Raw genomic sequence first — 54,317 nt, forward strand, 5'->3', positions numbered from 1 at the left:
TTTCATTTGAACTTTCATGTTGTTGTTCACAGTCAGGGACTATTTTTTCTAGCAGAAGGAGTGCTTTTATTGATTTAACTTCATGAAAGTTGCACTAATATTTTTTTTACTTTAATATTGTGTGGTAACCGTTTTATAAAAGCAATAAGGTACTTGAGGCAAGTGCTGTATCGTGAATAAGTAACGGCTGAAGGGGTTGCAGGCACTCCGCTTCGCGTCGTGCCTAACAACGCCCTTCAGCCGTTACTTATTCACGATACAGCACAGCCTCTCGTACCTTATTGCTTACTTATAGGCTACTTATTTAACAGCCATTGCAAAAAACGCAATCAAAAAAGCTTACTACTGTAGTTACCAATTATTTTATTGTTTGTGCTTTTTATTTTATGAGCAGTCTACATACACTAACGTTATACTGTTACAAGTTTGCAACTCTTCAGGTTAATATGGGATTGTTATACTGTTACAAGTTTGCAACTCTTCAGGTTAATATGGGATTGTCATGGAAAAATGTGCCTGAATCGTTATGTGTAACAACGTGTCTCATATTTTGTGCATAAACTGTTATTATAAGAATGCTTTCTTCCTCACACACTTACCGGTAGCCTGCCTGCATAATCATGCACCTCGCGTCTCATTCAGGCTGAACTTTGGCGCTTCTTACAAGCGCGAATGCAGTCTAAAACACACGAGAAAACAATCATACAGCGAAGTAGGTTAGAGAGGCGGGACTTAGGAAAGGAAAGCCAATCATATAAGCGATGTGAGTTTTGGAGGTGGGACTCATCTGTTAACCGTTTGTGTACCACAAATAGCGCTATTTTTTTATAAGAGTTTAAAGCTCATTTAACCCTTAAGAGATCCTAGGGACATTTTCTGCCATTTTGATTTTGATTTTTAAACCATCTTGACTGTGATGATTGAATATAGCCCAAACTTGCCAAAGGTTAATCATTTTTGATACATTTTAGAATTTTGGTTTCATTTTTTTAAATGAGCTTAAAATGGCTAAGCTACGCACATGTGATCCTAGGGACAAAAAATGCCCCATTGAAAACCATTATAACTACCATTTTTGACCCCCCATTTATCTTAACATAAACTAATACATACCTTTATGTCAATATATCATTTTGAACTACTGGCCTTGAAGTTTCAATTTTTATACTTGTCCACCAGGTGGCGCTACTTTTTACCATTTCATGCATTCATCAAAATGTCACAATTTTTGCTGTTTTCTGCGGACCGCATAGCTGCTGAAAGATAAACCTTTAATGTTGAAAATTGGTGTGTGTGTAAAAAAAGTGTGTCTGAGTGGTAAGGGGGTGGTGGTGATGTCGGGGTGGGGTCGATGTTGAGTGGGGCAGGGGGGCATATTCAACCTATCCAAATTCTTCTCTCTTTGAAGGGCACATTCTGCATTATAAACTAATTCAGTAATAAAAACGATGAGAGGTCAGAACCGAAACAAAATCAATGTTCATTTTGGTTCTCGCTCATGTTGTTTATGCAAGTACACTGCTATAAGTATGAACAGTATAGCGGAAGTAGTAAAAATGGCAAGGCATTACAGCACACACAAGGCTCCTGAAATAATCATGCATTTCAAGAGCGAGGATGGCTCCTCATCTTCCTCCGAGGATTCTGAGGTCAACACGGAGGCCTCAGAGGTAGAAGTAGACCAGCTGGAGTCTAATTCATAAGAAGGATCTTCAGAAGACTTGTCAGAAGGTGAGAGCGGAGAGGAGATTGATGAAGTGGCGGCAGGATGGACATCAAAAATTGAAAAATCTTTTGGTCTTCCACAAACATGGAGACGCTCCGCTACTTCCCAGCAGCCAGAGATTTGATCCCAGGGCTCACACACTATGCCACTGCCCAAATCAGTGCCCTGACTTCAAGCTTTTCATTGATGCATGAAATCCTGCAGCATATTGGGGCCATGACAAACCTACATGGGAGACAGTCACAGACTGGAGAGATCTTGAGACAGAGAAACTGCAGGCTTATGTGGGGCTGCTCATTCTGACCGGTGTTTACAGATAAAAAATGAATCAGCCCTCAGTCTCTGGAGTGAGAAATGAGGACAGGTCACTATCTGGGCTACGATGTCCCACAAAAGTTTTCACGACATCAGCCGAACACTGTGGTTCGATTAATGTTAACATATTGGCATTTAAAGGGTTAAAATTTCCACAAATTTAATTAATATTTGACATGTATGTTTCAGGAAGAAGTAGTGGTAAAAGATTTAATAGTTTAAAGTGGAAAAAATGATTGATGTATGATATTTTTAGAGCAGTTTTTGGGAAGGTGTCATTTTGGCCTTAGGATCATTTTGGCCTTAGGAAGTGTGAGTTTTGTATAAAATCTGACCCTGTTCAAAAAATAACAATGCATCAAAATCAATGTTACTACCAATCTTTTACCCATCCTAGGGTCTAATAATAATTATAATCAAATGGTAGTTCAAATGTTTTTTTGGGGGAAAATATTTAGATGTTTGTTTTTTTCTGTTTAAAAAACATGGGTTAATGTAAACAAACTGGCATGTAAAGGGTTAAAATTTCCACAAATTTAATTAATATTTCATATGTATGTTTCAGGCAGAAGTAGTTCTAAAAGACTGAATCATTTAAAGTGTAAAAAAATGTTGACATATGATATTTTTAGAGCAATTTTTAGGAAGTTGTCATTTTGTGGCCTTAGGAACACTTAAGGAAGTTTTTTATAAAATCTGACCTTGTTCAAAAAATAACAATGCATGAAAATTAATGTTGCTACCAATCTTTGACCCATCTCAGGGTATAATAATAATAATAATCACATGGTGGTTCAAATGTGTTTTTTGGAAAATATTTAGTTTTTTTGTTTTTTCTGTTAAAAAAACATGGGCTAATGTAAACAAACAGGCATATAAAGGGTTAAAATTTTCACAAATTATATTAATATTTGATATGTATGTTTCAGGCAGAAGTAGTTTTAAAAGACTGAATCATTTAAAGTGGAAAAAATATTGATGTATGATATTTTTAGAGCAGTTTTGGGAAGGTGACATTTTGTGGCCTTAGGGTCACAAGTGTGAGTTTTTTATAAAATCTGACTCTGTTCAAAAAATAACAATGCATTAAAATCAATGTTGCTACCAATCTTTGACCCATCCCAGGGTCTAATAATTAAAATAATCAAATGGTAGTTCAAAAGTTTTTTTTTGGAAAATATTTAGTTTTTTGTTTTTTCCTGTTAAAAAAACAGGGGTTAATATAAACAAAATGGCATATAAAGGGTTAAAATTTTCACAAATCTAATTAATATTTGATAAGTATGTTTCAAGCAGAAGTAGTTTTACAAGACTGAATCGTTTAAAATGGGAAAAAACATTGATGTATGATATTTTAGAGAGGTTTTTGGGAAGGTGACATTTTCTGTCCTTAGGATCACAAGTGTGAGTTTTTTACAAAATTTGACCCTGTTCAAAAAATAACAATGCATAAAAATAAATTTTGCCACCAATCTTTGACCCATCCCAGGGTCTAATAATTAAAATAATGAAATGGTAGTTCAAAAGTTTTTTTTGGAAAATATTTAGTTTTTTTGTTTTTTCCTGTTTAAAAAACAGGGGTTAATGTAAACAAAATGGCATATAAAGGGTTAAAATTTTCACAAATCTAATTAATATTTTATATGTATGTTTCAAGCAGAAGTAGTTTTACAAGACTGAATTGTTTAAAGTGGGAAAAAATATTGATGTATGATATTTTAGAGCAGTTTTTGGGAAGGTGACATTTTGTGGCCTTAGGAACACAGTTTTTTAAGGATCTTTTAAGGGTTAAATGATTCCTAAATAAATTCATGTTAAATTAAATAAGTAATAAGTAAAAAACACAAGAAACACACAGACATCAGTGGTTATATGAATAAAGATCATATTATTTAAAAAAAATAAAAAAGCATCCGAGAACATGGCCGCGGGAAGTGGGGGTGCTGCAGCACCCGCAGCACCCCCACTTCCCGCGGCCATGTTCTCGGATGCTTTTTTATTTTTTTTAAATAATATGATCTTTATTCATATAACAACTGAAAGCACAACACCTGTTCCGGGCAACAACGTTTCACGCGAGAGTTTAGTTTTCCCAAGATGGCGCCCGCATGGATATGTGATCCAGACGTGAACGGTAAGTGTTTCTTTTTAATAAACTGCCTGTACACTTGCAAAGTTCTCAATGCTTCGGTTTTTACATATAGAGACCCTCATTGTGCTACAGTGTAAGTGTGGGGTTATTTTGAGCATTATTAGTAGTATAGACATAGCGATTTCGTTTTTAATGCACTGATGCCCCGAAGGCCACCATAACATGCTAATTTGCGTTTAGCAACAACACTGGTCACGCCAGACCAGCACGAAAACAAACCCCAGCGAACGGTCGAACTCGGTACACGTTTGTTATTAACCCTAGGATCATTTCAAGGCGGAATTTCCCTTTAACAACAAGGAGGTTTGCACTATGTGCTTCAACTTATGGCCTCCCAGGTCGGGGGACAAGCTGTCAAGATCAGCAGTGTAGAGCCGAACGCTTCCCTGGTTCTTCCTCCACCCACGGCGTCGGATGTATCGAACAGGGGAGAACCTTTGGAGAGGCTCCACACCAGGGTACTTGTTTCCGTCAACCCCACAGACCCTTGGCACGAGTCTTTGTCCAAACGACTCCTCTGGTCTCAAAATGGCTTCTCTCTCTACGGACACAGCACGACACTGCAAACTATCAAGTGTACACACACACAAATGAAAACAAGGACTCACCCACCGCACTGCAAACACACTTCGTGAGTTACGGACAAAGCCAAGCTCGACCCGGGCCCCCGGTGGCGATTCCGATGCGGTCCCGGCTCGCCCACGCTGCTCTCTAGATCCAGTGGGGCCGAAATGTTACGTGGTTGCTTACAACACAGAGTCAGGTAAAATAGATTGTTATGTACATCTGAAGACAGATAGCAATACCACCATTTGCCACTAAATGTTGCTCAAAATCTTGCAGGTGTTTTGCAGACTTGGCCTATCGTGTAAGCAATTGTAGAACAATAGGTTATTTTATAAATTCACACAGTAGATTGTTTTGAAGGTGGTATATTCTTTACTCTTTGTATAAGCTGTATGGATATTGGTTCTCTTACATTAACATTCAAACATTTTACAATACATATACATGTAACTTGATATAGAATTTATAAATCACAAAAAGCTCTACATTATTCAAGTTTTTTTTCTGCCAATTTTAAAATAATTAATTAAATGATAAAATAAAAATAATAATAAAAATGAAAAAAATATTTAATTAATTAAAATTAAAATTATTTTGTTATTCAAGGTGATAATGCATCTTCCTTGTCAAAAATAAAAATAAAATCCGATTGATAATTTGACATTTCATTTTTACTGTAATCTTCAGGATAGCCAATATTCAAATTAAATGGTAAATTTGAAGAAAGGAATCTGCCAAAGTTGAAGTAACAGTTATTTTCAACTGGCTGCAGGGTCTTAAGCATGCTTGATATGCATCTACATTCAAAATAACATATTTGCATCCACAAAGATGCGAAAGGTAGACAGTCTCTTTGACATGAGCAGATAAACCTCACCCACTGATTAACATATAATTAGCATACAAGTTGAAAATAAAAACCATGAAATAAAAAAAGAACATAAAATTAAAACTGAACTTTACATTTTAATTAGATTTTGTCACTATTATTGTGTGGCCATTAATAAAAAGCTTTTAATAATGTATTTGAAGATTCCTTTTCAACTTTGCCTTTTCATTTTAAAATTGTCAATGTTGGCTCAAGATTATAGTGAAAATGAAATGTCAAATAATCATTATTTTAAAAAGGCAGAACAAACTTTCATGACAATATATTGATAAATATATAAGCTTAGTTAAGATTAACATCACAAGCAAACCTTTTTAAACCTTGGCAGTTGGAGAGGGGCCCTGCCATACAGCTTGGGGCTCTAGAATGCCTTGATTAATGCTGTTTACTACATTACTTTATCTACATAATTTATATCATAAAACACTGGTCAAATATTTGTTATGGAATCTTAGACCTCTCCAACAATATATAATATATCATTTCTCATGGTTTAGGTTTAGAATAGTATATTGCACAGTAAAATCAAGCATTGAAGGGAACATTGGATTAAATGTTACTTGTTTCTTTTCATGCATTTAGGTATACATATATGAACAAAGATGAACTGTTTTAAATCTGAATTTGTGTGAAGTCATATAACTCTCACAGCAGTTATTTCTCATTACTTCAGCAGCAAAAGACACAAAACCAGTAAGAGGATCAGAGAGGATGGAGGAGTCCTGACACTGGAGCTACAAAAGAATAGATAAACAGATCTGAGAAAAGATTGTTTATAATTATATAAGAAAGTACCTAAACAGAGACCACTCTGTAAAACAGAAGAAAAACCTTATATATTTGGAAACTTTACACCTAATAGCCACAAGACAACTATTTAACTTGTGTCTTGCTAACATGCATACCTGGTATGCAGCTCATTTAATAAGTTTGCTAAAGTTTTGCTAACGCAATAAGCCTATATCATGGCCATACATGCTAATACTGTACTTAATAATATATACTAAATAATTCATTTATAATAAAGACACTATAGTTGGATACGGTAAAGTTTGCGTCTAAAAATGACATTATAATCACCATATGCAAATAAGACGATAACAAATTAAAATGCACTAATGTCATTACATTTGACAAAGCACTGCAGGTGATAAACAAAATAACTAAGACATATCAACACAGATCCTTCCCCATTAATGACTCCCCCCTGACATTTAAAAATAAAGATTAAGACCTTGGTTAAGACCTTTAGATGGCAAAGCATAGAGAGCTTTTTGCATTTTATGCAAAAGCAGTTTTTCTGTGGGGCATTGTGGTAGTGTAATAATCTTTTGGTTGGTGGGTTAACATTGTCCCACTTTACCATGGTACTTGTCCCACATTTGTCTGATTGGAGGTGGTCACCCTATATAGGTTTTATATATTTATTAAAAAAATTGGTTAGATCAGATGGATGTTTACCTGGAAATGCAGGGTCCTTGACTGGCACTTACATAAGGAGTAGCATTGATGTTCTTCACTTTTACGTTCAGGCAGGGTACAGAATTATTCTGACGCAGCCCTGAGATATCTAAGACAAATCCATAATTTAGCCTAGTTTGTTTTTTAATACATTAATCCTCTGTTTCACAGATAAGGCTTAAGGCTAGTTCTAGACTAAAACACATGTTTGAGCTGTCTCAACTGGAAATAACTTGAAGAGTTTGGTTCCAAAACACGATAAACAAAATAGTAATTTCGATGGCATTGATAGACCTGTGGTGGTTTTCTGTGGCAGGGAAGAAACGTCCAGAAACCATTTACATGAGAGGCACTCGGGCGAAGGAAGCATGCCGGCTGACCCCAGGGGATATTATGAAAAATGTACCATTATTTTACACAAAGTCAACGAAAATCGAGCAGGACCAAAACATTTTACAGCTGATTGCTATAAAAAATGTTCAGCGATGACATCCCAAGGATGACAGCAGCAATGACAGTGTTCTTAAGTAAAGTGTTTTGATTAATGCCATTAATGTTTATTTTTTTAATCAGTGTACCATTCATTCTCTAAATTAATATAACATGGCAAAGATGAATGCACATTTATATATTGATTCAATAGATTTATAACATTCTAAAAAAAATCAGTTTTTATAATAAAACTTTGAAAATCAAATTATGGTTTGAATTTTTCATGTTATTACATAAAGATGCTATTTGAACATTTGTAATAGAAAATAGCTAGTGGTTTTCATCTTGTCACTTTCTTGGTATAGAAAGCACATTTTTACCGAGATTAGTCAAAATGGATTTATTGCGTTTTGGAACCAAACTCCACTTGCACCGACAAATCTTAAACTGTGCCAGTACAGTGCCACTGATTTGTCTTAAGCTAAACACCAGTAACATCTTTTCTAAAGAATGATTATAAAAGATGCTTAAACAACTTTCTGTAATTTAGCTAGTCCTAAGCTAAGTAGCTGGCTAAGTCTTGTCTGTGAAACCAGGTCTATGATTTCTTAAATCTAAACCAGTTCTCTAAAGCTGCATCACAAAACTTACCTTGCATACTAATAACAACTATGATGTCACCACCCTTGATGAAATCTCTTTTATTGAGGTCAGTTTTGTTAAAAAATTTGTATACAATAGGACCCACATATACAGTCTCATTTCCAATGGTGTTTAGAGTTCCATTATTTCGAGGATTATCTGTGTAATAGAGCATGTGTCTTTAAAACAAAACAAGAATCTTTAAAAGATTACAGCTAGAAACAATGGCATTTATATGACTTTGGGGTGGTTTCCCAGACAGAGATTAGACTAGTCCTAGACTAAAATAAATGTTTAGCTGTCCAAACTGATAACATCTTGCACTAACATATCTTAAAATACATCAGTGCCCTTTATTTTGCATCAAACTGCACAAAAGTAATGTTTTAGTAAGGCATGTTTGCTAAAACTAGTTATTTTTCCTAATTAAAGGCGGAGTCCATGATGTTTGAAAGCGAATGTTGATATTTGAAATCACCTAAACAAACACGCCCCTACCCCAATGGAATCTGGACCTTCTGTTGATAGACCCGCCCCACACATACGCAACCCGGCATTTGATTTGATTTGATTGGCTATAAGTGTGTTTTGGTAGTCGGCCCGTCTCCTTCTCCAAACCGTTTTTCGAACATCGTGGACTCCGCCTTTAAACTAAGGCCTAGTCCTGGTTTAAGATAATCCCTGTCCGGGAAACCACCCCTAAAGGTCCACTAACTAACTCATCAATGAGTACGTTTACATGCACAGCATAAGCGGATAACTATCAAAAATCTGCTTATTATAGAAAACTGTTTTCATGCGTTTACATGCAAATCAATAAGCCGCCTATGCAGACAACTGCGTTTACATGGGACTTGCAGAATCAGTTTTCTCGCAGGCAGTGACGTCACCACCTATAGTACACAATAGTCGTTCAAAAAGTCGACAGCATATCTGTCTTAAGCTGTACTGTTGTATCTCTTCTCGTGTCTGCAGAACCTGTAAATGTAACATGAGCTGCTATTTTAACACTTTCTCTGCCAACTGCTTTAGTCGAGCGGAGACTTTTATGCTTTACTTTGCGCTTACTTCTGCGTGTGACGTTTATCTTTCATACGCGGAGACATGCGCACATGGACAAAACCGTGAGAAAGCCGGTTAAGGTGTTTACATGCCACGCGAAATCGGCGTAATGGGCAAAAAATTACCTGTGCTGATCGGTTTTTGCTTACGCCGTTTATGGGCTTTCCCGGATTAAAGAAAAATGATTTACGCGTTTACATGACCCCACGTGTTATTAGTTTATTAAGCATAATCGGCGTAAGACTGTGCATGTAAACGCACTCATTGTCTAAACCAGTGATTTTCAATGCTCTGCACATTTTGCATGTCTCCCTTATCTAACACACCTGATTCAAATCATCAGCTCATTAAGGGAGAGATTCATGAACAGAACTGGGTGTGTCATTTAAGGGAGAAATACAAAATATGCAGAGCTGTGGGTCCCCTAAAACAAGATTGAAAACCACTGATCTAAACCATTCCACATGACTTCAGCCATGGTTCAGCACTTCACAATTTCAAATAATCGATTAATATTGTGGTTAATAAAAGTAAATAAAACCTGCTAAAGCAGACTCAATAATATATACAAACACAAGGTATCAGTAAAAAATGTAATACCACATGGCATAGACTGGCAGAGCTTTGGCCCAATGGTGAAAAGCTCTTAAAAGTATAAAAGAAAAAGATCTCACCATAAATCAAAGCTGGGTCAGTGGTGAAGCTCTGCTCAATGGACATGCGCTTCTGTATGTGTGGATTCTGGTCAAGAATCTGTAAGGTCACTTGTCTCCATGCACAAGGCCACTGCAGCTGCTTATCAAACTCACCGGATATCAGACGAAAACTCAAAGAAAGGTAAGATGGAAAGTTGTCCAAGAAAACCTGATAGCGATAACCTTCACTAGAGTAATACAGTGGACTAGTGAATTGGGTGTTCAATAGCTTCTCAATATTCCTTATCTGCCATATTTTAGGGCACTCCGTCTGTGAAATATTGATATCGTCCAATGAAAAGCCTCCACTGGAGTCTCCAGCTCCTTTACGAGCTTCAAATACGACTTGAAAGTTTTTATATGCATTTAGTGTCACGTGGTGCAGCCGCCAGTAATAATCCGGGGTTCCTGCCAAAAAAGTGAAACTTATATTTTAATAGAATACATCAACTTCATTCACATGAACATGAAAATGATTTTTCTTGAAAAATAACGTTATAAAAATGTCAGGGAATGAGGGTTACATCCGTAACCGAGACGTTCTCTTTCAGGCGGTCACTATGACGTCACGTCGTGACCAACGAATTGGGAATCCCTACCAAAGCACCACTGAAGCTGACCCTTCCAGTGCCTGCGTAAAACTGCCGTTTTCTGACGGAAGAGGCGGAACCTGGGCTTACTGCAGAAGGCTGGTCACTATTTGTTCCTCAACCCACGATAGTGAACTAGGCAAACTAGGAAGCGAACCTGCCACCCCCTAAAGAGGTTTACCACTTGAGTGGTGGCTGAAGTACTCAATAGGTCTTTGGACGTGAAAACTCTCTTAGTAATATCCCTTACTAGAGAGACACAGAGTGGGCTCCGCTAAAGAAAAAATGTGGTACATTTTAACTCCAATGAAAATACTCACATAGGAACCGCAACATTGGCTGTCGAGGTGGTGGAGGAGTACCAAAGCCTTTTATGTAACATTTCTGCACTTACAATGTTCCATGTCTGTTCATGAGGAACCACGAGCTAATGCCCTAGATCAGTGTTTCTCAAGCTTTTTCAGCCCAAGGACCACTTTATCTTCCAATTTTTTTCTGAGGACCACCTAACAGAATCCCACTCTAACACTCCCCCAAATACAACAAAATAGGAATGATAAGCTATTTTTTTAAACAAATGCAATGCTATGTTCAGAAATTATTATATGAATTTTATTTCATTTGAAAAAGTAAATGTGAAATGAGTTGCAGCTTAATATGAACAACAAACTGGACATGTGAAAAAAATGCAATTAAACATATAACAGCCTAGGTCCCACTTAATGTCATTCCAAAGAGCCATTAGTTTAAAACTGAGGTGGAGGGTATATGAAGTCTATGGTTGTAACTAACAATAAAATACTGAAAAACTAGTACATTACAAAACTAATAGATCTGTGGATTTTAGCTGCTTTCAGTAGACGCTTGATCTTTTATTTTGACTCCTCTTTGGTTTAGCCAACCAATCCATTTTTACGTTATTAAAACAGAAAGGCAAGAACTGATATCACAGTTTTGCAAGTGCATTTCAAATCTACTTTAATAAGTGACGATTGTATAAACACTTGCCTAGTTTAGGTCATCTTTTGGCGGACAACTGGGGAGGTTTGGACAACACTTTGAGAATTACTGCCCTAGATGATGCCACACTTCTCTCAAATAAAAAAGCTCCTGATAGGCAAGGGCGATTGTATCTACTATCCAATAATTATTGGATACTGACCACTGACCACCATAACAGACAAAGAGCAGCTCTGAGGTCTTAAAGCTTTGAGTTCTGTCAACATACAGATGCAGTGCGTGTACAAGACATAAAAAGCCATGGCTTCAATGCTTGCAGGTTCACCACCAGATCTCTAAAAGGGCCTGGGTCTCAGTGTTACGATGGATTCAGCAGGCCCAAACTGAAGGCATGAATCGTCGACTGAAAATGGAGGTACCCTAACCTTCTTAACAGAGGCCAATGAAAGGAGCGTTTTCATTGTAAGAAACTTAATATTCACAGTGTGCAGAGGCTCAAAGGGAGCAGCTTGTAAGGCTTTCAGCACCACGGACAGGTCCCAAGAGAGGTAGTGCGTGGAGGATTCAGTGTTAAAAAACCTAATGACCAGGTTTTGTTAACCCTCTGAGCTACCGTTTATCGGTGTGGGGTGTGGATATCGCAACAGTGTCTACTTTAAGGGTACCGCTTGTGATAAATCACTTAGAACCTCCGCGTCACATCCAGAAACCACAAATGGAGGTTTCAAAGGTCGGAATGTGGGTACCATAATGTGCACCCTCTTGAGAAAGAAGGTCCTTCCTCAGAGGGAATCACCAGCGAGGAGCATTCGTTCTGGGAACCAAATTCCTGGCAGTCCAGTAAGGCGCAACCAGTAAAAATGTGCTCCTTGTCCTCTCTGACTTTGCACAGTGTCAGTGCGAGTAGGCTCAATGGGGAAAATGCATATGGAGTCACCATTTGCCGGGGCGCGCTGCTCGTGAAAGTGCATCTGCCACTATGTTGAACAACCCTGGGATGTGAATGACACAAAGGGACCTCAGATTCTTTTTACTCCATATGAGGAGATGACTGGCAAAATGCGACAGGTGACGAGAGCACAAATCGTCTTGGCGATTGATATACACAACGTCGCAATGTTATCGGTGCGAACTAATACATCTTTGCCTCTGAGCTTGTTGCTGAAATGAACAAAAGCAAGACATACAGCTCACAACTCGAGGCAATTTATATGCCAGTGCAGCTGGGGTGTCGTCCAGAGCTCCAAGGCTGCAAGCCCGCCATACGTGGCCCCCCACCCTATGGTAGAGGCACCTGTGCAAACAATAGCATGCCTGGAGACCTGTCTTAGTGGTACACATGACCTGAGAAACGATGGGCCTGGCCACGGAGTTAAGGGGGGAATGCATGCAGGAGTGATAGTTACCCGGTGCAAACCGCTGTGCCACGCTCTCCCTGGGACTCGGTCGTGAAGCAAACGCTAAAGTGGTCTCATATGGAGAAATGGTAAGACATTGTACTAATATGCCCGCCCCTCGAACGCAAAACAACAAAAAAAACGGCTTGTGTCGGGGGAGAATCGAGACATGAAAGTATGCATACTTCAGGTCTATGGCTGCGAACCAATCGTGTGGACAAATGCATTTAAACATGCTCTTGTGCGTCACCATTTTGAATGACAGCTCGATTCAGTGAATGCAAGTCGGTAGCTTTAATCATATTGAATTGAATGTCCGCAAATTTGGAGGGATACCGGGCAAACTGAATCGCGCAGCCGAGGCGGATCGTGCATAAAAGCCAACGTGACGGGTTGGGAAGATGTTTCCACATCCCCAGATACTGAACAAGAGAGATTAACAGCACGACCAGTGTACCCGCGATGAGGGGAGCGGAGGTAATCGCCAATGTCTGCTCTTTGGCCACATCGACAGAAGTTTTATTTAACACGTGTAATATAACACATCAAATGAAAATGGAGATCCCCTACCCTCTTAACAGAGGCCAATGCAAGGAGCGTTAAAGTTTTCACTGTAAGAAACTTAATACTCACAGTGTGCAGAGGCTCAAAGGGAGTGCCCTCTTAGGCCACATCGACAGAAGTGTTATGTAATGCATCACTCACCTGGTTCCGTTGATGGGTAGCTGAGCTGGAGAGACTCCGTTGTGTGGATCCCGGCTGCTGCAACACACCCACTGGTGATAAAGGGAACAGGAGAACATTGGGTTATGAGCCTGTCCGTAGCTCCCATGTTCCTCTGGAGACCTGCAGAAGAGAGGTGGAATTCGCCGGCTGAAAAACCGGTGGAGCCAAAATTATGAAAACCAAGGATTCCCTGCCCAGCCCTCCTCCGGTGGGGAGTGGTGCCTTCACCATCTCCCGAAGAGCAATCGCCAGAATGGCTAGACTAGGAAACCGGAGCATTCAGGAGACAATTCTTGTTGACCTTCTTAATGTCCGTGAGACAAAGCCAGAGAGGACGTTCATGGACCACCAGGGTGGACATCAAACCCTTTAGTGGTTCCACCATAGGTGAGAGGTGATGGCTAAATGGTTGGTTCCGGGAGGAAAACTGTGTTTTTCATGGCCGCGTCAACCATCATGAACCTTGGGAAAGAAAGGTACAGGTGGTGGGGGCTGCGCTTTCCTTGCAGCCTCTCCAATGCTGCGACAGAGAATCCTTGTGGTCTGTCAAAGGCCGATGGCATCGTAGAACTAATGGTCAAGCCAACAGACCGATTCAGCACTGTTATATGGAGATCCTCCTTCTGGAGCTTTTCCGCCACATCTTTAACAGGGCTCAGCAACAGAAAGAGGGGGGGGGGTGACATACCCGGATATACAAAACTGTCTCTGCAAATCCAAAAGGGTCATGCTCTCAGATTGAGCATGAACCCTCCATGAACGCAGCCTCAGAGTGCTCTTCAGGCACAAGAGAGAATGATCTTGGCCATACTGGGGACCCATCTGCCACATCCAGAATTGCATAGATGAAATGACATCTTTAAAAAGATGCACTTGCCGTGACACAAGCCACTGGATGTCTTTAAAAAGACACAAATTCAACTCGTGCTGCTCTTTTAGGGGAATCACTCTTTAATGCTGTGCTGAATTGATTAAGCACAGGGGAGTTCAACGCACAAACTCACTTTCAAGACTTGAGGTGGGAAAGAGGTGGAATTCCACAAGCCTCTGCTGGAGTACCATTTCTCAAACCAACTTCAGCATGCAGTGACTTCGTAGTGACCGACTGAGAGAGAACTCCTTTGTCCTTAATATTGTTATGGGGTTACAAAAAAACAATACAGACCATGCTACATTTTACACCATTGTTCTTCAACCTTGGTCCTGGAGGACCCCCTTCCGGAAAGTTTTGGATGTCTCCTTATTTAAAACACCTAAACCAACTCATCAGCCTCCATCCAGAATGTCACCCGAACAGGCTGATGAGTTAAAACAGATGTGTTAATTAAAGAGAGATCTTAAACATTCAGGAAGGAGGTTGAAGAACACTGTTTTACACAGTAACAGTAGCTCAGTGTAGTAGCCTAGGTGATACATATTAGATATGATATACAGTGGGGAAAATAAGTATTTGACACATCAGCATCATCTTACAGAATCATTAACAACAGTCCTTTTACAGTATTTCTGATAACAAGTGAAATAAATGACAAGTAAATTACATTTGTTTATACGGCGGGGGGAAATAAGTATTTGACACATCAGCATATTTATCAGTAAGGGGATTTCTAAGTGGGCTATTGACACAAAATTTCCACCAGATGTAACTATCAAGCCAAACATTGAATTCATACAAAGAAATCAGAACATTTAAGTATACAAGTTATGTCATAATAAATAAAGTGAAATTACATGAGGAATAAGCATTGAACACAATTTATATAATACTTTGTAGCAGGGGCGTTGCTAGACATAAAGCTCTACTGGGGCACAGGCCCCCTCCTCTTTTGCGGACTATAATCTTCATCATACCTTACATTATTAACATGTTTGGAGGCATGTAATTTACTTGTCATTGTTTTCACTTGTTATCAGAAATACTTTAAAGTTATGAGCAGTTGGTAAGACCTGTGATCTGTTCCATAAGTCTCAAAGTTCCTGTGCTGTCAGCTGCATCCTGGTATTCCCTGATCCAGATGTTAAGCTGGTCGTTTACATTGCCACTGTGAAAGTAATAAAACTGGACGCATTGAACTTTACAATCTCTTGTCGGTGTCATTTCTCTGCTCTCCAGTCTAGCTGAGTCGCCCTCATTTCTGCCCACCAGACTTAAGTGCATGAAGAAAGAGTTTCCTGCATGATATAAAAATGTAAGTTCAGTTGACATAATGGGGAAATAAAAGTGTAGACTGAACTATTTGATTACAACATGCCAAATTTTTGAAAAGTAATCTTTTAATTTATTTCCTTTTTTACGAAGACCTGAACAAAACAGGTATTTTTCTAAAAAATTAAAAACATTAGGCGGCCTTGTTAGGATGTCTGTCTGTTTAGTATTGTATTTTGGTTTACTTTTATTCTGTAGTACTTGTTCAAGTAATCTTTTTAATGAAATGTCTTTGGAAAGACACAACTTGTCTTGCTGACATAAAAAAAACTTTCTAACAGCATTCACTAACTGAAAGTCTCACCGTTTGCCTCTTTGCCCAAATAAGTGTGATCAGTCACATTGACGCCTGTCACTGAACTCACTCTCTGCCATCCGTGTTGAGTAGAAGAACAAACATTCATATGACACAGAGAGTCGTCATCAAAACTACAATGATCAAGGAAGGAGGTGGACGAATCTATAACACAAAAATTTGTGCAAAACAAAGTAACACTTACACTGGGAAAAATCGTTTTTTTTTTATTTTACTATTTCTTTTTTTACAGTGTTTTCTGTTTTGTGGTACAATTTAACTCTATCACATTGCAGTTGTATTTATCAGACATATACACCACTGAAAACATTCACAAATGTGTACAAACGGCCATATATAAAACTGATATACAGTACTTACTACAACTGTAGAGTTTATTGAGCTCAATAGCATCATATTCACTCATGTCCATACGCTGACCAATCACATCTTGAAACTCAGGATGCTTTGTAATGATTGTGGATCCAATGCCATTGCTGAAGGCGTTTTTATCATAATGCATCACAGACATGTAGTCATATGGGGTACCTTGGAGGCTTGTCACATTCTCACCGTATTTATCGAAATTGCTTTTTTGCACTGAAAATAAAGACTATTGCAATTATTAAGATGCAGTAAGGAATGCTTTATATGTGTCACACTTTTATAATACATTATTTCAAACAAAGTGGTAAAACATTATAGGGCAACCTGCAATGATGTTTTCATAATTGATTGTCACATAATCATCTCTGTCATATCTTGATTGCTCATGATAAAATCCCAGTGCATGGAGAAACTCATGCTCAACAATTGCTATTATTCCACAGCCATCCCCAATGGAAAGTTTTTGGCCCTGGAAAAATGATCGCCCGATATATGACCAACACCTGCAAAATCATATCCTAAATTCAGTCTAGTGTAGTTTAAGATATGTCATTTTTTTGTAAATGAAACAATACTGTACCCTTCAAGCCTCTCTACAGAAATGTAATAATCTTCTGTTGTCCTAGGCTTAAAGTCAATACATGATTTCAGTCTGAACTGTTCAAAGGCCCTCAGTATAACTCCTCTATAGTTTATATCTATAACCACAATCAGAACACATCATGTAGGAAGGATATGAATACATATATATAAACTTAAAAAAAAAAAACTATATTTTCTTACCCAGATGAGAACTCAGCACATAGGGGACAGGGATTTGCCAGCGGTATTGATCTCCCAAAATTGTACTCCTTTCTTTTGGCTTTAAAGCAAACAGATTAGATTATTAACAAGAAAATATCTACTCATTAAAAAATGTAGTCTCTCAGAAAAAAAAACTCACCACCATGATGTCTCCCTCTTTAAGATGTAAACCTACAGTTAAGCCACAAAAAGCAATTGAGTTTCAATATTCTCATTTTATAAAAAAAGATATGGAAAGCCGAAAATGGATATACTACTATATAGTTGGCGAAAAAGCAGTAAGAAAACAATAGGTGAAAGTACCTTGGATGACCTACTATGACTTAATATGCCCTTGGGTCAGTTACCTCCAAGCCCCCCCAACAATTTTCATATTTTCCCTGAGCTTTACATTCATAGCTGTGGGAATGTATATTCATCAGGGATGCTGAGAAAAAAGGAAGGGGTGATTCCTGTTTCCCCAAAGTTATGACTTAACCTAAGACGCTAAATGTACATTGCATAACTTGCACACAGCCTCACTGCAGTTTTATAAAAATAATTTAAATCAATTTAGTTCATTTGTAGAAAGAATGTGCATCTGCTTTAACATGAACTGCAGTGCAGAGACGAAAACTAACAGAAGTCATGTGACAATAGTGAAACAGCGTGTTGATTGAAAGCACAATGGTGAAAACAAACGCACAAGAGAATGTCTCGGGTTACATATATAATTCTTGTTCCCTGAGAATGGAACGAGATGCTGCGTCACTGTAGTGATGCTATGGGAACACCTCCCAATCCACAGGACTACAAGTGCATGTCTGTGTGTAAAAAGCACGGCTAAGACCTAAGCACCTAGATCCAGGGGCCTCATTTCTAAAATGCTGTGTAGAAACCATCCTACATTTGATCTTATGATAATTTATCAAAAATGCGTAAGTGTGATTCATGAAATGAATGTACGCCTAGAAAACCTGCATACCCCTTTCTTTCAGATGTGAAATCTCACAGATGTTTAGTTTCAGATCGGCGCTTTTAAACGATGTCTAATTAATGTCATGGCACTAAGCACTTTTCACAATTTTTATAAATATGGACTTTGCCATGGATTTTTGCGAATGCACACTTTGCTATCAAATCTGTGCATATGCATGCTTTAGTAATGAAGACCCATGAGTAGAAACAAGATCCAGATCATAAAACTGTACAAAAGTGAGTGTACCTGCCGAATCACAGACATCCTGGACCGAGGCACCTGCCCAAATGGCTTTACATGCTGCCATCCCTCTAGTTTGTAGGACAGGTGGACAAGTTTTGGTTTTGGAGCTGGACCATAAAACAATAAAAAACACATTCTGTGTCTATTTTTGAGAGACGTGTTGTCTCTCTCCACAGGGGTCACGGATACCCAGGAACTGATCTGTATTTCACCCCCTCTCTCTTCTCCTTTAAGTTTTGGTTACTGGAAATATACTAAACACATGTAACATTGGGTATATCATATGTTGTGATGCTACAAAGGTTTCATCTTCATGTTGGGGTTCGTTTTAAAGGTGATGGTGCGATGGTTAAAAAGGTCTAATTTCTATAATTCTAAGGGAAAGTGTATCAAAGTTTAAAACTTAAGACATAATCTGTACTCCTGCGATTGGTGTCACATCATGAGAAGATCTAGATTACAGATGGGTCCCATTTGGTGCTCCTCTTCAGGTCACGAGAACCGACCAACCAAATCGTGATTTGAGATTTTATTATTCTGTGTCTCATTCTGTGTATATAAGGTGGCTTGACAAGAGACTCTGGGAAGTATTCTTTAGCAAGAAACTTCCCCACACTTTGGGTGTGTGTATTCAAATATCATGGAAAAAATCTTTAACAAGAAACTTCCTACACCATTTTGGGTATATTATATTCATGATGGAAGTACTCTGTAGCCAGAGTTTCTATTGCCAGGTATGACTTTGTAACTTTTGCAACTGTTGATCATTTTAATTAATTGGAATTGAATCAAATTCTGTATGATATTGTTTAATTTATGTTTGAAGCTGAAACCTGCCTGGTATAATAAATTGTTACATTTGATTCATCTGAATTCTTCAGAAATTGTATTGATTTATTTGAATTCTTTCAGAAATTGTTATGATGATCAGTAGATTAGAAGGAGTCTGGTATTACCGCAAGATTATTCTGTCAGGATATGATCACACTGATGTTTTGATGGTCAAATGGAGCATGGGGCACATTCATTAAAACTCTCAGATTTATGTCTATCACCTGCCTTAGCAAGTTGCATGAGCGTTAGACTAAGATAACTATTTTTATGATCGGAGCAAGCATGGAGCGGCCAGACATAAAAATATTAGTTTACCCGGTAACCTCTGACTAAGATCAGACTGACAATTTTGTGTCCGTGAGATGTACGCAAACGGCCGGCGTATGCTCTGTGCGATACCGGGTCCCTAATGAACGAATATCTAATGGGAATTAATAAATAATGAAACATCTAAATTATGATCAACAGATAATTGGAATAATACACTAAATTCTTAGAATATTAAATTGGAGTCAGATTGTAATTTAAACACAGAGATCAAAGAAATTAATTTAATCATGATTTGGAATTATTCTTCTAGAAGCGCTGAGGAAGGAACGAACACGAGACCCTTCACCCACTCCACTTGTATCTGTCGTTGGGCTTGTGGGTGGTACCTTACAAGCAGGGACGTACTGGGACTGAAATTCAGCCCGGGACTTTAAAATGGAGAGGCCTTTTACGCGAGTGCCCTTGGTGCACGAGCAGGATTTTTTGCAGTTATTTTAATTCTAGTAGTGTTTTTATGGTATGAAGAGAATCAGATTATGCTGAAGACCTAAAAGAAACTTTAGGATAACACCTGCCTCCTCAGGTTGTATAAGCAAGTCACCACTGCACTAAACACAACCAGGTCAGCAAAACCTAATCTCGAACACATAAGTCACAGTATACTGCTAACTACCAGCATGTCATGTGTACAGTCAGTTGGAGTGATAAAATTGTTACAATTACTCACACATACCCACTCAGATAATCAAAAACTACAATACAGTCCTATAAAATAGAGATTGTGTGTGTACGTACTCACTTTCAACTCTCCCTGACTCCACTTCCCCTGTGCTGGACCCTACCTCTGCTTACTGATGGTACAGCTACATATGCATGAGAAGAACATCAGTAATAAATATGACTAAGAATAATTCCTTTTTTTAATTCAATCTGTGCTTTAGTCAGGTTATAATCTAGTAAGTGGACTATTGCATTTTATCCTATATGTAAATATGTAATATTGTGCTGTATTTTTCTATTTGTGTGTCCTTAATAAAGCTTTGATTGATTGATTGATTGATATGCCTACCCTGCTGAAAAAAAAAACAGCATCAAACCAGCATGGGAATTATGCTGGTCTATGCTGGTTTGATGCTGGATTAGCTGGTGGTCACCAGCATACCAGCACCAAAACACAACATATGCTGGTCTTGCTGGTATGCTGGTTTTTCCAGCAGGGTAATATGATTGCCTACCCTGCCCTGCACACTGACCCATCACTGTTTTTGTACTGGTTCCATTCTCCTCCTCCTCTTGTTCTGCTTTCCTTCCTCCTCCTCATCAATATGACTGCAAGAGTCATCATCAACCTGTCTCTCTCCATCACTGACCTTAACAGCTAATATACAGACATACAGGGATTCCTTAGACCATTTTACTGTTTGAACACAATGATGACGTGGAAACGTATGCACGCGCATGTTGGCAATGGAAGTATGGCAAGAATCAGTAGTGAAGCAACACAGACAGAGAAATATATATTTAAAAGTTGACTTTATCAAGTTTTTCAACACAGCTACCAGATCCGTGTACTATAGTCGAGTGAATAGAAGACGTTAGCAGATGGGCAAATATAAAGTGACCATATATACGTATTAGTATATTATTAGTGCAACCAAACGCAATTACCAGACATTTTGATGCTGGGAAACTGTTTTGATAAACTTACTGAGTTGCTAACACGTTAAAACAACCCCACAACACCACTTCTGTTGCCAAAATACGCACGCAGGCTATTTCATCAATTTCATAAGCGGGATAATGTAGAGCGAGGCGGTTCTTATAGCGAATACAACCAAGCTCCGCTTTGCGTGGGGTCCTGATAAGCCTGTCGGGGTTGAATTCGCTATAACAACCGCCTCGCTCTACATTATCCCTTATATATGCCTATATTTAAATGCAAATATAAATGATTTCAGTGTATAATAGATGCATCACTAATTGTGCACCTGTCCTGTCCATGCTGCTGGTCCTTCCTCATCTGCACCTCCTGCCACAGCGTCCTTTTGACTGCGAAAAAGGTCTGTGAATTTGGCGCATTTAGCTGCCTCTTGTGCCAACATTTTTATGTTTTAGGCCCCACCCATTTCTTTCTCTTCTTTTCGCAATTTTTACCGTCTTGTCTATGTTGCATTCACACGAATCCAAACCTGACCAAAAGTAAACTCTTTTGATCGGCGCCTTTGAGCCAATCGGATGTGAGGAAAACCGAGGATCAGTCCAAGTTGGGAGGGGCCGCTCTTATCTCCCCTCAAGATTTGAGGAATTGGTTTGGCCCGGTCTGAAACAGACACAGAGCGTTCCGCTGCAGCTAAGCGCCTGGTCAGGCATTAAAAAAAAAAACTTTTTGACCTCCGGCCGGTTCGGCCTGAAATGGACCGGCCGTTCGGGATTGCTCCCGGAACTCCCGATGGCCAGTCCGCCCCTGCTTACAAGTTCAATGCGCTCTGACTGTTAAAGGAGATCGCTGTCCAGAGGCTTTATAAGCAAATGAGATAGCCTTAACTTTCCATTTACTCAAAGTCTGCTTGGGGGCTGGCAGTGGTGGCCGGTGACTTTTGAGGACGCATGATACGAAGCTCATCACAACATGTATTTAGCTCATCATGAGTGTGGCTCGTCATGTCAAAGCATGTGTTTGGTGCATCATGTGAACCATGTGAATCAAGCAAACGTGAATGCCACTTGACTGCAGATGATCACATGTGTTGGCGCTGCGCAGATCAATCAAAACATAAATGGAAATGAAAATGGAATGAAAAAGAAAAGTCCCATGCATCACTTTCAGGTCAGTTCACAAACCTGTTAAGCTGACACCACCAAATCATCTGCGTGATTTAAATAGTATAACATGTACAAATTTATATAATATAACTTCAGTTGTTGACATTGTACTGCGTTGCGTTTTGAGGCATGGTAAAGATATCTATGCTAAAGACATTTGTTGTTTTGTATATGCTAATAACAGTTATTTATTATTTGAATGAACAAAACCTACTAGATGGATGCTTGAGTATTAAATCAATCAAACACCTTTATTATTGAGAACATAACCATACATACCAACTTTTGCTTTTGTTAATAGACATCTGCTGTTTTCTTAAAGCTGACGTTTAATTTACTTACAAGAAATACATTTAGTAATTCTCCAAAATTGCTTGGATTTATACTGACATGTAAGATCACCTTTGTCACATTAGATTAAACCAGTGCTTTAAGTGGCCCTAAAGAGGTGCCGGTACACTTTTTTTTCGCTGACTCGACTCCTATAAGGGGTTTTATATTCAGCAGTCAACAGACGACCTTGTAAAAATAATAAATCCTTTTATAAGTTTGTGGATTTGCTTGAGCTAGAAATATCTACTGAACATAAATAAAATGTGCAAAAGGTAGATATGTGAGTAAAATTTTCAGCATGGTTAAAGATAGAAAGAGCTTGAAAAAAAAACTTTAAAATGACACCAAGACTATGTCCATGGGTAACAAAATACTGGCCATTTGAAACCAGAAAGTCATCAATTCATTTTTTCCCATCCCAGATAGCAGACGGACTCGGGCCGAATGTGGCCTCATGATGGCACTGCTGGCGTGCTGCCGGCAACGGCATGCAACATGTCAGCCAAGTATGGGCCAGGTGTGGCAATGATGGCACTGGATCCATAATGGCAGATAATATTTGGGCCAGTTGTGGATGGGATGTATGTGGCCCAGATCAGTGTAGTGATTCTGGACCAGATCAGTCTAGTGATTGTAAGCCACATTTAAAATACTGATTTATAATAAATAATTATAAGAATTGATAGATTTTCAGGCTATCTTAATCTTAATGTTAATTTAACCTTTATTAAATAAAATGTTAGTTTTGTATTAAAAGAAACGAATATATTTGGACAATAATGTTTGTCTACATTTCAATCACATAAACTTGCCTTCAGATCATGGGTCAAGATAATTTTGTTCAAATGACCCTGAACTTCCAGAAGTTTTTCTTTCTGAATTTTAAAGTTTCTATAACGTTGCTTTGAGAAGCACGTGGATCGTTTCTTTTTAAACGTGCTTTTGCGCGATTTTCATTGTAGCAGGGGTTTATTCCTGCTGAAGATTTCTGACTTCAACGACTAAGTAAAACTATCATTGTGTACAATCAAATGTTAGATACTGCAGAAATAAACAATATGTTCACTGTGCTTTTGCCTGCCGAAGTGTTAAAAAACATAAAAATCTTTGTATCGGTTATCCTTCGCGTTACGTTAAGGATGCGCAGTTTATTTATGAAGTGCAACAAGAACATACACGCGGATGACATCAAAGTACTGCGAGAGCGATTCGAAAGATCATGGACAGCATTCTGATTTCAAATCACTCTCGCGGTATTTTAACGTCATCCGTTTGTCAGTTCCTGCAACTCAACATTACGTTGAACACCTTGTCAAAAATGATTGAGATGGCCAATCAAATCAAAAAAGGCGAGTGCCACTGGGCAATCACGAGGTTTCCTGTTAACGGAAGCCGAGCGGCGGCCAATCAAATTAACCAATAGGCGGGGTTACCGTCGGAGTAGCAGTTACACCGCGTCAATCAATCATAACAGACACAGATTTCCTCTTAATTAGTGGTGGGAGAAACGAAGCTTTTCGAAGCTTCGAATCAATTGAACCAATTGCTTTGAAAATTGATTCAGTTTTTCGAAGCAGTTCGAAACACCACACACGCTGGCGACCCCTGCGGGTCAAAATAGTGTAAAGCAGATATGGCCAAACATTTTACACTTTTGTTTTTACAAAATAATAGCAAGATTTGTATTAAAATATGTTAAAAAAATTATTTAACTTAATTTAGACATAGTTAAAAGTGTATTATGTGTTTTTAGTTTTATTTAGGGCAAACAAATGATTAAAACTAACTACCCTTTTAATTATGCACATTTTTGTCATTAAATCTGTCCATAAACAATAAATAGACAAAATGGCAGTGTTATTAGTGAGAAGGATAAATGTTTTATGAACTTTTATAATAAAACTGGCCCGAGTTCACCGAAACATATTAGACACTGGTCATGTGATCAACTCCCCCTAGTGGTGAATTGTCGGATTTTCGAAACGTTTCGAAACAGTTATGACGTAATGAAGCCTCGTTTGCTAAAATCACGTGACTTGGGCCAGTTTGAAACAAGCTCCGAACCACTGATTCGAAACAAAAGATTCGTAAATGTTTCGAAGCCTCATGAAGCAGTGCTTCGAAAACGACCATCACTACTCTTAATGAAACTGGAAAGCTTGGGAATTGACGGAAGAATGTATAACTGGATTATGGGTTTTTTATTTGGAAGAACGATTCAAGTACGGGTAGGAACTGCTTTTTCTCAGATTCTTCCAATTGAGAATGGAACTCCCCAGGGAAGTGTGAGCAGTCCTATTCTTTTTAATTTAATGATTAATGACATTTACCATAATGTAGATTCTGGAATTGGAAGGTCTTTGTATGCTGATGACGGAGCACTATGGAAAAGGGGGCGAAATGTTTCGTTTGTAGAAAATAAAATGCAAAAAGCAGTGAATGAGGTGGAAGAATGGGCAAATAACTGGGGTTTCCGATTTTCTGTGGCAAAAACACAAGTGGTTTGTTTTTCGAAAAAGAAGAATAGTCCAAGATTGAATATTAAAATGTATGGGTATAAGCTGGAACAAGTAAATGTTATAAGGTTTTTGGGTTTGTGGATGGATTCTAAATTAAATGTTAGAATTCACATTCAGAAATTGATAGAAAAATGCAAAAAAGGAATAAATGTGTTAAGGTGCTTGTCAGGAGCTGATTGGGGGGCAACGTGTCAGTCATTAAAAAGAATTTACTATGCTGTGGTTAGGTCAAACATTGATTATGGATGTTTAGTATACAGTTCTGCGAACAAAACATTACTTAAAAAGATTGAGGTTGTTCAAAATCAAGCTTTGCGAATATGTTGTGGTGCATTTAGATCATCCCCGATAGTTTCACTACAAGTTGAAATGGGAGAACTGCCTATAGAAATGCGTAGGCTGAGGCTCCAGCTGAGACAAAGGTATTTGTACGGTGTAAAGGGACATCAGGAAAATCATCCAGTTAGAGCACTTTTGAAAGATTGTTGGGAGTATGAATATAAAGAAATAACTAGTTTCGGTTGGGTGGTAAGGAAAGAGATAAACAATTTGGAGTTGAAAGATCATGTAATAGCTCCTTCTGTTGCTATACCAGCAATTCCCCCTTGGCTGTTTCAAATGCCTTCAATAGATTTACAAATTCACAAAATATTGGAAAATTTGGAGATGAGCTTACCAACTGAGCTGGTAGTTCAACAGTATATTACACAAGAGTATTATGCTGTACTACAGGTATTCACTGATGGCTCTAAGGATCCAGAGTCTGAAAGAACGGCAGCAGCAGTATATATTCCTGCTTTTAAGACAAACATTGTAAAAAGACTATCAGATCAAGTGTCAGTTTTTACTACCGAACTTTTAGCTATTATAATAGCTCTACAGTGGATTGAAGAAGTCCAACCAGAAAGAACTGTGATATGTAGTGACTCAATGGCTGCTCTCACTAGTCTAAAAAGTGGAAAATCAGAATCAAGGCAAGACTTAATATTTGAAATATTACAAAGTCTGTTTAGAATCAGGCAGTTAAGGATGGAGGTACATTTCCTGTGGGTGCCTCATGTGGGTGTGGATGGTAATGAAGTAGTAGATTTGCTAGCAAAGAAAGCTTTAGTATGGAACGATATTCCGGACAATATTAAAAAGGAATTGCAAATTGTATTTGCAATTGCATTTCTTACTTGTGGGTGTAAAAACTGTGACTTAATTCAAACGCAAATGCAAACTGTTTGCATTTCCGTTTACGCGAACATACAATATATGCCAAATTTCAAATGTAAAATCAAAGTCCATTTGCAATTGAATTTCCAATGTCTTTCGAGTTATGACCCTGCCATATTTCAATCTCAATTGCAATTCATCATTTGCTATTTTACTTCCTCTAGCGTCGCATACTGATCTTGCCAAAACTCAAATGAAATTGCAATCCTCTTTGCATTTGCGTTTCCAATGCCTGTACTTAAACTTGTCAATCACAGTGTTGGGGTGGGGTTCTACCATAGGGCGTGTTTGGAAGCGACGTCACCCACAGCCGACCACGCTTCACTGTACCCAAACGGCCACAAGGGGGAGCACAAGAAAAGCCAAAACTACGACGCAGAAAATGTTTTATACATTGGATTATATATTACCTCAGTTGTATTTCAGCAATTAATCAAATAAGCTTAAGCACTGTTTATTAACTTGCATAAACTTGCATTAACTTGCTAGTAAAGAAAGATGCCATTTTAAAGCATTTTAATAAAAAAAGAGCTCATTCTGTGTTAATCAGATGTGATATGAGCTAGTGAAGTATCAAGTAAATGTGGGTTCATTACTTTAATTCATGCTAATAACATTTTATTTTAATAGTGATTGGTTATGGAAGGACGGGGACTGGCTTAATGCGTTTTAACTGAGAACAAAAAACACCCGCTTCTTGGTTCTCCTTCAATAAATATTCTTTCTTCAGGGTTCTAGAGCATCAGTCCACATACAATACGATTAATGACGAGAAACATCTCATGCTGAACCTGACCCTTACGAAAATTAACCATGGTTTTACTACATTTAAAAAACATGGTTTTGACAGCTATGGTTTTCAAAAATCATAGTTAAACCATGGTTTTGCTGATAGGTATCAATACACAAAAACCATGGTTACTACACTTTTGTCACAATAAAACCATGGTTAATTTTCGTAAGGGGAACTATTGGACTGCTCGTCTTCCGACTCGCTGTCACTCGTTGCTGACTCCGTTGAGCCACCGACCACTCTTTGTTTTGTCAGACAGATTAACATTTTTATATTGTTTTACTAAAAATACCAAGGTTACAAAATATTTGTTAACCTTTTGAAGAAATGTAGGTTATATGATATTTTGATACATAATAGACTGCATTAATTTTATAATACATTTAGTCAATAAGTCAGCTAAATGTTCATATATTATTTTTCTGATCGAAATATCATTTAGCATACTTCATTGACTGATTTATAAAATAATACCTTTTCTAATAAAACACAAGTGTTTATAATGCACTTATGATACACTTCTAATAATACACTTATAGCGTTTGACATGAGATATTGTCAAAACATTCTGCCATATTATTACTGACAAAATCAATTGAAGGTCAATAATCAATTAATGAAGATGCGTTCATTTAATTCATAAAACTCAAACTTTTGAAACGGTGCTTATCTGGTTTATAATTGCGGCAATATAACTGAGGTAATATATAATTTAACGTATAAAAATTTTCTGCGTTATCATTTTAGGTTTTCTTGTGCTCCCCCTTGTGGCTGTTTAAGTGCAATGAAGCGTGGTCGACTGTGAGTGACGTCGCTTCCAAACACGCCCTATAATATAACCCCACCCCAACACTTTGATTGACCAGTTTAAAGGGATACTTCACCGATTTAGCATTCAGCTTTGTATCTGTAGAAACCCATTACTGAATGGCCATGTTTCCCTCCATCATTTCCCCCTGAGAGGAGAGATATCTGCATTTTGGTTCTGCAAAAAAGTCCTCCGATGATGCAAAAATCGTCATATTACATCATCGGAGGACTTTTTTGCAGAACCAAAATGCAGATATCTCTCCTCTCAGGGGGAAATGAGGGAGGGAAACATGGTCATTCAGTAATATTGCCGGGTTTCTACAGATACAAAGCTGAATGCTAAATCGGTGAAGTATCCCTTTAAGTACAGGCATTGGAAACGCAAATGCAAAGAGGATTGCGATTTCATTTGAGTTTTGGCAAGATCAGTATGCGACGCTAGAGGAAGTGAAATAGCAAATGATGAATTGCAATTGAGATTGAAATATGGCAGGGTCATAACTCGAAAGACATAGGAAATTCAATTGCAAATGGACTTTGATTTTACATTTGAAATTTGGCATATATTGCAGTGTTTCCCACAGGATTTTGAGGAGACTGTGGTGGTGATGACGTCACCTGCTAATTAGCATATATGTGATGTCATCATGTTGTGTTTGCGTTGGATCTAGTGTTGGCACCTGAAATATGTTTCACTTCTACTCTTTGATCTGTATCTGTATTTGATCTGTATTATATATCAAATTATATTTTAAACTGAATTAAGCTGTTTTAAATGGTGAAATAAAAATGTAAATGGGAATCATGAAAATTCTATTTGTGGGGGCCAGTGTTGATTCTGTGGTGGGCCACCACAAATAAATCAATGTATGGGAAACACTGTATTGTACGTTCGCGTAAACGGAAATGCAAACAGTTTGCATTTGCGTTTGAATATTTACACCCACAAGTAGGAAACGCAATTGCAAATACCATTTGCAATTTCTTTTGAATAATGTCCGGAATATCATTCCATACTTTAGATCATGCACAAATAGATATTAAGGTAGCTTTGAGTAAAACAGAATTCAAGAGAGTGATTTCATTTGAAGTAAATAAGAAATGGCAAAAGATGTGGAATAATGAAACTAAAGGAAGACATCTCTATCAGATACAGGAGAATGTTGGAAATGGGAGGAAGTGGTATGGAAATAGAAAGAAGGATGTCATTATCTCAAGACTAAGAATTGGACATATACAGCATTAAACTATAGTCTATTTAAAATAGGTAAACATGAATCGGGAGAATGTGACAAGTGTGGAGAATTAGAAACAGTAATACATATTATTAAGGAGTGTTCTGCATATGAAAGGGAGAGATTTCAATTAATACAAGAATTACGATGTATGGGAGTTGAAAATTTTTCTTTAAAAGTATTGTTAGGAAAAGAGGGTAGGCAATCAAGAATTCAAGAAGTGTTATTTAAATATTTGAAAAACATAGGAATAATAAACAGAATTTAGGTTTTAAATAATTTTTTTTTCTTTTTTTTTTTGCATTTCTTTCTTCCAAATCTATGCTCACTCCACACTCCAGATCAGTAGGTGGCGGTAATGCACCTTTTTCGTTGGTTTGCCAAACCGCCATAAAACACCAGAAGAAGAAGAAGACACAGATTTCAAAGGCAGCAGGATGAAAGATAACCAGTAAGTACCTGAACTTAAATATTTAAACTTTTCCAATCATAAAAATGTTTTTGTTTAAATGTCTAACAAACGTATTAAGGGATGCAAACGTTTACGTGATTCGTGTTTAACGTATGTGTGACAATTAACGTTATATTGATATTAAATTAGCTGTTTTCTATCAGGTTAAAAATAACTGTGGTCATATTATAATGAAGTAATCGAATTTGGTTATCTGGTCTTCCTGATGTTAGAACATTTATATAAAAACATATTTAAAAATGTATTTCTGTAACGTTTAATTTTCTTTTTTGGTGAAATTGTGTCTGTGTTGTTCATCAAGACACGAAGACTCTGGAGTGGGACAAGAAGGATGAAGGATGATGGGGTGTGTATATTCCAATAGACACATCAAGGTAAATTAAATATTGAGGCTCATGTTTGCATCTTTGTGTTTATATATCAAAAGATTTCTCTATAAGGCTAAATAGTCACATTGTGATTTCAGTGAAAGCTGATAAATACAGAGGGCTGGACAGTGGTTTCATTCATTAGGTGAGTAAGAACTGACCATAGCCTAACATTAATTTAGTTACCCGAATGCATTGTTGAATACCAAGGAAAATTGTAAAAATACAAATATTTTGAATATATGGAATACTGTGAAATTATTTTCTGTTAATCATCTGCTGTGTTTGCTTCAGGTAAAGAGGTGGGACAATGATGCTGACAGGAAAGGAGGAGGTGACATTCAGGTTAGTTGACAGTACATCAGGGCCACCATTTAATTTAATGTTAATTTGTTTGCTTCCAAAATCAATACTTGACAAATCTTTAGAATTATATCTGCAAAGCTGAATTTCTCATAGGTGGACAAAGTATGACAGCAATTGTGAAGACATTAGTCATGCAGTATATGGTTCTTCTCTCTTTCATTTATATTGATTTGACTTAATTGTCTTGGTAACTAATAATGGGGATATTCCTAATATAATATATTTTAAATACATGCTTAGAACATATCTCATTTGCTCTGTATCTAAATGAAAAAGTACCTCTTTAAGGTCTAAGCTAGGTTTCATTTTATATAGACATTCAGCACAGACATTTTCATCCAAAGCAACTTGAGGAAGAAAACAGAAGCAGTTCATCCTAAAACGGTTACTCTTCTAATTCTCTAACCGTTTGGGTAACACTTTATTTCGATAGCCCACTTTGGACATTTTGCTGATTGTGAGTAGCTTTGCAACTGCTTATCAACTACTTATCAACTACCAATCTTTAGATAATTAGTAAACCGTCTGCTTAATATCTAATAACACTTGATTGCGATGATATCTCAACAGACATTCAACTGTCTAGAAGTATCTTTGCAAGTGCATGTCAACTTATTCCACTAACCCAAACCTCTTCCCTAATCCTAACCCTTACAGTCTACTAATACTCTAATGACAGTTAGTTGACGTATAGTTGCAAATTATTGAAAGTTAGTTGACATGTAGTTGCGAAGTTATTCATAGTTAGTAGAATGTCTAAAGTGGACTATCAAAACAAAGTGTAACCACTGTTTGTTTTAAAGTATATCATTGTGCTTTTAATTACTTTATTATATGGCTTTTGCTTCATAACAATAATTGATTTGCATTTGTTTTCTTTTATATAACAGTGGGCTGCTGTAATGTTTACATCTATGGAAAGAGGAGCTGAGAAGAAAAGAGAGGCTGGAAAGCAGTACTTCTTGTTGAGGACAATCCTGAATAGGAACACTTTGTCATACACATAGATTATTATTAGTGTTTGATTTTTTTTCTTTATGAATTGTATTGTTTTAATTTTTCGTTTTATTTGAAATTACCTAAGTTAGATTCATGCTAATACTTTAACTGAAACTTGTATCTTTGCTGGCTGGCTGTAGAGTTGGTTTCACATACACATGAAGTTTCTAATTAACTAACTTTTAAGTTCAGTTTGGTTTAAACTTGTATTTATCCATGGTAATTCATTAAAATTTCTATTCATGCTAATATATTAATTTCAATGAACTTCTGTATTTGTGTATAGCTGGCAATTTGGGCAAACTACATTTCACACATCAATGTAACTGTCAAAAAGTTTTTTTTTTTTATTACTTTTGTTTGTTTACTAAGGATGAAATTGCTTTGTAATTTAAGTTGTTGGTGTTAGATTCATGCCAATAATGTATTTGAACAAACTAGTATTTTTGTTTATGCTGGCAGTTTATACTAGAAGAGTTTTAACACATACAATGTTGTAGTGTTATATTGACTTGTGTGCTATTGATTAATAAAAAGGCAAACAATTTGAAAGTAATTTTTCGTGTGATTTATTTATTAATATAATTTGGGCAAAATTAGGCTGAGTTATGGCTCAGTTTTGGAAGTTCTGGTTAAATGCTGGTTTTAATATGGTTGACCTATGGCTGAGAACTGGTACCGATGTTAGAACCTGTTCTGGCCCAGGTTTGGGCCAATTATGGGCTATTATCTGGCAGAGACATGGGCCAGTTGTCTCTGCTCTCGGTGGGACGAATTAGGAAGCGTACATTGTGCAGGGCGCTCTGAAAAGCGGCAGCGCAGCCAAAGGCTTAAATTAAACCTCTGATTTTTAAACAGATGTGCAAATTAACATTCCGGTACGCTAAAAGCACGTTCTGGGTGCACGGAGAGGTGGTGGTACGCTCAAGAGCTATATTTAGAAGCATACAGTTACAAACATCTCTTCATGTACTATTTTGCACATGATTTCAAATGACATCATACAAACCAATTTAGTTTTTTTTTTTTCACATTTAAGGGGAACATTTTCATTACCACAACGTGTCCATGACTGGATTTAGATTTAGGTTGAAAATATTTATAATTAAAAAATCTAAAAAAAAAAAAGCTTCAGTGCATGTTATACTATAAACATTTACAGTAAAGAAACATGTAATATTTGGTGACCATTGGTAAATGTAGAGACAATAATAAGGAATATAAATGTAATCCGCAACAATTTTCAGTCATTATTTAAGCCCTCAATGAACTAACATTAAAAAACACTCAAGATGGCTACCAGGTAAGCAGTTCTTATTTTTTCTCTCCAGATAAAATAAATTTAGTTTGTCATAGTACCTAGACAACTTTTTAGTTCTCAATACTGAAACATGAGTTTGTAAATGCGTATATTTAATGTAATATCATGTTGCGGTAATGATAATTTTTGATAATGATAATCTAAAAAATGTAAATAATTCTATAGACCGATTCATCGGGCGCATGTGCGGTGACGCGATAAGCGTCTGGTCTGAACCTTAGTTCCGGTTCATGTTTGTTTGGTTTAATGGTCCGATTTTCCTGTATACGTTATAGTTCCTTGGGGGTAAAATGACCCCAGAGATTAAAAGAGTGATTACAAAAAATATATACATTTTTAATGATACAAATAATGTATATTTTTTTTCATTTACTTCCCATCTATACATTACAGTTTTTTTCGATTGCTAAATGACAGTGGGCACAACTGGAGCTACATGTGCAAAACTCTAACTACAGTCTGCACTACCAAAAGTCACCTGAGCACAACTCTAAACACATGGCTCAAAACAGCTCCGTGCAGCCAAACACTAAACACAACCCTCACTGAGATAACACACACTGTCACTCACACCACAATGAGAGGAAAAACACTAACATCAAACACCAATACACAAAATACTAACTTTATATCTTTACAGTTTTAACAATTTCAGTGATGTCACACCAAGTAATGTTTTCTTTAAAGAATGATTTATTTATTGATTTATCACATTATTTTTTTTAGAACATCATAATTTTTAAGGTAAATGAAAATTTGCAGTTTGCTTCAGTTGTCTGTAGTAATTTACGGAATTACAGTAATGAGAAAAAAAGGTAGAAACTTAAAGTACATGAAAGGTAATATTATATATAAATAAAAAATATATATGAAATTGGAATTTATATTTATATGAAATTGCAATCAGCAGTGTTTGAAAGGCACAAAGCTGAAATCTTTTCTGTTTTGAATGTATGATTCACAGTTTTGACAGCAGTGTGTTAGCATTTGAACAACGTGCTGTAAATCCACAGTGTTGTGCAGGTTGTGGTTAAAGTCATGGGATAAGTGTGTAAAGTTTTGAAAACTGTGTTCAAGCAATGAAAAAACGAACTAGAGTTTGGTCCACATGAACTGCTGCTGTGCAGACTGTATAGTTAGAGTTTTGCACATGTGACTCCAGTTGTGCCCACTGGCGTTTAGCAATCGAAAAAACTGTAATACTGTGAAAAATTCACATAAATGATCTGAATTTGATATAATTTTTTTTTAGATATTGATCTAGATGTTGAATTCAGCCATTTGGTGTTTAGAAAAAAAAAAACAGTTTTATGGTTACAGTTTAGGAAATAAATCACTTCGACCAGCAGAGGCCCATAGAGACCCATTTATTTCACTGAATGTGGCCAACTGTTCAACATCAGTACTTTAGTGATACATTTTGTGAATTTATGTATATATAAACATTAGAAAGGACATTAAAAATAAATATTATTTCATATAGTAGAATTTTTTGTAGTTTTTGATGCATTTTAAATTGTCTGTTTTTAGAAAGTGTGTGTGTGTGTGTGTGTGTGTGTGTGTGTGTGTGTGTGTGTGTGTGTGTGTGTGTGTGTGTGTGTGTGTGTGTGTGTGTGTGTGTGTGTGTCCGTCCGTGTGTGTCCGTGTGTGTGTCCGCATTACTAAAAAGATACTAAAATACAATTTAACTGACTAAAACTAGACAAAAATAGTCATGTATAAGTCTGACTAAAATAACACTAAAATTCCCAGACTTTTAGTTGACTAGACTAAAAAGAGTATGAAAGAAAAATAAAACTAAAATGACAGTTTGACACAAAGACTAGACTAAAACTAAAATTAAAACAGGGTGCCAAAAACAACACTAGCCCCTGATAAGCCCTCCAGCACCAAGGACAGATCCCATGCAGAGATCCTGCAATGACCCATAGGCCTCAGCATCCAAGTGACCAACCACTAAGGTGTGGAAAGCAAATATAGCTGCCACAAAAAAACTTTATGATCAAAGAAGACAGCCTTGCTGTGAACCGTTCCTGTTGAAACTCCAGAACTGAACCTACAGGGCAGTTAACTGGGTGATATGAGTGCTCCTGGCACAAAACAACAAAAAGCTTCTATTTTAATGCGTATCATTTCCTGGTGGAGTAAGTTCTGGAAGGTAAAATAGTCTGCACAACCTCGGCTGAGAATCTCATTTCTATGAGTCTGTCCCCCTCAGAGGCTAGACCCACAAACTCATTCGCTCTTGGCTGGGGTGAAACACAGTGCCCCTCACCTGAGACCACAAATTCCTCAACAGAATGTCTGCTTCCTGTGGACTTAAAGGGACACCACAAAACTTTTTGGCCACTAGGGGGTGCTAGACACGTATTTCTCACTTCTAGCGCCCCTAGAGCCCACAAGCGCCGCAGCACTGTCGCAAAGGAAAGGAACTGGCCAACCTTAAAACTAAACTAAAAACTAAACATTTAAAATGCTAAATGATCAACATTTTGAGACAACAGGGAGAAACGCAGTCATGTTACAACTTTCTGATGAGGAACTCGCCGTGGCAGAAGCCATTTCTCAATCTGAAGGTTGCAGCCTCCGGATGTCGTATTTCTAAGCTGTATACGTCATCAAGACTGTCTTATTTCACAATATTAACAATTACAAAGTTGACTATTATACTTAGTTAATCGTAAATTGTTGCAGTATGCTTATGACTTGCGAATGTAATGCTCAGTTTACCTTAATAACCTAGGCTTGATGACGTGTGCAGCCTGCATATTTGACCTCCGGAGGCTGCAGCCTTCCAATTCAGAAACGACCAGACGTATTTCCTTGCCTTTTTCCAAACAAATATTGTTGCATCGTCTCTCTCTCCCTCGCCACCAGGATTTTCCGCAATGGCGCTCGTTATTCCTCTTTTTTGTGTGAAAATCGCTCCAAATCCAAGTAAACCGATGCGTTTAGGTCTGCCGCTTTGTAATACGTCACGCAAGTGACAGCGGAACGCAGCAAATGAGGAAGAGAGAAACGCTCGGATCTGATTGGTGAATGAATAGGGTTTGGTTTTACACTGTGAGCAAGTTTGAGTGCTATAGCATCCTGGATTGTAATGTAAATATCATACACACAGTAAAAAAAAGGTAAATACGTGAACACAGCATCTGAATACAGGGAACTATATGCAATATAATCGCCGTAATTTATAAAGAACATCGCATTTATGTATGAATCAACAGTTTATATAAAAAATTGCCTTAAAGGGGAATCGAACCCGGGTCGCCCGTGTCATAGGTCCGTGACACTAAAGACTGTGCCACAGAGTCACATAATAGAAACTGCTCTCTACACTCCTTAAGTAGCCTCCAGCAAAATTCACGTTAAAAACAAATTGTGTGGAGGAAGTGACATATGCTGTAAAGCTGTCGAATTTTGTAGGTTTTTTTTGTGCTCTGGTTACTACCAGAAACCCTAAGTTTTAAAATACGAGTAAAAGTGATACAGACCCTGTCAGGCTATGGTAGACATGTCATTCAACCTATTTAAAGTCGATGTACTATCACAAGGGTCTTGAAAATTTATTATGAAGGTTGAAAATTACATGGTGTCACTTTAAATAAATTTTGACCCTATAGCCACTTCCCAGTCATAATGGGTTGCATTTGTTATAAGCTTGATGCAATAACCCTGAGCCTCCAACACTGGCCTTATTGGGAATGGAACCATGGTTTATTCCACAGTACTAAGGCACAAAGCATTTGCGTGTGACCTTCATCATGCAAAATGGGTTGCCCCTCAGGGAACCCCATGGTTAAAGGATGAATTCTATACAAGAAGACGACAACCAGACATGCATTGTTGTTGAAATACATTTAGTTGATGGGACATTTTTGTCCCTCTTGGCCTTCCATAACCGATCATCAGCCTGAAAGAGATGCATCTGTCATTAATGTCTTGTGGCGACAGACCACACCTAACCTCAGGCCTTGAGACAGAAACCCAACATCTTTCCATATTCTTAGGGCACGAAGTGCGCATAACCCTGAACATGCAGTAAAAGGGCAACAATGGCCTTTTTGGGAAAGTAATCATTGTTTCTTTTACAATACTAGGGCACAAAGTATTTGTGTGTGACCTTGATCATGCGAAACAGGTTGTCCCTCAGGGAAGCCCATGGTAAAAGGATGGATTATTTTAGAGCAGGTGACAACAGAGCCTGCATTGTCGTTGAAATCCAAACTATGCCAGAAATGCATGCAATCTTTATTTTGACATAACGGATGCTTTCATGCCCTACTAACCCAGTAACAATGCAAAAGCAATTCCTCATTGACATTAGGGTCCCAACAGGTAACATTAGTGGATGTACTTGGAGAAAACCGCTGGATTGTATCAGTTGTATCATCATCACGTGATTCAGAAGTGCTGGCTAAAGGAGGTGGCAAATTCAGCATGCCTAAAGTGGGCAAGGACAAGGATGTCTCGATAGATACACAAAGCTTTGCAGCTGATGTTGTAGCTGGCTGCGGAAGATTAGTCTCATTGTTTTTTCTTATGTCAGTAGTGTTGTCTTCTTCTATCAGAGTTTCTTAATTTCTCTGTTTTTGTTTTTGTTTTGTGTCGTTGCTCTTTTCTCTTTTTAGCGTTTTATACTATACTTATATTGAGATGAGAAAGCTGCATACATACTTTTTTGCATGTTCCTCCTCATCTTTCCTCTTTTTCTATCATGGGCACCTAATCTCTCTTTTTCTCATCCGTAGTTCAATGTGTGCATTACATCTCCCGGTCTACCTCCCTATGAGATGTCGCAATTGGAAGCTGTGACACATTTTTTTACACGGTTGGAGAGTCAATAAGGCCACTGTAGATAACAAACTGTCCTTAGCTGGAGACTCAAACATTTAACATACTATGTATGCCTATAGCAAAACCACAATAGCAAAATGCATGTGGACAATGTTGACATGCCAGGGATGCTGCAGCACTCTCAGTAACCTCACTTCCCATGGCCATGTGCAGAGCCAGACAGTAACAGAGTACATTTATTTGAGTACAGTACATAAGTACAATTTTGAGGAATCATGGCCCAGTTTCCCGATAACGCTCACTCTTAGCGGGCTAAGAAGACTCAAAAAGATATATCTTACCAAGTTGTTTATGTTCCTAAGTGTGTTCCCCGAAGTGTCCCTTAGGAAGCTTCTTAACACGCTGCCTCTAAGTTCGACGTAACAATGGCGCTGTCCCAAGTGAAGGTGCTGAATTATTTGCGATTGATCGCTCAGGGATTGATTTTGCACTTCACGCGAAGGTGCATTGCGGCATTAAGAAAGACAACACGTTCTATACAAATGGAACATTACTCAAATTATTCCAGTAACATTTATTTTAACATAGTTTAAGGTATCCGTAAAATATAGACTATTAATTAAATTATCAAATTGTCAGTAATACGGGTAGACGAACCGGGTATCCCTCGCTAATCATCCACCCTCCTTATCACGTTGTGCCACTTGTGCCGTTTTTTGACATGAGTTTAACGACTTCTAAAAATTATGTAATACACTTTTATTCTAATGTTAAGGTACTTTACAATCAGAATTGATTTGCAAGCAGCTGCAGTTACTTCTGTTTAATGCGGTATTGCTTACTATTGGTTAATGTTTTCAATAAAAAGCAACCTATCTACAATGAACAGAGAGAGATAGTTACAGTAGATACAGAATATGTTCTGAGAAGGTCCAGCAGCTTCATAATGAGTTGTCTTGGGAGTTTTTCTAACCACGTCAGGCAATGTCAAAAGGGTTTAAGTGTTGCCGAATAAAAAAATTGGCATGGACTAAACGGCTTCGCGGCCGATGTTGTGTCGAAGTCTGTTCCCTCATGTTTCCATGTAGTGTAGTGTTTTTATAGCATTTTTATCACATTATACATTTATTCTTTGTTTAGATTGAAAGTTGTAATGGCTACTGAGATGTATATGTGTGCATTTATGTAATGTATCTTTATTTTTTTTTAATGGTAAGTCAATTACTTTTTACAGTATGAATCATATTAGGCTATATGTATAATCTATATTTATTATGTATGCAGACATAACATTTTTAAAAACAAACAAAAGTATAATGTTAATAATATGTTAAAGGAACACGCCCCGATTTGGGGAATTTAGCTTATTCACCGTATTCCTCAGAGTTAGATAAGTCCATACATACCTTTCTCACCTCTGTGCGTTCTGTAACTCTGTCTGGCGCAGCCCTCGCTATCTTAGCTTAGCACAAAGTCTGGAAGTGAATTGCTCCAGCTGGCAAACTGCTCCCAATAAGTGACAAAATAACGCAAACATTTTCTATTTATGTGTTGTGATTTGTATAGTCACACCGTGTACAAATAACAAGGTCATATGAAACACAGCTATCTTTTAACAGTATACATACTGGGAACTATATCCTCAGAAGGCGAAGCACTGCTACATGGGTGGAGTGATTTGCTCGCAGCACCCGAGAAGCACCTGGTGAGGAGCAGAGATTTCGGTCAGAGTTGTGCAAATCACTCCGCCCAAGTAGCAGTGCTTTGTCTTCAGAGAATATAATATAATATAATAATATAATATAATATAATATAGTTCCCCTGGGCCCTTCTAGGAGGAACTGGTAGTCAGCAGTCCGCCCCGCCCGCTCAGCCCACTTCAAAGGGTGGAAAAGAAAGTTGAAGCAGCCCTGAGACGGGCGACCTGGAGATGGAAGGGAACGCTCTTCGTGAGATGGTGAAGGCACCACTCCCCCCACCGGAGGAGGGCTAGTTGGGGAATCCTTGGTATCATTTTGTTTCTGTTTCGCCGACTTTTCAGTAGGCACCCACTCAGTCACAGAAAAAGCGAATTCCACTTTCATCTCCAGGTCTTCAGATGAGTTCCGGAGGCATGAGCGGGCTCATAACCCCCCCTCGTTCTCCGACTTCTCAGAGGTACGTAGGAGACGGTTACGGGCTCATAACCCATCGTCTTCCTCCTCCTCCTTCGCCAGAGGGTGCATCGAGTGGCTTGAGGTGTCTCCAGCAGAGCCTCTCCTGCTCAACCACCCACCAGCGGACTCAGGTGAGTGTTACCACACACAACACTGCTGTTGGTGTGGCAGAAACAAACACACCAGCGATCATCTCCGCTGCGCACCCCGCGGGTACACCGATCGTGCCATTAGTCCCCCTGGCATGGTGTGTGGGGGCGTGGGAACAGCTTCCCAGCCCGTCGCGTTGGCTTTTACACACGATGCGTCTCGGCTATGCTATCCAATTTCCCGGCGTCCCCCCAAATTCTCCCGCGTTCGTTTCACTGCGGTGAGAGCTGCAGATGCACACGTCCTCCGTGCGGAGATCGCTGTTCTATTAACGAAGGACGCGATCGAGCCGGTCCCTCCAGCCCAGATGAGGTCGGGGTTTTACAGCCCTTACTTTATTGTACCCAAGAAAAGCAGCAGCTTGCGACCGATCCTGGACCTGCGTTCGCTGAACCGTGCATTTCACAGAATGCCATTCAAGATGCTGACGCCCAAACGCATATTTCCATGCATTCTTCTAAAGATTGGTTCGCATCTATCGACCTGAAGGTATTATCTATCGCGTACTTCCACGTATCGATTCTACCCCGGCACAGGCCATTTCTCCGCTTTGCATTCGAGGGGCGAGTGTATCAGTACAAAGTCCTCCCATTTGGTCTCTCTCTCTCGCCCCGTGTATTCACCAAAGTAGTGGAGGGGGCTTTAAAACCCCTGAGAGAGAAAGGTGTGTGACGAATCTAGACAATTGGCTCATAAAAGCTCAGAAACGTCAGATGCTTTGCGATCACAGAGACTTAACTCTAAAACACCTCGATCGTTTGGGTCTTCAGGTCAACTGGGAGAAGAGCAAGCTTTGCCCCGTGCAGAGAATCTCTTTTCTCGGGATGGAACTGGACTTTGCTCGATTTGATAGCTCGTCTAACAGAAGTGCGTGTACAGTTGATTCTGACTTGCCTGAATACGTTCAAGAGCAAGAGCGCGGTCCCGCTGAAACAATTTCAGAAACTCCTGGGGCATATGGCAGCAGCTGCGGCTGTGACACCGCTTGTGCTGCTCCATATGCGACCGCTTCAGCATTGGCTTCATGACCGAGTCCCTAGGAGACCGTGGCTGTGCGACATTCACCATGTTATCATTACACCTGCGTGGCGTCGCACTTTCGCCCCGTGGTCGGACCGTGCATTTCTCCGAGCCGATGTGCCTCTAAGACAGGTCTCCAGGCATGCAATAGTATGCACAGATGCCTCCAACACAGGGTGGGGGGCATGTACGACAGGCTTGTGGCTTCGGGGGTCTGGACGATACCCCAGCTGCATTGGCACATAAACTGCCGAGAAATGTGGGCTGTATATCTTGCGCTCGTCCATTTCAGCAACGAGTTACGGGGCAAAGATGTATTAGTTCGCACAGACAATACTGCGACTGTTGTGTACATCAATCGCCAAGGCGGTTTACGCTCATGTCACCTGCCGCATCTCGCCCGTCACCTCCTCACCTGGAGTCATAAGAATCTGAGGTCTCTTCGTGCCATTTACATTCCGGGCACGCTCAATACAGAGGCAAATGCGCTCTCTTGAGCTGCGCGCCCTGGCGAATGGTGATTCCACCCCATAGCGGTTCAAAAGATTTGGAGACGTTTTGGCAGAGCGCAGATAGATCTGTTTGCTTCCCCAGAGGCGGCCCATTGTCGCCTGTTTTATTCACTAGCCGACGACTCGCTCGGCGTGGATGCATTGGCACACAGCTGGCCGCGAAACATGCGCAAACATGCGTTCCCCCATTGAGCCTCATTGCGCAGACCCTGTGCAAAATCTGGGAGGATGAGGAGAGTGTGCTGTTAGTTGCACCGTATTGGACAACCAGGAGTTCGTTTCCAGAACTCTCTCTCCTCGCGACAGCCCCTCCTTGGAAGATTCCCCTGAGGAAGGAACTTCTTTCTCAACAAGGGGGCACATTATGGCACAGAGGTTCTGAGTGATTTACCGCAAGAGGTACCTAACACTATTGCTGCAGCACGAGCGCCGTCTACGAGACAGGCTTACGCGCTTAAATGGAACCTGTTTGTCGATTGGTGTTATTCCCAACGTGAAAACCCCCTAGAATGCCTGATCAGTGTTGTGCTTTCGTATCTCCAGCGTCGTTTGGAGAATAGGCTGTCCCCATCCACTATTAAGGTCCATAAATATCGCTGCAATATCAGCTCACCATTCACCCGTAAACGGTAGGACAGTGGGTCAGCACGACCTGGTCATTAGATTTCTCAGAGGCGATCGAAGGCTTAATCCTTCGCGTCCTCCCTCTATTCCTCCTTGGGACCTGTCCTTGGTGCTGAAGTCACTCCAGGAAGCTCTCTTTGAGCCTCTGCATACTGTGAGTATTAAATTTCTCACTATGAAGACTCTAACTCTCCTTGCATTGGCTTCTGTTAAGAGGATAGGGGACATGCATGCATTTTCGGTCGACGATTCGTGCCTTCAGTTCGGGCCCGTTGCATCCAACGTAACACTGAGACACTGGCCAGGCTTTGTGCTCAAAGTTCCCACCTCTCCTTTCAGAGATCAGGTGGTGAACCTGCAAGCGCTGCCTTTGGAGGAGGCAGACCCAGCCATGGCTTTGTTGTGCCCTGTTCGTGCACTACGTGTGTATATAGACAGAACGCAAAGCTTTAGGACTTCAGACCAGCTCTTTGTCTGTTATGGTGGTCAGCAGAAAAGGAAAGCTGTCACCAAGCAGAGGATGTCCCATTGGATTGTGTACACTATAGCCCTTGCATACCAAAAGCAAGACGTGCCTTGTCCATTTAATTTACGTGCTCACTCTACACGTAGTGTGGCATCATCTTGGACACTGGCTCACGGTTCCTCGCTAACGGACATTTGTAGAGCTTCAGGCTGGGCGACACCTAATACGTTCACGAGATTCTATAGTGTTCTTGACGAGCCGGTATCCACTCGGGTTCTCTCTTCAAACAGTAAAGAACACAGAGGGTCGGCTCGTGTGTCGGCTTGGAGCCTCAATTTTGGTGCTGCACATTTGTACCATTATGGAAGGCCGTTGAGGCAAAAACGTCACAAAAACTGTTTTTTGCTCTCCTCCACCGCCCTGATGGCCGATGTTGCGGAGCATCCGCTGTCAGCCTATCACGGATGGATTCTCTGTAAACCTGTGTAGGCTAGGCACCCACATTTGTCCCTTATGTGGGGCAAGGTTATTATAGTTTTGCTTTTTTAAATTTGTTTTTATTTTAGTATCGTTTTCAATTTTGCTTTAAATTTAAGTTTAGTTTTAGTTAGTTTCATGAATGGGTTTGTTAGTTTTAGTTTAGTTTTTATTTTGCAAACACATTTCTATTTAGTTTTTATTTTATTTAGTTTCAGTTATAGTTTTAGTAATTTTAGTTAAGCAGCTATAATTTGTCAGCCTCAGCTAACCCCACATGGATAAACCGCCGTCTACAAGTAAAGACTCCTTAAAAGTTTGTAAACATTGCAACGTCTCCGGGTGGGCGGGGATTAATTGGAGGCAAAAAGAGGCGCGGATGCAATGCTGACAAGCGTAAGCTAGGACGTTTTAGGAGGGATTTATTAAACATAGATGCAGAAGAAGGTTCGGAACTGTCCAAATATGTAAAGTTACTGACTCTGCGTGACAGCTATTTTTGTAAATTTACTCTGTAACAGTTAGTTCTTGTATCTTGTTCTCATTGGAAACATTTTAACCAGGTTTTGGATATTTCCTACATATGAAGTATTTTCGGCTGGTTTGTGGAATTTTGTCAAGGCTTATTGTCTAATGTAACCTAGCGCTGGATTAACTATGATTAGCAATGGGGATTATATTAAGAGATCATTCAAAGGATGGCACACATCTATCGCTGTATGTTTGTTTAACATTTAAGGTAGCTAGTGCAATGACGGTTGACTTATCATCACCTATAAAACAGAAACTTTCTGATTTGTACTAGATAAGACCAACACACCAATACATATGATATATTATTTTACCTGATATGAACTGTGCACGGCAAACACGAGCATTATTTGCAATCGTCTCCGTCCATTCAACCACAATGGTCTTCTTTATTTCTGTGAAGGAATGTCTGCCGGGATCCGGTAAAACTTTAGTTTTGAACGAAAAGTGCTGTTACTTCTATTTTGGCAGCCAAAAACACAAGACGACATTTTAAAGTCAAAACCTTTTGGTCAAAACCAAACTTTTAGTGCACCTGCTATGAGTTCTTATGTTTTGCCTCCAGCTAGAGCGGTGACGTCACAGTGACGTAAGCGATTAAGGGGTCTATTATAAAGCCTGTTAAGATTTTCCGCCACGGGATGAGATCTTATTAATTACGAAAACTAATACTTATTTTTGATCATTATTATTTTATTTCAGTTAGTTTTTCAATAACTGTTGCTCTGTTAGTTTAGTTTTAGTTTTTCATTTATTATGAATTTTTTATTTTATTTCAGTTAACAAAAATGTTTTTTAGCTGATAGTTTTAGTCTTAGTTTCAGTTTTTGTTTATGAAAATAACCTTGATGTGGGGTTCATATCTGTGTATAGACTGTGGGGTTTTAATCCTCCATGTTTTCCCTTAGCAGAGCCTGCTCTGCTCTCTCTGCATACCATGTACTGTTCAGAGACTTCTATATGGGCAACCCATCGGTTGTTTCATATTCTTATGTCATCCAGTAAACCTTCTTAGGGGATGGCTTCCGCAGTGTTCCTAGCTTCGCCCAGTTTAGGTCGCTTCCCCAGTTCGCTGGTTCACTATCGTGGGTTAAGGAACAGGTAGTGACCAAAGATGTATAAAGTACTAGGGACCCAGACTTGAGTAAGGGTGTTTTCACATATAGTTCATTTTAAAAGAACCAAACCCAGTTCACTTAAAGTGAACCAGAAAAGGAACTAGCTGAATGTGACCTCAGTCCTTTTGGTGTTCACAATATAGTGGACTCAAAAGAAGACCCGGTTCTTTTTTTGGTCCTCTTCAGAACTGAAGTGATCTCAGACCATTTCTTGTTCACATCACAACTTCATAAGAACTCAGATCCCAGCTTTCTGTGCAGCAGTTGATTTTGATACAATGTCCAAACGACACGCAAAGCGGACCAGGACCTCATTGATTTCACATATCAAAAAGAAATCGAACCACAAAAGAACCCAAAAGCGAACCGTATCAGACCACCTCCTGACGTGGTCTGAGTTCGGTTCACTTCTGGGTCCTTTTAGGGGGGTCTGAGATCACTTGGTTTGTTCACATATACACCCTGAACTGATCTGAGAGCGTTTGGAGGGCTCAAACGAACCAGGTGTGAAAATACCCTAAAAGTACAAGTGCTCTATCAAAAAAGTGACTTGAGTAGAAGTTAAAGTGCTCTTTAAGCACAGCACTTAAGTGGAAGTACTAAAGTATTAAACATGTTTTGTACTTAAGTATTGCAAGTAGTTTTTTTTTAAATATACTACTCAAGTACTGAAAGTAAAAGTACAAGTATTGTGTAATGTAGTTTTTAAAGAAAACAGTCAAAAGTTTGAATATAATATTGTTTATATTATTTCAAATGTTTAAGCTAAAGGACACTCCACAATTCACATAAAAAATGTATGGGAGTAAAAGTATTAAACTCATCGAAAATATGTACTGAAGTAAAAGTGGAAGTAGGAGAAAAAAATAATACTTCAGTAGAATACAGATACTGTCTTTTAGTACTTAAGTACAGTAGTGAAGTAGTTCTACTTCGTTACTATACATCTCTGGTAGTGACCGGCCTTCTGCACTACGCCTCAGGTTCCGCCCCCTACGTGGAGGGCTTTTGCAGGCACTGGAAGGGTTCAGCTGCAGTGACGTTTTGGTAGGGATTCCCAATTCGTCGGTCACGTAACCGAGACGTTCCCTTTCAGTCGGTCACTACGACGTCACGTCGCGTTGCCACAGTTTGCTGTTCCATTGCTGTTTCCAGGCCGGGCACTGCTGCTCGGCTTTCTCAGCAATAATATAGCTGATTTGGTATTGTGCACCTGCGGCTTATATACGCACCTGGCAAGGCGGCGCCTGCATTATGCAAATACCTGCATGCCAAGTTCATTGGCGTTTTTATAGTTTCTCGAAGTAGAGGTCGCCGCGGAGCGGTTCCCAATTCGTCGGTCACGACGTGACGTCTCCGTTCCCTTCCTTCCGGGAACGAGGGTTACATATGTAACCGAGACGTTCTTTCCTCTCACAGAGGTAAAGAGAACTCTGCAAAACTTGGGGGTGGAGGGGCACCTGGCAATTGTATCTCATGGAAAATGTTTTATTGACCATGTGGGTGATTCACAATATGCTTCCTTGTTTCCTCGTTTCTACATCCTATGACCCAGAAAAACCGTTCAAGCTTTGTCATCTTGAAGGACATCTCAATTCTTTATTTGCACTGCGAGGAGTGAGGATACACAAGTGTATCCTATATGCAGAAGTGTTTTATAGATTAAACCTGATGCACGTGCAAATCATATTTATACATGCATATATCTTAGTTTTAATCATTAAATTATTGTAAGAGATCTATATAAATGATCAGTGATATACACACATATAATAATTTTACAGCACTTTTAAGAATTTCTTTTTTTTCAGTTTTAATGTTAAACATTTTGGGCTTTTCATGAACTTGATAATTTTATAATAGATAATGTGCTTTATACCGAGAGTGAGTATATGCCATTTCACTTAATGGTTTGAAAGGCAGCGAGAAAAGGAAACGAGGATGCACAAATAAAAATTGAAATGCACCCAATTTTCCAAAGCGTTTTTCAAATATAGTTTACACGTTTTTCGAATAATGACCAAAGGTTATGAATATGTCCACTGCCATGCAAGTGACAGCTTTTTATACCTTTTTTGCTTTGTTTTCTAAGCCCAGACTGGTTTAAACTCATGAGAAGTGAACATGCTGACCACGTCCATCTCTTTATGTCTAAAATATACCCATGTACTACCTCCTACCATGCCTAAAATGTCAAAAAGTTCAGATTATCTCAAACTAGTTTATTGAACATGATAGATTACTGTACCGCAGTGACCAGAATTTGATACAATAAAGCACGTCACAAATTTGTGGCCAAAAGAAAAAGTACAGCTACTGAGTAATGCTATCATGTCAATATGGACCAAAATCTCAGAGGAATGTTTCCAGCACTTTGTTGAATTACAGAAGAATTACAGCAGTTTAGAAGGCAAAAGGTAGTTCATTCTGGTACCAGGTGAGCTCAATAAAGTGGCTAGTGTGAGTGTATATATTTTAATTGTCTGTCTAAAGCATAAATGTACATTTATAAAATTAAATTGAGTTCTTAACGTAATACAGTTTATTTACCTTTGTTTATTTCAGGAATATCCTTCCATTCTCTCTCAATGACTGACAGAAAGTAAAATGAGAAAAAAATGCAGATTAGTACAATTTCACACAAGCAAAGTAAAATAGTTACTTTTTAAGATTGCTTCTGCTAATTGGTACTTTAGTCTTCAACAAGTCTTCGAATTCTTGTTTGCTTGAAAGTTGTCAATATGTGATTTTATTCAAATCCTTGTAATATAGCAAGAGCATTACATCTACTTATTTAAAGAATAGCAGTATGATAAAAATAAAATACAATATTATGCCATAAACATATTACATATAAATACACACAGTCTTTACTTGCTAAAATCACATTACAGTAACTTAACAATACATTTTATTGACTCATACTATTGTGTTGTGCTTTAGGTTTATTTAGCAGACACTTACCAGTTCCATTTAGTAAAGGCTGAGGATAAAAAAGTAAAAATCGGTATTGAGATGTTTTGTGTGTGCACACGACATGACACATTACTTTTGTTTTACATAGCATTCTCTATATAACACATAGGTTGTGGACTATCAAACTTACCACTGGCGATGGAGAGCAAAAAGCCAAGTTCAGCAGAAGAAAGGTCCACATATTCATCATCACTGCAAATTATACTGAAATCTTATTTAACTGTATCTGTACCAGATAAGTTTAGCAACTTAAAAAAAATCATTATGATCCTTCATACTTTAGTTCATTAGTTAATTACTTTTCCAAATACATGTAAGACCAACAAAATACATGTATAAATATTTATAAAACCTACCTCAGACATTCAGTTTGTAAAGGTAAGCAAATAAAATCTCTTCCTGCTTGTCATGTTATTTTACAGTGTAATTTTGTTCTTCCTCATTTCACTGCCTATATGCACATTGCTGTATCAGAGACCACACCTTCTGATGAGACAAACACAGGCTATTTTTAGTATTTATTTTGTAATATAATAATTTTATATTAATAAAATACAAAATAGGAATTTAAATAGGTAACACTTTATATTAAGAAATACAGTTTTCAGGATTTAATAATCCATGTTTCAGTTAACAAATACAAACATATTGTAAAGTGTTACAATTAAAGTTAAAGTTAATTTTAAATGAAATCCACTTTTATGTGCGAGAACATTTTTGGAGATAAAGATTGTACTACAGTTGCTAACAAATGGTTGCAAGGATTATAAATGAAGTTCCAGTATAACAAAAAAGAATCAAAAAGAATCAAATAAAATGTATTTTTTTTCTTGCTTAAAAGTTAGAATGAAAGTTTTGTTAATATTTGATCAGAGCTGTTGGTTTTATAGAAACAATAAGTTTTCTGGGGGGTAATACAGTACGTATTAAGATCAATGCTGTGTCTCTCTGAGATAAAGTGGATCAATTAATTTTTTTGTCTTTGGGAGCATTACTAATCCAACTTGTATTACATACACTTGTAGTCCGTCTTGTAATCCATCACCTTGTTTCAAAGCCATCAAATTTGTTTTCATCAAAGTTATCAAATTTGTGTTTGTCAGCATCTCATAATAAAATAGGTAATTGAATATAATGATGAACACATTATTTGTTGTCATGCTGTGAATGCTCCACTGAACATCAATTCTCTAGTCTGATCTATCTTTAACCGAATGAACCAAACCGAATACAAAACCGAATGAAAAAATATGATTCAGTTCCAGTGATCAACAGGATGTAAACGTTACAATGTCATACCTAGCAATAGCCACACACACAAAGTTGTGTTGGAAGCTTTGACTACAGAGTAATCCATTATGGCATTTATATACACATCATCTCAGCCAACACCCATGTGGGTCCCAAAGGGGTTGCACCTGGCCTGATATGTGGAGCCCACATACAGTAGGCTCTAATTTTGTCCCTGGTTTCCATGGTGGCCCCACATGTGTTAGCCCAGATGCCCTGATGATGGGCCCTTAATGTGCTCCATATTGGGCCCATGTGAGTTAAACAGGCCCATTTGGTACCTACAGGAGATTGTCTATATGGTTAGTGATGGAACCTAGCAATGTCTTAAGTAGACTAGATGGACTGATGGGCCCTTATGTAGATGGACTGATGAGCCCTAAACAGGAAGTGACATTTCATGCTAAACAAATTTAGAAATAATTTCCTTTACTTCAAACTCTTTACTTTCGAGAGAATAAGGTACATACAATCTACACACAATAAGCTATTGCAACTTTATACAGCATGGATTTGTCCAGAGAATATTAGACAAAATATGGAGCCGATCATGTGCCCATCATCAGCAAGTCCTTTGCTCACCTGTCTCTGCGTGCGTAGATACTGACGGCAGCATTCACAATCCACCATCAGGTCGGCTCGGTCCATACATCAGGGGGATAGGCTCCTTCAGGCAGGAACCGCATGAATCCTAGATTCAAACTACGGACAGGGTCTACGCCAAAGAACAATATCATTTTACCTTTTCTCTCCAAGGATCACAGATGTAGAACTTTAGAAATAATTTGAATCTTGGTTTCAGAAAGCTAAAAAAATAAAATAAACATATACATCACCACTAGTTGTTTGGGACACAGGACATTCTTTCATGTAAAAGCAAACTCCAGCATATTGATTTGCAGTATATAAAAGAAAAAGAGCTTATTGGCAACAGGAACACAAGATTTTGGATTGTTGCGCACATCAGGGATTAAAATGTGCCCCATGTCAACAGTTAAATATACCTCTGAATCTTTATTGTTGTGAACCTATGTTTATACCAAAAGGACATCTTATTCATTTTATCTTCTGGATTATATAAAATACCAACAGATTAAAAAGTAAAAACCTGAATTGCTCTGCTAGAAATCTTATAATGGGGCGTTATTAAATCTCATGGCTTAATGTCTATTTCCTTAATATTAAATTAATATTAAATACCAAATTTGCTTAATGCCACAATGCCGAATTTCTGATTCCTGAAAATATGCTTTGGTTTTCTTATTTAAAGTAAAAAAAATGCATCAATCAGGTCAAACATCAGCTAAAACCTAAAGAGATTCGAAACAATGTCACATAAAGCACATTTCATTTGAGCACTTGAATTTTGCTCTCATAGTCTAGATCTGTTACTGTTTTGGCCCTAAGGAAATAAATCAAAGCCACAATACAACTTGCTATAATACATTTCCAACCATAGAGAATGGAAAATTATATAATTATTACATTAATAATTAAGGTTCCTATGGAACCCATTGTGCAGTTTGAACCCATGACCTTTCGATTGACCTTTGGCCTGAATGTGGGGGGGGGGCAATATTTGTGGCCAACATATATTTGAGAAAAAAAATATGAAGTGATTTCCCTCACACTTTCAAGGTTTTTTAAGCAATGAAACATCTTTTTAATAAAAAAGAAAAAGAAAAATAGTGCAGATTAATTTTTTCCATGTATATTCAGCAGATACCCAGGAATGTGAGTCTGGAGGCTGGGAGGTGTGGTTTTTTTTCTGAGACATTACTATCCCAGTAACATGACAGAACATCAATATCCTGGAAAATAGAAAACATTATCATTTGTTTAGACATTTACATGCAGTAACAAAGGCAAATGAAGTCTCTCCCTGCTTTGACAACATGTTTGAAATGTATGTAAATACGTCAATATTTCCTTCTATTTATTCAGATATCAAATATGTGAAGAGAGCCTATATGCCTAAACAAATTTTTTGGTTAAGGGAAACAAGTAGTTGTTTAAGGCTGGTTATTTGCATGCTGTAGTGTTGAAGGAAATCAGACATTTACTGTAGGAAAATGTTTTCTGAACTAAATATAAAAAGCTGTAAAACTCAGCTGTATATGGAGATGTTAAGGCATAATTTATGGATTGTGTCCTAAAAAAAAATCAAACATTGCTATGCATCTTTAGAAAGTTTTTCTTATGTTTTACAAACGTTCTATATATTTTAACTTGTCAAAATAATAAAGGTCTTCAATAGGTTAAACGTTACACCTTAGCTCTGTGTTGTTTTTTGTATTTCAGTGTCTATGTATGTACCACCATGGGTCATGGGTTAAGGGAATGTTGGCAATGTCTCATTTCACAATGTACTTCACTGCTATATGAAAAGCTCAGATGCAAAACCTGTTAAGTGCGTCTAACATGTTTTCTTGTATTTAACATTTTTTAGACTCTTAAAAGATGCTGCCAACAAAAACCTGAGGCCAGGATTAAACAGATTTTTAAGCAAAAGTATTGGATGAATGTACTATACGTGCCAAGAGCATTAAGTTAATAACTGATTTTTGACGGTGATGCCATTAAGCGGCTTTTGCATCTGAGCTTGTACACTTGCTGTTAAGATGTGTTTTGGTTGATTAGATCACAAGTGGACAAGACACATTTCAGTTTACACTTTGTGTTTAATCTGTCACTTTTGAACACGTTTGACCACTTCTGTCCTCATTACTTAGAGGGGAAAGTCTATGGGTGAGTTAAGGGTTTTACGGGTAAATTGATGTGCACTAATATTATGTCAGAATACCGCTGTTTGTGTTGTTAACATGCTGCACTATGTTTTGTACACATATATGTAGGGGTTTCTCAGATATTTCAGAGCAATTGATTAAATAAAACCGCACAACAAGAGACTCCCATGATTATCATGAATGACGTTTATCGTATTTGAAGATAATCAGTCGTCTCACCTAACAGTGAGAAGGAGAAGGGTTTCAAATTATATCTTTCGAGCTACATCGACAACTTTGAGGGTGAGTATTGCGATGAAATCTTCGACCTCATTAGACGTTATAATTGGTGACGAGTGGCATATTAAATAGAGGGAAAGGGGGATTAATAATTATGGCCACTGGGTATTTGAGAGAAAAAAATTATGAAGCGATTTCCCTCCCACTTTCAAGTATTTTACTTTCAGTCGTACATAAATTATTCAATTCAATTAAGTGACATTAAATGATTAGTAAAGTTGTTGCAAGTCACTCCTGCTCACACAAACACAAATAAGCATAGTATGTTAGCTGTATTAAACCTACTGATTTTGTGTCTATTGGGCCAAAAAAAGCCAAACTTCTTAAAAGAAAAGCCTGTAAATGTATCATAATGTTCACCTTCTGCTGGTTGATGCGAGATACTGGTTTATCACACTTATAAAACCTTAAAAAACAAAATCCTTAAAATCATTTTTGAGACATTACTATCACAGTAACATGACAGAACATCAATATCCTGGAAAATAGAAAACGTATATCATTTGTTTAGACATTTACATGCAGTAGCACCCGCAAATTTCAAATGAAGTTTTGTGTGCATTGAAAACATGGTTGATATGTAAATAAGTTTATATTTCCATCTGTTTATTCAGATGTGTTTTGAATTTCAAAATATTTAAATCTATTTCCCACACAATTTTTCACTATGTCTTTATTTCCTTTTAAGATAAAAAAGCAAGCAAGCAAGCTTTAATATAGAAAAAATTGTTTTGTCTAAGCTAAAAGCATGTGTAATATCAAATAGAGCCTATGCCTAAACACATTTTTGGTTTAGGATACAAATAGTTGCTCAAGGCTATTCACTGCAGGCTGTAGTGTTGGAGGAAATCAGACATTTAGGAAATTTAGTTTTCTCAACTAAATATAAAAGGCTATCAATATCCACATACTGTATATGGAGATGATAAGGCATATTTTATGGATTGTGTCCTTAAAAAAATATCAATCGAAAGTGTTTGATGAATGATAATGTGCTGAGAGAAAACTGATGTAAAAACATTGTGCTCTGTACATTAGATCCATAGGTGTTGTTTTGTGGCTGTTTGAACACATTCGACCACATGGGCATCTAAACTAGTGGTCAAAAGTGGACAAGCTCAAAACGTTTTTCACCCCATTTACACCTGTATTTAGCACCACTCACTTGTGATCTGATTGACCAAAATGCATCCTTAGCTCCTCGTATGGTTAAAATGACAATAAAGCTTGACTTGACTTGAGGGCAGTTATTAGATGATACGACCACAGCCAATGAAACCTGTAAACAGTAAAATAGATAACCATGAAATTCAACAGACACATTAGGCAAATGGTACAAAAATCAGACTCTCAGGTCTATGTAAAAGAGTGCAACAGGAATTTATTGCATGTTTTACTGTCTGTTCTTATTTTTCAAGGCTGTTGGTGTGCATGCTGTAGTGTTTGAGGAACTCAGACATCCAATAGTGTTGTTGTAAGTGAACTCTGGCCCTCCACGCTGGCTGGCTGTGGAAGAGGTGTGTCTCTAGGGGAGGTGGAGGATCAAGGTATACATTTTATCAGTATTTTCTTTGGGAACATGTGTCACGGCTAGGGGCTGGCTGCTAACCCTAAAGCCACGCCCCTTCTCAACTTCCACCTCGAGGAGGTCCCCAAAGCCAACCCAATGACCAAACAACACGAGAGCAGGTAAGTATTAAAACAAACTTTATTTAAATATTTAAAATAACTGGGGGAATGGGGAAGGGGCAATTAAAACTAGCTTCCTCTCTCTGCCTTCCAGGCAGACCACAGCACGGGAAAGTGGCAGAAGGGGGAAGAGGGCAACGGGGGTTCCAGGGGAACACAGGCTCCTGCCAACTCCGCTATCCGTGGCGCCCTCCTCTTCTCTCCTGGAGGCAAAGACAAAATAATGTGAACTTGGGGTTTTCCTCGCTCTCTAACTGCGGTACCTGTGTCACGTTGGGCCGATACTTCACTGCTCACTCCACTTGGTGTTTCTTTCCACAGGCTTCGACTGGGACACGAAGACTCGTTTGGCCTGGACGGGGATCGTCCTCACCTGTCGGTTTGCTGGTAGCTCTTGGTAAGTATGGTCTTTTCCCACAGGTCACTCTCCTGACATTCACCCCCGTCTTTTCTCTCTCTCTTTGCAGGCAGCTTGGACACAACAACACAGTTAGTGCAACTTGGATACTTCTCACCTCTCTGCTGTTTACAGCTCGGGCATGTGTGACTGTCCACAGTTCGTTCTACTGACGTTCACTCTCGTTCTCTCTCTTCCTTTACAGGCAGCTTGGACACAA

General features: G+C 38.3%; 1 protein-coding gene and 1 long non-coding RNA gene across 3 annotated transcripts; one reads left to right on the top strand and one right to left on the bottom strand.

Annotated features, from left to right (window-relative positions):
- Window positions 1–4,737: 4,737 nt before the first annotated feature.
- On the bottom strand, window positions 4,738–48,184 carry LOC141367380 (meprin A subunit beta-like). The gene is made up of 15 exons (XM_073872724.1): window positions 48,052–48,184; window positions 47,826–47,887; window positions 47,684–47,702; window positions 47,270–47,311; window positions 17,446–17,477; window positions 17,286–17,364; window positions 17,083–17,200; window positions 16,827–17,005; window positions 16,497–16,715; window positions 16,125–16,280; window positions 15,562–15,786; window positions 9,921–10,349; window positions 8,194–8,343; window positions 7,111–7,219; window positions 4,738–6,383 (listed from the first exon to the last, which is right to left on the bottom strand). The coding sequence occupies exons 2-15, from the start codon at window positions 47,883–47,885 to the stop codon at window positions 6,314–6,316; spliced, it is 1,887 nt and encodes a 628-aa protein (XP_073728825.1). The 5' UTR covers window positions 47,886–47,887; window positions 48,052–48,184; the 3' UTR covers window positions 4,738–6,313.
- LOC129425921 (uncharacterized) lies at window positions 29,612–31,894 on the top strand. 2 transcript variants are annotated; one of them, XR_012371717.1, is made up of 6 exons: window positions 29,612–29,793; window positions 30,116–30,188; window positions 30,264–30,327; window positions 30,477–30,527; window positions 30,864–30,932; window positions 31,439–31,894. It is a non-coding gene; the product is annotated as an uncharacterized lncRNA (long non-coding RNA). The 2 variants fall into 2 exon arrangements; XR_012371716.1 differs by having other exon boundaries at window positions 29,614–29,793; window positions 30,281–30,327.
- Window positions 48,185–54,317: the final 6,133 nt, after the last annotated feature.

Source organism: Misgurnus anguillicaudatus, chromosome 10, assembly GCF_027580225.2.
Source record: "Misgurnus anguillicaudatus chromosome 10, ASM2758022v2, whole genome shotgun sequence".
Taxonomy (NCBI): Eukaryota; Metazoa; Chordata; class Actinopteri; order Cypriniformes; family Cobitidae; genus Misgurnus; species Misgurnus anguillicaudatus.

Bases quoted from the DNA above. Each gene is read 5' to 3' on its own strand.
- LOC141367380 (XM_073872724.1), bottom strand. From the start codon at position 47,885: ATGATGAATATGTGGACCTTTCTTCTGCTGAACTTGGCTTTTTGCTCT. The intron at 15,787-16,124 runs GTGAGACTTTCA...TATATCATGCAG, and splicing joins TTTGGGCAAAGAGGCAAACG to GAAACTCTTTCTTCATGCAC. The intron at 8,344-9,920 runs GTGAGATCTTTT...TCTATTACACAG, and splicing joins TGACCCAGCTTTGATTTATG to ATAATCCTCGAAATAATGGA.